Here is a 72,089-nt window from a genome sequence, read left to right as displayed (position 1 = left end):
CTTGGTTTGAACAAAATTAAAAGGTGCACTAAATTAATTGAATACGTTTTTTTAGCGAAATTGGAACAATTAGTTGATTTGTCGAGAACCTTGCTCCAGAAAGTTGGTAGTCAAAGCCAAGTTGCATGGCTCACTGCAGAAGAACATGGCTTCTTGCTTGAAGATAATAGCGAAAACTGTTGGGCAGTAAATATGGACCAGATAAACATTGAGGAGCAAAGTTTGATTCTGTCAGTACTATCAGACGCACAAGGTAATACGGTCAGAGTGGATGTTGGTCGAAGCCAGCATGACTCAAGCAGGTCGTTACAAAATGATTTGTCATTAGAGGTGTCTGACAAAGAATTAAGAGGCCCGCGAGCAACAAATGTAATAATGGAGGTCTCAGAGACAAATAGTCCAGTTGCATCAAGTAAGCCCTTAGTTTAAGATGTGTTGTACTAAAATTAAAATAAAAAAAAATAAAAAAAAAAAAAACAAAAATAAAAAAAATATAAAAAAAATATAAAAAAAAATAAAAAATAAAAAAAAAAAGGAAAAAAAAGGGGAAAAAAAGAAAAAAATAAATCTTGTCCTTTTGGAATGGGATTTTACTGATTGGTGAGAAAAGTAATTAGGTGTACCGCTTCCTCATGCGCCTTAAGGCATGATGTATACTTAGTCTCACGGATCAGGTAAAATCGTTATTCGAAAGCCATGGTATAATATAATAGAGTGTAAATCAAACAGAATGTTTGATTGAGATATCTAATTTTGAGCAATATTCAGTTTCTCAACAGAAGGACAGAGAAGATAGTACAACGAAGGCATTGGTAAACGGCGGCGACAAGCAAGCTGATAATGCACCGGAACATGCTGAGACGATTGTTGATCCTCTCCCTATGGATGATGTATCAGCGAATTTTGTTTATGCCTTTGATAATTCTTTAGAATATAAAGTAGATGAAAGAACAAGATTAAAAATTGATGAAAAATGTCACGCACTACTGGCTGAAATCAACAAAGATCCAAAGACCTATAAAGAGGCTGTTAATGGTCCAGAGAGAGAACACTGGATAAAAGCATTTGCAGCTGAATTAAAGGCTATGGGTTTACGTAAAGTCTGGACAATAGTAGAGAGACCAGGATGTAGTAAGAATGGAACACCGCCTAATATTATAGATTCAAGGTGGGTATTCAAAACCAAGGTTGATGAAAAAGGTGAGAAGCTTTACAAGGCGAGACTCTTTATACGAGGTTTTAAAGATCGAAACGAGTACGATTTGAAAGAAACCTATGCACCTGTTTCTCGATTGTCACTGGTCAGAGCGTTATTTGCAATAGCAAATGCTTACGACCTTGATATGTGTCAATTGGACGTTAACACAGCCTTCTTGTATGGTGAGTTGGATCAATTAATTTATATGGAAATTCCGGAAGGACTTCTTCCTGAAGATCAAAGACCAAAGGATCAAGTTTGCAAGCTTGAAAGATCGTTGTATGGCTTGAAAGTAAGTCCGAAGAAATGGAATGAAAAATTCACTGAAGTTGCACTTAAAATAGGACTTGAGAAAAACTTAGTTGATCCATGCTTGTTCACCTGGAGAGAGGGTAGTGATTTTGTACATTTGCTTGTTTATGTTGATGACGTAATAGAGATAGGTAATCATCCGGATAAAATGTTAGAAATTAAAAATAAGCTCAAAGCTGAATTTGAAATGAAAGACTTAGGTGAACCAAAAGAATACTTAGGAATTAGAATTAGAAGAGATAGGAGAAATAAAATTTTGCGACTAGATCAGGGAAAACTTATTGACAAAATGCTTGAAAAATTCTTAGAAGGAAATCCCTATCCTAAGAGAACACCTATGGTTTCGAGTCAAGTCCGTAATCGAGAAAGAATAGATCGGGAAGAAACTATTGCTGTACCACTGACAAAAGATTTTCCTTACAGAGAGGTCGTGGGAACATTGTTACACATAGTTAACGGTACAAGGCCTGACATGGCATACATTACTAATGTGTTGAGTAGGCATCAATTGAATCCAACTAAGAACGAATGAAATATGCTGCAGAGTGCACTGCGCTACTTGTTGGGTACGAAAGGTATGAAATTGACGTTTAGAGGCAAAACACAAGAGTTGCAGGCTTATGCTGATGCAAGTTTCTCTGATTGCAAAGGCTCACTGACTACATGTGGGTATGTAATACAGCTGTTTGGTGATGCTATTGCTTGGCGAACACATAAACAGCCAAGGGTTGCTCTCTCCACTTGTCAGGCTGAATATGTCGCATTAAGTGAAACATGCCAAGCGTTGCTGTTAATCAGTCAGTCAATTGAGTTGATAATAAAAGGAAAATGGTATCCAATAAATGTGTTCAGTGACAGTAAGTCAGCAATAGCGTGTGCGAAATCTGATGGCAATAATATATTAAGGCACATGATCGAAAGGAAAGAACACTACGTTAGGGAATGCGTTAATTTAAATCTGGTTAAGTTAAACTGGGTTCCTTCGAATAAACAGATTGCTGACATTTTCACAAAGACATTAACCTTTGAAATACATAAATATCTTACAGATTTGATTATGAATAATTAAATTGTTATCTTCTTCCATCCAGGGAGTAAATCGTCTTCTTCACAGGGCCAAGCTGTGTAACTAAGAGTTAACTGACATTCCGTACCAAAGATTTGTCAAGTTAAATTAATTTTATTTTGAATAAGTTCAGTATAAATAAATATGAAAAGTTATTCGTTCATAGATCTTGTTTAATCTATTTACGATTTTAATCACTTAAAAAAGATGTTGTTGAAAATATTGTATAGTTTAAATCACTTAAAGAGTGTATTAACAAAACTTTGTGGAGTATCGAGACATACCGGGAGGGAGTGTTAAGAATAGCGTATATAAGAGACGTTATGTCTTCTCACTCCGTCACCCCTACTCTTTACCCCTACTCCTCCTATGGGCCGCACAGTCCCTTAGTACAGGGTGCTGTTGCGCCCTGCCGTTATTCTGTATTCTGTATTCGGCCTAGCTCGAGGCTTATTCAACAGTTCTTTCTTTACACCGTTTTTATAATAAATCTTACTTTTAATATTAACTCTGCGTTGTCTTATTTATCAGCTATACCTTAACAATATATATATATATTTGTTTTTATTTCATTTTTCATTTCGCTATTGTACAAATAATTTAGCGTAGAATTATGAAATTCTACAATCTTAACACTTCTGACAATCACAATATATATTCGTTGCATCAATAACGCATGTTTCGTTCATTCAATATTGGAAATATTTATTGGTTAATATGTATTAGATATTTTTTTAAAGACATTTCAAATTTATCTTTAATTTTTCTATGAAACCGTATGCAGTTAATTCAAAAAGTAGTATCCGTACATCACTCAATTTTAAACATAGTTATATGGAAATGTTTTTTAATAAATAGTTTTTTATAAACAAGATATATAGAGATATATCTTTAAATCTGTAGAAGAAGTAGGATGTAACAAATAATAATCCACTTTTAAAATTTATAAATTTAATAAGAAAATAAAGAAAAAATCAGCGGATGAATATTTATTGTATGCAATAAATATCATTTGAAAAAAAGTATTTAACGCAATTTGATAGTAAAAAATTAAAATAAACAATTAATTAATATTTCATCGGATGTTCTTTTTATTTTATAATTAGTGGTATTTATTCGAGCATTGAATTAACTAAATGGGATGTTATGCGTAGCAGTAAGGCGCGTTAGTCGTACAGTTCTTATTTCGTTCTATTCACAAAAGAGTTTGTATATAAACCATAATGTAAGCATATAATGTGATTGCTTTTTAGTTATCATTGATCTTATCAGTATGTTTGTAACCGTATCGTTATCAGTAGAGTACAAAATTTTGTTTTTTTTTTTTTTTTTTTTTTTATATATGAGAGTTTATTTGCAATCTATTACAAAGTAACAATAAGCAAATTTGTTGGTAAAAATAGAATAGTACAAGAATAACATGCAGGTATTTCGCTCAATAGCTAATACCTTCTTAATATTAATATCACATGTATGACGTATATCTTAATGTAACAAAAATATAATATTATATATTTAACCTTAACTCAGACTACTTGAAATATACTTAAAATCTAGCTATATTGTCTATCGGTTTGAATCTTTTTAAGCGGCGTAAATCGTGAACTTCGTTAAGCAGTTCATTAGCTAAGGTATTAGGGTGGAATTGGAGTTTTTCAGAGTACTTAGTAGTAGAGTTTTTAACAACTGACTTGACAGAGGGTATTTCAAGATCCTTAGAGATGTTTTTGTTAGTGACATACCATGGAGAGTTTGTTATAATGCGAAGTGTCTTTGATTGGAATCTTTCAAGGATTTCAATATTAGAGTTGGCAGATGAGCCCCAGAGTTGGATACCATAGGTCCAGATGGGTTTCAAAATACTTTTGTATATTATAACCTTACTATTGAGAGAAAGTTTGGAGTTTGGACCTAATAGCCAGTAGTGTTTCCTAAGTTGTAAGCCAAGTTGCTTCCTCTTTTGCCAGATGTGGTGTTTCCAGTTTAATTTACTGTCTAAGTGCATTCCTAGATATTTCACTGAATCTGATTGGGGAATTTGTATGCTATTAATTGATACTGGAGCACATGTTTGTTTTCTGAGTGTGAAAGTAATGTGCACCGATTTCGTTTCATTAATACGAATTCTCCATTTTTTTAGCCATAATTGTATACCGTACAAATTTTCTTGAATCAGGTTTGAAGCTAGTGTTGGGTTGGAGTGAGAAGCCATGATTGCAGTGTCATCTGCATAAGTAGCGGTGGTTGTTTGTTCAGTCGTTGGTAGATCTGCCGTATATAACGTATATAAAACTGGTCCAAGGACACTTCCTTGTGGGACGCCTGACCTGATAGGATGTAGTTTGCTAAATGTATCATTTTGTTTAACAATAAAGTATCTATTATCAAGATATGACTTTAATAATTGGAACATACAGAAGGGTAGTGCTTTTTTAAGTTTGTATAATAAGCCTGGGTGCCATACTTTATCAAAGGCTTGAGTGACGTCCAGAAAGACAGCCGAGCAATACTTTTTTTCCTCAAGACTTAAGCTTATTTGACGGACTAGTCTGTGTACCTGCTCTATCGTAGCGTGCTTATTCCTGAACCCAAATTGGTGTGCAGGTATGAGCTGATTCACAGCTAAATGTGCATTAATTCTTTTGACAAGTAGCTTTTCTAGTACTTTCGATAAATGTGAGAGCAAACTAATAGGCCTATATGAGGTAACATGTTGAGGGTCTTTACCTGGTTTTTGTATTAGGATAATTTGTGCTATTTTCCATTGTATAGGAAAGTAGTTGAGACGAAGAATAGCATTAAATATTATTGTAAGAAATCTTATGCATCTATCAGGTAGTTCACGCAGTAGTTTGCCAGTAATCAGATCAATACCCGGAGCCTTCTTAATACTGATTTCTTTGTGTATTACCAGACTGATTTCGCTTGCTCTAAACGGTTTATGGGGGCTAGACAAATCTCCTGTTGCATACAGATACGTATGTACTTCCTCTTCTTCTTCGGCCGATACCTCTTGTGGAAAGGGTTGAAAGACTTCTTTGAGATGGTTTGCAAAAGCCGCTGCCTTTTCCGCATCACTCCTTGCCCATTTGTTATTATCGATTTTGATGGGTGGTACACTGATTTGAGGATTTTTCATTTTCTTCGTGGCTTTCCAGAGAGAATAGTCTGTTTCTTTAGTTGGAGCTAATTTTTGAACATAGTTTTGGATAGTTAATTCTCTTTCTTCCAGGAGCAATTTCTTCAGTCTTCTTGTAGCTCTGTTAAGTCTGGTTTTATTAACGGGATTTCTGGACTGTTGCCACTGTTTTCTCAGTTTTCTTTTCTCAACAATGAGCTTTTTAATAGAATCAGAGGTTTCTAGTGGTGTCTCTTTGTTGGAAATTGTAGGTGTTGCTTCCCATGCTGCCTCCTGTATACTGACTGTAAAGTGTTCAATGGCGGCCTCCAGTTGTTCTTCTGTTTTCAGAGGTATGTTGCAGCTAACTTTTTCATTTAGTAGGCATCTATATATGTCCCAATTTGTTTTCCTGGTGTGTAATGTAGGAGGTGCATTTTTTACAATAACGCTGGAGCTAACATTTACTATAAGGGGAGTATGGTCAGAGGACAAATCTAGACTCGATTTAATATCTAGATAATGTTGGCTTATTCCTTTAACAACACAGAAATCTAACAAGTCTGGTATTTTATGTGGATCTGTGGGCCAATAGGTTGGTTCTCCTGTTGATAGTACATATAGTTTGTTTTTCTGGATGGCTTGATATAATTGTTTTCCTCTTGGGGTGGGAGTTGAAAGTCGAGAACCCCACCATGGATGTTTAGCATTGTAGTCACCCGCAGCTATGAATCTTGAGCCTAGAGTGTTAAAGAATTTTGTAAAATCGTCTTCCTTAATTGCATGTTTAGGAGGACAATAAATTGCTGATATTGTTAGGATACCCTGCCAGTCTTCCACAACAACGCTGGTTGCCTGAATGTACTCGAGATTGGATTTTTCAATTTCATGGTGCCTTATTTTAGATTTGATAGCTATGGCTGTTCCAAAATTTTGTAAGATTGAAAATAATGTTTGAGAAAAGAGATGAAAACTTGTTGAAACAACGATATAAGATAGAAGTATCATATTTACAGATCACACGTGTTAGAAGTGAAATTTTCCTAAAACCAAACTTCATGAGAATGGGTCGAATGAAAAGTATCAGGAGTAAGATAATCGTTGGATTTATTTATTATAATACTGATACCATATATAACGAAGGGCACCGGTAAAATATCTGGGTGGAAAAGCTGAAAAAACTACACTTTTCGAAATTCAAGAAATAAAAATTGAATGATGAATGCCATAGTCATAGATAGACACCAAAATCATATATATGTTTTATGAAGTCAGTGGTTGACTTCAGCTGTCCCCAAACCAGTCCAGGACTTTTGTACACATTACTTCGGGCTGGCCGGCATATCTGATCATCCTCTTAGTTTGTTGGAGGACGAGTGGGTGACCACCATCAGTAATGTCCTAATTTTTGTCTGGGTTCTCTTGTATTTGCCATGAGGCGGGTGAGGGCAGTCGTCTTAGTAGCCGCCCTCTGTGCAGCGGCCTTGATATGCGGCCAGAAGGACAACATCGTTTCTAGGGTTACCCCTAAGTATTTAGCAGTACCTCCCGGCAGCAATCGGGTCGTACCCACCGTCATAGGAGCAGTAGTGTCTATCCGTCTTCTCATTAGGTAGAGTAATTCTGTCTTGTGTACGGCTAACTCCAGACCATGTCCGTGCATCCATTCACAGATCCGTCTTAACGCCCGGTGCAGCCGCGTCTGCGCCAGGTTAGCGTCCTTTGCAACTATTACTATAGCTATATCGTCTGCATACCCTAAAAGGGAGACCCCAGGCGGCACCGAAAGGCCGAGTACCTCGTCGTTGAGTCTAGTTCCAGATGTCGGGGTTCAAGATTGAGCCCTGCGCTTCGCCTGCTGTCAGATTTCTCGTCTTAACCCCCGTCTCCGCCATGTACGTAATGTGGCGGTCACGTAGGTAGTCCTTTAAGACTCGGAGAAGGTAGCGCGGCAGCAGGAAGACGATTAGGAACGCCTGCACGATGTCCACCAACCTCGCCGGGTTGAAGGCGTTTCGTACGTCTAGTGTTGCCAGGAGCACTCAGTAGTGCACGCCAGTGCCTGTCTTTGTGGAATTTAGTCTGTGCTCTGTCAAACGCAGACACGACCCTTTGGATCGCGCCCATCGTTGATCGTCTTTTTCTGAAACCGTATTGTCTGTCGTTAAGTCCCCCGGCCGCCTGTACAGCCTGCTGGATCCGGGTTCTGAGTAGTGCTTCGAAGAGCTTGCCGAGAGAGTTCAGCAAGCTCAGTTGTCTATAGGAAGACGGCACCTCGGGATCGGATCACAAGGGCTGTCTTCTACTCTCTGCAAAACACTCTCGTCTTCAAGCATGTGTTGTACAGGCTGAGAAGAATCCCTGGGCGTAGCCTTGAAACTATCCCAAGGACTTCCGCCGGGATGCCGTCCGGTCCCGGAGCTTTTACCCCCGCGAGCTGAGTCACCGCCACTGTAAACTCAGCCCGAGAGAATTCCGGAATTTCGTCTTCGTCGACATCGTCCCCCGTCCACACTTATTCAGGGTCTTTTCGTCTCTGATGGCAGGTGGTCTGAACCGTCCCAGGTTGCGGGTCACGATCTTATAAAGCGTTTCCCAAGGGCTTGAATCCACCTCGTCGATAAGTTTAGTCCAGTTCTTCCGTTTTCTCACTTTGATCGCACGCCTTAGTTTCCGGCACGCAATCCGGTATTCCTCGGAGAGGGCCAGCGCCTCCGTTTGGTCACGTGAGTGCTGGGCCCTCCGTCGGAGTCCTAGGCATACGCTACGGAGGGGTGCTATCTCGTCCGTCCACCAGTACGCTGGTTCTCTGTCGTGTCTCATATGTCTTCTGGGCATAGACGCGTCGCAGAGCCACCTCAGGAGTCCCACCGTCTCCTGAAACAACCTATCCGACGTCTCCCTACCCCCGATGTCGCAGGGGATCAGCATTACAGGGTCAGGTTCCGTCTCCAGTTTATCTGTCAGTCTGTCTATGTCGAGTCTCTTAACGTTCCACCCCATGGGGGGTTGAAGTGCTCCCGTCCTTCTTTGTGGTCTTCCTCTGATTTCTAAGGTTATAAATTGGTGGTCGCTGGCAGTATAATCTTCTAGCACTCTCCAATTTATAACCCTCGCTAAGATTTTGTCAGGCGCAAATGTCACGTCCGGGATGGATGCACCGTAGCCTGGTCTCCTGTACGTTTTTACTCTTCTCACATTAGCTACCGCCAAGTCCAGTATTGCTGTCATGTCGAGTAACAGTCGTCCGCGTTTGTTTGTCTTTGGCATCCCTTACCCAACAGCCCTAGCGTTGACGTCCCCTGCGAGTACTACATCCCCACCGAGGCATCGAATCGCTTTCTCGAGAGCCGCCTTTTTTCGGTCGAGTTCCGCCGAGCTACAGTTTGGGGATAGGTTCACACTTACGTAAGTTGTGCCCCCCCATCCTAGTCCAGACGAAGTTCTCCCCCGCTCCGTGCCCTGTCACACTGGACGTAGCTCCTCCACGAACCCAGATAGCCGCGGTGCGCGAGGGGTTAATGATCCATGTAGGAGGGTCCCGATCAAAATGCCATCTGTGGAAGTAAGGTGTGGGCCAGGCTACTCCTATTTAGGTTGGCTTTGAGAACCTGGGCCATAATTATTTCCTTTATTACCCTGTGTTGTCCGTGCCTCCGCTAGAGCTCTCCTGAAAGAGGCGCAGACGGCAGAGCCCGGCGAGTGCGACGTCCTCCTGGTTTCCTCTGATAAACAGAAGAAACAGGAGAGGGCGCCCGCGTAGGCCCTAGCCTCGTGTCCCTTTTCCCACATTTCCGGAATGCATCACTTCAGTCGGGTCCCTTGCATCCCGCACGAAAATGCCCATATCCGAGGCACCTATAGCACCTGGGTACCATCACCCGAACCCTAACCCAGCAGCTTATAAATCCTACCCTTATACGTCCGGCTTGTAGGAGACGGGTGGCGTCCAACCTGGCTATCTCGCAGACAGCCAGTCTCTGCCCTAGGCTATGAGGGCCCAAAACAGAGATCTTTCTGTCCGCGTTCTCGCCAAGCTGGGCGTCAAGCGAGACGCCCATTACCTCCTGTTTTTCGGCCAGGATATCCAGATCTAGGATCTCTAGTGTTTCCTTGGGGGTCATATCTTTTACCTCGCCGTGATTACGGAGTATCTCCCGGAGACGGTCATTAAAACCCGGTTTTGCATCCCCGCTGGTACGTACAAGGAAGGCTTTCTTCTTTGTATGCGTAGACCCCCTAATGTAATCGTCCTTGTCAAGGGCATCAGCTAAACGTAATGTCCGGACAACATCCGCGAACGATTTATCCTCTTTGAGGACGGTCAAAATAGCCCCACTTCGTTGTGTGCCCGACCTGCTCAACTTTAACCCCCCCACTTTGGCTCCGGTCAGTGACACAGAGCGGTTTCCCCACTTCAAACATGCGTTCTCGCATGATCACAACCCGTTGGGAGGAGTCCCAAGGAGCAAAGACAACACTACTAGCGCAGAGGTAAGACACCAAAATCATAGGCTGCTTGTCGACGAAAGATATTACGTCCTTTAGCCTAGGTAAATAAAATATATCCTTTTTAAGACTCTTTTTAAAAAATATATCTTTATATTAATATCGTTTTTAAAAAAAGAAAAAGTTAGAAAAAAATAAAAAACAATAAAGGTTTTTAAACAGAATTACAAAAACAAGGTAAAAATAAAAAAGGGGTAAAAAAAAGAAGTAAAAAAGATAAAAAAAATATATAAAAAACAAACGTTTTTAAAACAAATCACAAAAAATGTTAATAAAAAGTATTAGGCAAATAAAAACTTTTTAAAACAAATTTTAAAAAAAGTTATAATAAAAGAACTAAAGAAAAAATATTAAAAAAATAAGATCTGTACAAAAAAAAGAAGTAATAAAGTAAATAAAAAAAAGAAAGTTTTCAAAAAAAATTACAAAAAGAAGTTTAATTAAAAAAACAAAGAAAAAAAGTTATTTGCAGGAAAAAAATCTGTACAAAAAAAAATGTAAAAAAAATAAAAAAAAATATAAAAAAACAAAAAGTTTTGAAAACAAATTGCAAAAAAAAAGTTAAAATAAATACTAGTAAAAATAATGTGTTCAAAAAGCAAAAATGAAAAAAAGTAATAAAGAAAAATTAGTAGACAAAAAAAAATTAAAAATAAAATTAGTTTAAATATAAAAAATAAATAGGAAAAAAAGATATTTGCAAAATAAAACTGTACAAAAAAAAGAAGTAACAAAGAAAATAAAAAAAAAAAATAAAAAAAAACAAACAACAGAAACGGCAAGAAAAAAAAAAAAGAAAAAAAGAAAATGTTATTTCTATAAAATTAACTCTCAGAAAAAAGCATATTCATCATTGACATTTTGGTCACGATAAGTTTAAATGCTTTTACTTTCATCAACGAAAAAAATAGAGAATGTTTAATTAAAAAAAAAAAAATTAAGTTATTTGCAGAAAAAAAATCTGTACAAAGAAAAGAAATAGAAAAGATAAAAAAAAATAAAAAAAAACAAACATTTTTAATACAAATAACAAAAAATGTTTAATAAAAAATATTAGACAAATCAAAACTTTTAAAAAAAATTACAAAAAAAAATTATAATAACAGAACGAAAGAAAAAAATATTTAAAAAAAAGATCTGTACAAAAAAAAGAAGTAACAAAGAAAATAAAAAAAAAAAAAAAAAAAACAAACAACAAAAACGGCAAGAAAAAAACAAGGAGAAATAAGAAAATGTTATTTCTATAAAATTAACTCTCAGAAAAATAGCATATTCATCATTGACATTTTCGTCACGTTAAGTTTAAATGCTTCACTTTCATCATCGAAAAAAATAGAACATGTTTAATTAAAAAAAAAAAAAAAAAATAAAGTTATTTGCAGAAAAAAAATTTGTACAAAAAAAAGGAGTAATAAAGTAAATAAAAAAAAAAATACAAACGTTTTCAAAAAAAAATTAAAAAAAAAAGTTTAATTGAAAAAACTAAGAAAAGAAAACATTGGCAGAAAAAAAATCTGTATAAAAAAGAGAAGTAAAAAAGGTAAAAGAAAATATAAAAAAAACAAACGTTTTTAAAACAAATCACAAAAAAATGCTTTGAAAAAAATATTTGCAAAAACAATCGTTTTTAAAACAAATTAGAAAAGAAACCTAAAAAAATATTAGCAAGAATAAAATGTGTTCAAAAAGAAAAAAATGAAAAAAATTAATAAAGCAAAATTAGTAAACAAGAAAAAAAAATGAAAAATAAAATTAGTTTAAATTAAAAAAAAAAAAATAGAAAAAAAGACATTTGCAAAATAAAACTGTACAAAAAAAAGAAGTAATAAAGTAAATAAAAAAAAAAAAATACAAACGTTTTCAAAAAAAAAATTAAAAAAAAAGTTTAATTGAAAAAACTAAGAAAAAAAGATATTTGCAGAAAAAAAATCTGTACAAAAAAAGGAGCAACAAAGACAAAAAAATATAAAAAACAAAATCGAAAACGAAAAAAACAGAAAAAAAATACAAAAAAATGAAAAACCAAAATGTTGTTTCTATAAAATTAACTCTCAGAGAAATAGCATTCTCATCATTGACATTTTCGTCACGTTAAGTTTAAATGCTTTCACTTTCATCATTGAAAAAAATAGAAAATGTTTAATTAAAAAAAAAAAAAAAGGTATTTGCAGAAAGAAAATCTGTACAATAAAAAGAAGCAACAAAGATAAAAAAAAAAAAATGAAAAAAAACAATCATTTTTAATTCAAATAACAAAAAATGTTAAAAAAAAGTATTAGACAAATCAAAACTTTTGAAACATATTACAAAAAAAAATTATAATAACAGAACGAAAGAAAAAAATATTTAAGAAAAAGATCTGTATAAAAAAAAGAAGTAATAAAGAAAATAAAAAAAAAAAATACAAACGTTTTCAAAAAAAAATTAAAAAAAAACGTTTAATTGGAAAAACTAAGAAAAGAAGATATTTGCAGAAAAAAAATCTGTACAAAAAAAAGGAGCAACAAAGATAAAAAAAAATATAAAAAACAAAATCGAAAACGACAAAAACAGAAAAAAAAATACAAAAAAATGAAAAACCAAAATGTTATTTCTATAAAATTAACTCTCAGAGAAATAGCATACTCATCATTGACATTTTCGTCACGTTAAGTTTAAATGCTTTTCACTTTCATCATCGAAAAAAATAGAATATGTTTAATTAAAAAAAAAAAAAAAAAAATAAAGTTATTTGCAGAAAAAAAATCTGTACAAAGAAAAGAAGTAGAAAAGACAAAAAAAAAAAAATAGAAAAAAAAACAATCATTTTTAATACAAATAACAAAAAATGTTAAAAAAAAAATATTAGACAAATCAAAACTTTTAAAAAAAAATTACAAAAAAAAATATAATAACAGAACGAAAGAAATAAAGATTAAAAAAAAAAAAATCTGTACAAAAAAAAGAAGTAACAAAGAAAATAAAAAAAAAAATAAAAAAAAACAAACAACAAAAACGGCAAGAAAAAAACAAGGAAAAAAAAAGAAAATGTTATTTCTATAAAATTAACTCTCAGAAAAATAGCATATTCATCATTGACATTTTCGTCACGTTAAGTTTAAATGCTTCACTTTCATCATCGAAAAAAATAGAACATGTTTAATTAAAAAAAAAAAAAAAAATAAAGTTATTTGCAGAAAAAAAATTTGTACAAAAAAAAGAAGTAATAAAGTAAATAAAAAAAAAAAATACAAACGTTTTCAAAAAAAAAATTAAAAAAAAACGTTTAATTGAAAAAACTAAGAAAAGAAGATATTTGCAGAAAAAAAAATCTGTACAAAAAAAAGGAGCAACAAAGATAAAAAAAAATATAAAAAACAAAATCGAAAACGACAAAAACAGAAAAAAAATACAAAAAAATGAAAAACCAAAATGTTATTTCTATAAAATTAACTCTCAGAGAAATAGCATACTCATCATTGACATTTTCGTCACGTTAAGTTTAAATGCTTTCACTTTCATCATTGAAAAAAATAGAAAATGTTTAATTAAAAAAAAAAAAAAAAAAAAGGTATTAGCAGAAAGAAAATCTGTACAATAAAAAGAAGCAACAAAGATAAAAAAAAAAAAATGAAAAAAAACAATCATTTTTAATTCAAATAACAAAAAATGTTAAAAAAAGATTATTAGACAAATCAAAACTTTTAAAAAAAATTACAAAAAAAAATTGTAATAACAGAACGAAAGAAAAAAATATTAAAAAAAAAAAAATCTGTACAAAAAAAAAGAAGTAATAAAGAAAAAAAAAAATACAAACGTTTTCAAAAAAAAATTAAAAACAAAAGTTTAATTGAAAAAACTAAGAAAAGAAGATATTTGCAGAAAAAAAAATCTGTACAAAAAAAAGAAGCAACAAAGATAAAAAAAAAAAAAATGAAAAAAAACAATCATTTTTAATTCAAATAACAAAAAATGTTAAAAAAAAATATTAGACAAATCAAAACTTTTAAAAAGAATTACAAAAAAAAATATAATAACAGAACGAAAGAAAAAAATATTAAAAAAAAAAAAGATCTGTACAAAAAAAAAGAAGTAACAAAGAAAATAAAAAAAAAAAAAAAAAAAACAAACAACAAAAACGGCAAGAAAAAAACAAGAAAAAAAAAGAAAATGTTATTTCGATAAAATTAACTCTCAGAAAAATAGCATATTCATCATTGACATTTTCGTCACGTTAAGTTTAAATGCTTCACTTTCATCATCGAAAAAAATAGAACATGTTTAATTAAAAAAAAAAAAAAAATAAAGTTATTTGCAGAAAAAAAAATTTGTACAAAAAAAGAAGTAATAAAGTAAATAAAAAAAAAAAATACAAACGTTTTCAAAAAAAAAATTAAAAAAAAAAGTTTAATTGAAAAAAACTAAGAAAAGAAAACATTGGCAGAAAAAAAAATCTGTACAAAGAAAAGAAGTAGAAAAGACCAAAAAAAAAAAATAGAAAAAAAACAATCATTTTTAATACAAATAACAAAAAATGTTAAAAAAAAAATATTAGACAAATCAAACGTTTTTAAAACATGTTACAAGAAAAAATTATAATAACAGAACGAAAGAAAAAAATATTTAAGAAAAAGATCTGTATAAAAAAAAGAAGTAATAAAGAAAATAAAAAAAAAAAAAAATACAAACGTTTTCAAAAAAAATTAAAAAAAAAGTTTAATTGAAAAAACTAAGAAAAAAAGATATTTGCAGAAAAAAAATCTGTACAAAAAAAAGGAGCAACAAAGATAAAAAAAAATATAAAAAACAAAATCGAAAACGACAAAAAGAGAAAAAAATACAAAAAAATGAAAAACCAAAATGTTATTTCTATAAAATTAACTCTCAGAGAAATAGCATACTCATCATTGACATTTTCGTCACGTTAAGTTTAAATGCTTTCACTTTCATCATTGAAAAAAATAGAAAATGTTTAATTAAAAAAAAAAAAAAAAAGGTATTTGCAGAAAGAAAATCTGTACAATAAAAAGAAGCAACAGAGATAAAAAAAAAAAATGAAAAAAAACAATCATTTTTAATTCAAATAACAAAAAATGTTAAAAAAAAAAATATTAGACAAATCAAAACTTTTAAAAAAAATTACAAAAAAAAAATTGTAATAACAGAACGAAAGAAAAAAATATTTAAAAAAAAAAAATCTGTACAAAAAAAAAGAAGTAATAAAGAAAAAAAAAAATACAAACGTTTTCAAAAAAAAATTAAAAAAAAAAGTTTAATTGAAAAAACTAAGAAAAGAAGATATTTGCAGAAAAAAAATCTGTACAAAAAAAAGAAGCAACAAAGATAAAAAAAAAAAATGAAAAAAAACAAACGTTTTCAAAAAAAAATTGCAAAAAACAGTTTAATTGAAAAAACAAAGAAAAAAAAACATTGGCAGAAAAAAAATCTGTATAAAAAAGAGAAGTAAAAAAGGTAAAAGAAAATATAAAAAAAACAAACATTTTTAAAACAAATCTCAAAAAACGTCTAAAAAAAAAATATTTGCAATAACAAACGTTTTTGAAACAAATTAGAAAAAAAACCTAAAAAAATATTAGCAAGAAGAAAATGTGTTCAAAAAGAAAAAATGAAAAAAATTAATAAAGCAAAATTAGTAAACAAGAAAAAAAAATGAAAAATAAAATTAGTTTAAATTTAAAAAAAAAAAAAATAGAAAAAAAGACATTTGCAAAAAAAAAAATGTACAAAAAAAAGAAGTAACAAAGAAAATAAAAAAAAAAAATAAAAAAAACAAACAACAAAAACGGCAAGAAAAAAACAAGAAAAAAAAAGAAAATGTTATTTCGATAAAATTAACTCTCAGAAAAATAGCATATTCATCATTGACATTTTCGTCACGTTAAGTTTAAATGCTTCACTTTCATCATCGAAAAAAATAGAACATGTTTAATTAAAAAAAAAAAAAAAATAAAGTTATTTGCAGAAAAAAAATTTGTACAAAAAAAAGAAGTAATAAAGTAAATAAAAAAAAAAAAAAAAAAATACAAACGTTTTCAAAAAAAAATTAAAAAAAAAAGTTTAATTGAAAAAACTAAGAAAAGAAAACATTGGCAGAAAAAAAATCTGTACAAAGAAAAGAAGTAGAAAAGACCAAAAAAAAAAATAGAAAAAAAACAATCATTTTTAATACAAATAACAAAAAATGTTAAAAAAAAAATATTAGACAAATCAAACGTTTTTAAAACATGTTACAAGAAAAAATTATAATAACAGAACGAAAGAAAAAAATATTTAAGAAAAAGATCTGTATAAAAAAAAGAAGTAATAAAGAAAATAAAAAAAAAATACAAACGTTTTCAAAAAAAAATTAAAAAAAAAAAGTTTAATTGAAAAAACTAAGAAAAAAAGATATTTGCAGAAAAAAAATCTGTACAAAAAAAAGGAGCAACAAAGATAAAAAAAAATATAAAAAACAAAATCGAAAACGACAAAAAGAGAAAAAAATACAAAAAAATGAAAAACCAAAATGTTATTTCTATAAAATTAACTCTCAGAGAAATAGCATACTCATCATTGACATTTTCGTCACGTTAAGTTTAAATGCTTTCACTTTCATCATTGAAAAAAATAGAAAATGTTTAATTAAAAAAAAAAAAAAAAAAGGTATTTGCAGAAAGAAAATCTGTACAATAAAAAGAAGCAACAGAGATAAAAAAAAAAAATGAAAAAAAACAATCATTTTTAATTCAAATAACAAAAAATGTTAAAAAAAAAAATATTAGACAAATCAAAACTTTTAAAAAAAATTACAAAAAAAAAATTGTAATAACAGAACGAAAGAAAAAAATATTTAAAAAAAAAAAATCTGTACAAAAAAAAAAGAAGTAATAAAGAAAAAAAAAATACAAACGTTTTCAAAAAAAAATTAAAAAAAAAAGTTTAATTGAAAAAACTAAGAAAAGAAGATATTTGCAGAAAAAAAATCTGTACAAAAAAAAAGAAGCAACAAAGATAAAAAAAAAAATGAAAAAAAACAAACGTTTTCAAAAAAAAATTGCAAAAAACAGTTTAATTGAAAAAACAAAGAAAAAAAAACATTGGCAGAAAAAAATCTGTATAAAAAAGAGAAGTAAAAAAGGTAAAAGAAAATATAAAAAAAACAAACATTTTTAAAACAAATCTCAAAAAACGTCTAAAAAAAAAATATTTGCAATAACAAACGTTTTTGAAACAAATTAGAAAAAAAAACCTAAAAAAATATTAGCAAGAAGAAAATGTGTTCAAAAAGAAAAAATGAAAAAAATTAATAAAGCAAAATTAGTAAACAAGAAAAAAAAATGAAAAATAAAATTAGTTTAAATTTAAAAAAAAAAAAATAGAAAAAAGACATTTGCAAAAAAAAAATGTACAAAAAAAAGAAGTAACAAAGAAAATAAAAAAAAAAATAAAAAAAACAAACAACAAAAACGGCAAGAAAAAAACAAGGAAAAAAAAGAAAAATGTTATTTCTATAAAATTAACTCTCAGAAAAATAGCATATTCATCATTGACATTTTCGTCACGTTAAGTTTAAATGCTTCACTTTCATCATCGAAAAAAAAAGAACATGTTTAATTAAAAAAAAAAAAAAAAAAATAAAGTTATTTGCAGAAAAAAAATTTGTACAAAAAAAAGAAGTAATAAAGTAAATAAAAAAAAAAAAAAATACAAACGTTTTCAAAAAAAAATTAAAAAAAAAAAGTTTAATTGAAAAAACTAAGAAAAAAAGATATTTGCAGAAAAAAAATCTGTACAAAGAAAAGAAGTAGAAAAGACCAAAAAAAAAAATAGAAAAAAAACAATCATTTTTAATACAAATAACAAAAAATATTAAAAAAAAAATATTAGACAAATCAAACGTTTTTAAAACATATTACAAGAAAAAGTTATAATAACAGAACGAAAGAAAAAAATATTTAAGAAAAAGATCTGTATAAAAAAAAGAAGTAATAAAGAAAATAAAAAAAAAAAAATACAAACGTTTTCAAAAAAAAATTAAAAAAAAACGTTTAATTGAAAAAACTAAGAAAAGAAGATATTTGCAGAAAAAAAATCTGTACAAAAAAAGGAGCAACAAAGATAAAAAAATATATAAAAAACAAAATCGAAAACGACAAAAACAGAAAAAAAAATACAAAAAAATGAAAAACCAAAATGTTATTTCTATAAAATTAACTCTCAGAAAAAAAACATATTCATCATTGACATTTTTGTCACGTTAAGTTTAAATGCTTTCACTTTCATCATTGAAAAAAATAGAAAATGTTTAATTAAAAAAAAAAAAAAAAAAGGTATTTGCAGAAAGAAAATCTGTACAATAAAAAGAAGCAACAAAGATAAAAAAAAAAAAAAATGAAAAAAAACAATCATTTTTAATTCAAATAACAAAAAATGTTAAAAAAAAAGTATTAGACAAATCAAAACTTTTAAAAAAAAATTACAAAAAAAAAATTGTAATAACAGAACGAAAGAAAAAAATATTAAAAAAAAAAAAATCTGGACAAAAAAAAGAAGTAACAAAGAAAATAAAAAAAAAAAAAAAATAAAAAAAACAAACAACAAAAACGGCAAGAAAAAAACAAGGAAAAAAAAAGAAAATGTTATTTCGATAAAATTAACTCTCAGAAAAATAGCATATTCATCATTGACATTTTCGTCACGTTAAGTTTAAATGCTTCACTTTCATCATCGAAAAAAATAGAACATGTTAAATTAAAAAAAAAAAAAAAAATAAAGTTATTTGCAGAAAAAATATTTGTACAAAAAAAAGAAGTAAAAAAGATAAAAAAATATAAAAAAAACAAACATTTTTAAAACAAATCTCAAAAAACGTCTAAAAAAACAATATTTGCAATAACAAACGTTTTTGAAACAAATTAGAAAAAAACCTAAAAAAATATTAGCAAGAAGAAAATGTGTTCAAAAAGAAAAAATGAAAAAAATTAATAAAGCAAAATTAGTAAACAAGAAAAAAAAATGAAAAATATAATTAGTTTAAATTTAAAAAAAAAAAAAATAGAAAAAAAGACATTTGCAAAAAAAAACTGTACAAAAAAAGAAATAATAAAGTAAATAAAAAAAAAAAAAATACAAACGTTTTCAAAAAAAAATTAAAAAAAAAAGTTTAATTGAAATAACTAAGAAAAAAAGATATTTGCAGAAAAAAAATCTGTACAAAGAAAAGAAGTAGAAAAGACAAAAAAAAAAAATGAAAAAAAACAATCATTTTTAATACAAATAACAAAAAATGTTAAAAAAAATATTAGACAAATCAAAACTTTTGAAACATATTACAAAAAAAAATTATAATAACAGAACGAAAGAAAAAAATATTTAAGAAAAAGATCTGTATAAAAAAAAGAAGTAATAAAGAAAATAAAAAAAAAAATACAAACGTTTTCAAAAAAAAATTAAAAAAAAACGTTTAATTGGAAAAACTAAGAAAAGAAGATATTTGCAGAAAAAAAAATCTGTACAAAAAAAAGGAGCAACAAAGATAAAAAAAAATATAAAAAACAAAATCGAAAACGACAAAAACAGAAAAAAAATACAAAAAAATGAAAAACCAAAATGTTATTTCTATAAAATTAACTCTCAGAGAAATAGCATACTCATCATTGACATTTTCGTCACGTTAAGTTTAAATGCTTTTCACTTTCATCATCGAAAAAAATAGAATATGTTTAATTAAAAAAAAAAAAAAAAAAAAAATAAAGTTATTTGCAGAAAAAAAATCTGTACAAAGAAAAGAAGTAGAAAAGACAAAAAAAAAATAGAAAAAAAAAACAATCATTTTTAATACAAATAACAAAAAATGTTAAAAAAAAAATATTAGACAAATCAAAACTTTTAAAAAAAATTACAAAAAAAAATATAATAACAGAACGAAAGAAATAAAGATTAAAAAAAAAAAATCTGTACAAAAAAAGAAGTAACAAAGAAAATAAAAAAAAAAAAAAAAAAAAACAAACAACAAAAACGGCAAGAAAAAAACAAGGAAAAAAAAAGAAAATGTTATTTCGATAAAATTAACTCTCAGAAAAATAGCATATTCATCATTGACATTTTCGTCACGTTAAGTTTAAATGCTTCACTTTCATCATCGAAAAAAATAGAACATGTTTAATGAAAAAAAAAAAAAAAATAAAGTTATTTGCAGAAAAAAAATTTGTACAAAAAAAAGAAGTAATAAAGTAAATAAAAAAAAAAAAATACAAACGTTTTCAAAAAAAAATTAAAAAAAAAAGTTTAATTGAAAAAACTAAGAAAAGAAAACATTGGCAGAAAAAAAATCTGTACAAAGAAAAGAAGTAGAAAAGACCAAAAAAAAAAAATAGAAAAAAAAACAATCATTTTTAATACAAATAACAAAAAATGTTAAAAAAAAAATATTAGACAAATCAAACGTTTTTAAAACATGTTACAAGAAAAAATTATAATAACAGAACGAAAGAAAAAAATATTTAAGAAAAAGATCTGTATAAAAAAAGAAGTAATAAAGAAAATAAAAAAAAAAATACAAACGTTTTCAAAAAAAATTAAAAAAAAAAGTTTAATTGAAAAAACTAAGAAAAAAAGATATTTGCAGAAAAAAAATCTGTACAAAAAAAAGGAGCAACAAAGATAAAAAAAAATATAAAAAACAAAATCGAAAACGACAAAAAGAGAAAAAAATACAAAAAAATGAAAAACCAAAATGTTATTTCTATAAAATTAACTCTCAGAGAAATAGCATACTCATCATTGACATTTTCGTCACGTTAAGTTTAAATGCTTTCACTTTCATCATTGAAAAAAATAGAAAATGTTTAATTAAAAAAAAAAAAAAAAGGTATTTGCAGAAAGAAAATCTGTACAATAAAAAGAAGCAACAGAGATAAAAAAAAAATGAAAAAAAAAAACAATCATTTTTAATTCAAATAACAAAAAATGTTAAAAAAAAAATATTAGACAAATCAAAACTTTTAAAAAAAATTACAAAAAAAAAAATTGTAATAACAGAACGAAAGAAAAAAATATTTAAAAAAAAAAATCTGTACAAAAAAAAAGAAGTAATAAAGAAAAAAAAAAATACAAACGTTTTCAAAAAAAAATTAAAAAAAAAAGTTTAATTGAAAAAACTAAGAAAAGAAGATATTTGCAGAAAAAAAATCTGTACAAAAAAAAAGAAGCAACAAAGATAAAAAAAAAAAATGAAAAAAAACAAACGTTTTCAAAAAAAAAATTGCAAAAAACAGTTTAATTGAAAAAACAAAGAAAAAAAAACATTGGCAGAAAAAAAATCTGTATAAAAAAGAGAAGTAAAAAAGGTAAAAGAAAATATAAAAAAAACAAACATTTTTAAAACAAATCTCAAAAAACGTCTAAAAAAAAAAATATTTGCAATAACAAACGTTTTTGAAACAAATTAGAAAAAAAACCTAAAAAAATATTAGCAAGAAGAAAATGTGTTCAAAAAGAAAAAATGAAAAAAATTAATAAAGCAAAATTAGTAAACAAGAAAAAAAAATGAAAAATAAAATTAGTTTAAATTTAAAAAAAAAAAAATAGAAAAAAAGACATTTGCAAAAAAAAAAATGTACAAAAAAAAAGAAGTAACAAAGAAAATAAAAAAAAAAAATAAAAAAAACAAACAACAAAAACGGCAAGAAAAAAACAAGGAAAAAAAAAGAAAATGTTATTTCGATAAAATTAACTCTCAGAAAAATAGCATATTCATCATTGACATTTTCGTCACGTTAAGTTTAAATGCTTCACTTTCATCATCGAAAAAAAAAGAACATGTTTAATTAAAAAAAAAAAAAAAATAAAGTTATTTGCAGAAAAAAAAATTTGTACAAAAAAAAGAAGTAATAAAGTAAATAAAAAAAAAAAAAATACAAACGTTTTCAAAAAAAAATTAAAAAAAAAAAGTTTAATTGAAAAAACTAAGAAAAAAAGATATTTGCAGAAAAAAAATCTGTACAAAGAAAAGAAGTAGAAAAGACCAAAAAAAAAAATAGAAAAAAAACAATCATTTTTAATACAAATAACAAAAAATATTAAAAAAAAAATATTAGACAAATCAAACGTTTTTAAAACATATTACAAGAAAAAGTTATAATAACAGAACGAAAGAAAAAAATATTTAAGAAAAAGATCTGTATAAAAAAAAGAAGTAATAAAGAAAATAAAAAAAAAAAAAATACAAACGTTTTCAAAAAAAAATTAAAAAAAAAACGTTTAATTGAAAAAACTAAGAAAAGAAGATATTTGCAGAAAAAAAATCTGTACAAAAAAAAGGAGCAACAAAGATAAAAAAAAATATAAAAAACAAAATCGAAAACGACAAAAACAGAAAAAAAATACAAAAAAATGAAAAACCAAAATGTTATTTCTATAAAATTAACTCTCAGAGAAATAGCATACTCATCATTGACATTTTCGTCACGTTAAGTTTAAATGCTTTCACTTTCATCATTGAAAAAAATAGAAAATGTTTAATTAAAAAAGAAAAAAAAAGGTATTTGCAGAAAGAAAACCTGTACAATAAAAAGAAGCAACAAAGATAAAAAAAAAAAAATGAAAAAAAAACAATCATTTTTAATTCAAATAACAAAAAATGTTAAAAAAAAAATATTAGACAAATCAAAACTTTTAAAAAAAATTACAAAAAAAAATATAATAACAGAACGAAAGAAAAAAATATTAAAAAAAAAAAAGATCTGTACAAAAAAAAAAAGAAGTAATAAAGAAAAAAAAAATACAAACGTTTTCAAAAAAAAATTAAAAAAAAAGTTTAATTGAAAAAACTAAGAAAAGAAAACATTGGCAGAAAAAAAATCTGTACAAAGAAAAGAAGTAGAAAAGACCAAAAAAAAAAAATAGAAAAAAAACAATCATTTTTAATACAAATAACAAAAAATGTTAAAAAAAAAATATTAGACAAATCAAACGTTTTTAAAACATATTACAAGAAAAAGTTATAATAACAGAACGAAAGAAAAAAATATTTAAGAAAAAGATCTGTATAAAAAAAAGAAGTAATAAAGAAAATAAAAAAAAAATACAAACGTTTTCAAAAAAAATTTAAAAAAAAACGTTTAATTGAAAAAACTAAGAAAAGAAGATATTTGCAGAAAAAAAAATCTGTACAAAAAAAAGGAGCAACAAAGATAAAAAAATATATAAAAAACAAAATCGAAAACGACAAAAACAGAAAAAAAATACAAAAAAATGAAAAACCAAAATGTTATTTCTATAAAATTAACTCTCAGAAAAAAAACATATTCATCATTGACATTTTTGTCACGTTAAGTTTAAATGCTTTCACTTTCATCATTGAAAAAAATAGAAAATGTTTAATTAAAAAAAAAAAAAAAAAGGTATTTGCAGAAAGAAAATCTGTACAATAAAAAGAAGCAACAAAGATAAAAAAAAAAAAAAATGAAAAAAAACAATCATTTTTAATTCAAATAACAAAAAATGTTAAAAAAAAAATATTAGACAAATCAAAACTTTTGAAACATATTACAAAAAAAAATTATAATAACAGAACGAAAGAAAAAAAAATATTTAAGAAAAAGATCTGTATAAAAAAAAGAAGTAATAAAGAAAATAAAAAAAAAAAAATACAAACGTTTTCAAAAAAAAATTAAAAAAAAACGTTTAATTGGAAAAACTAAGAAAAGAAGATATTTGCAGAAAAAAAATCTGTACAAAAAAAAGGAGCAACAAAGATAAAAAAAAATATAAAAAACAAAATCGAAAACGACAAAAACAGAAAAAAAATACAAAAAAATGAAAAACCAAAATGTTATTTCTATAAAATTAACTCTCAGAGAAATAGCATACTCATCATTGACATTTTCGTAACGTTAAGTTTAAATGCTTTTCACTTTCATCATCGAAAAAAATAGAATATGTTTAATTAAAAAAAAAAAAAAAAAAAAAATAAAGTTATTTGCAGAAAAAAAATCTGTACAAAGAAAAGAAGTAGAAAAGACAAAAAAAAAAAAATAGAAAAAAAAACAATCATTTTTAATACAAATAACAAAAAATGTTAAAAAAAAAATATTAGACAAATCAAAACTTTTAAAAAAAATTACAAAAAAAAATATAATAACAGAACGAAAGAAATAAAAGATTAAAAAAAAAAAAGATCTGTACAAAAAAAGAAGTAACAAAGAAAATAAAAAAAAAAAAATAAAAAAAACAAACAACAAAAACGGCAAGAAAAAAACAAGGAAAAAAAAAGAAAATGTTATTTCGATAAAATTAACTCTCAGAAAAATAGCATATTCATCATTGACATTTTCGTCACGTTAAGTTTAAATGCTTCACTTTCATCATCGAAAAAAATAGAACATGTTTAATGAAAAAAAAAAAAAAAAAATAAAGTTATTTGCAGAAAAAAAATTTGTACAAAAAAAAGAAGTAATAAAGTAAATAAAAAAAAAAAAATACAAACGTTTTCAAAAAAAAATTAAAAAAAAACGTTTAATTGAAAAAACTAAGAAAAGAAGATATTTGCAGAAAAAAAATCTGTACAAAAAAAAGGAGCAACAAAGATAAAAAAAAATATAAAAAACAAAATCGAAAACGACAAAAACAGAAAAAAAATACAAAAAAATGAAAAACCAAAATGTTATTTCTATAAAATTAACTCTCAGAGAAATAGCATACTCATCATTGACATTTTCGTCACGTTAAGTTTAAATGCTTTCACTTTCATCATTGAAAAAAATAGAAAATGTTTAATTAAAAAAAAAAAAAAAAAGGTATTAGCAGAAAGAAAATCTGTACAATAAAAAGAAGCAACAAAGATAAAAAAAAAAAAAAATGAATGAAAAAAAACAATCATTTTTAATTCAAATAACAAAAAATGTTAAAAAAAGATTATTAGACAAATCAAAACTTTTTAAAAAAAATTACAAAAAAAAAATTGTAATAACAGAACGAAAGAAAAAAATATTAAAAAAAAAAAAAATCTGTACAAAAAAAAAAGAAGTAATAAAGAAAAAAAAAAAATACAAACGTTTTCAAAAAAAAATTAAAAAAAAAAAGTTTAATTGAAAAAACTAAGAAAAGAAGATATTTGCAGAAAAAAAAATCTGTACAAAAAAAAGAAGCAACAAAGATAAAAAAAAAAAAATGAAAAAAAACAATCATTTTTAATTCAAATAACAAAAAATGTTAAAAAAAAAAAATATTAGACAAATCAAAACTTTTAAAAAAAATTACAAAAAAAAATATAATAACAGAACGAAAGAAAAAAATATTAAAAAAAAAAAGATCTGTACAAAAAAAAAGAAGTAACAAAGAAAATAAAAAAAAAAAATAAAAAAAACAAACAACAAAAACGGCAAGAAAAAAACAAGAAAAAAAAAGAAAATGTTATTTCGATAAAATTAACTCTCAGAAAAATAGCATATTCATCATTGACATTTTCGTCACGTTAAGTTTAAATGCTTCACTTTCATCATCGAAAAAAATAGAACATGTTTAATTAAAAAAAAAAAAAAAAAAAATAAAGTTATTTGCAGAAAAAAAAATTTGTACAAAAAAAAGAAGTAATAAAGTAAATAAAAAAAAAAATACAAACGTTTTCAAAAAAAAATTAAAAAAAAAAGTTTAATTGAAAAAACTAAGAAAAGAAAACATTGGCAGAAAAAAAATCTGTACAAAGAAAAGAAGTAGAAAAGACCAAAAAAAAAAAAATAGAAAAAAAAACAATCATTTTTAATACAAATAACAAAAAATGTTAAAAAAAAAATATTAGACAAATCAAACGTTTTTAAAACATGTTACAAGAAAAAATTATAATAACAGAACGAAAGAAAAAAATATTTAAGAAAAAGATCTGTATAAAAAAAAGAAGTAATAAAGAAAATAAAAAAAAAAAATACAAACGTTTTCAAAAAAAAAATTAAAAAAAAAAGTTTAATTGAAAAAACTAAGAAAAAAAGATATTTGCAGAAAAAAAATCTGTACAAAAAAAAGGAGCAACAAAGATAAAAAAAAATATAAAAAACAAAATCGAAAACGACAAAAAGAGAAAAAAATACAAAAAAATGAAAAACCAAAATGTTATTTCTATAAAATTAACTCTCAGAGAAATAGCATACTCATCATTGACATTTTCGTCACGTTAAGTTTAAATGCTTTCACTTTCATCATTGAAAAAAATAGAAAATGTTTAATTAAAAAAAAAAAAAAAAAGGTATTTGCAGAAAGAAAATCTGTACAATAAAAAGAAGCAACAGAGATAAAAAAAAAAAATGAAAAAAAACAATCATTTTTAATTCAAATAACAAAAAATGTTAAAAAAAAAAATATTAGACAAATCAAAACTTTTAAAAAAAATTACAAAAAAAAAATTGTAATAACAGAACGAAAGAAAAAAATATTTAAAAAAAAAAAATCTGTACAAAAAAAAAAGAAGTAATAAAGAAAAAAAAAATACAAACGTTTTCAAAAAAAAATTAAAAAAAAAAGTTTAATTGAAAAAACTAAGAAAAGAAGATATTTGCAGAAAAAAAATCTGTACAAAAAAAAGAAGCAACAAAGATAAAAAAAAAAATGAAAAAAAACAAACGTTTTCAAAAAAAAATTGCAAAAAACAGTTTAATTGAAAAAACAAAGAAAAAAACATTGGCAGAAAAAAAATCTGTATAAAAAAGAGAAGTAAAAAAGGTAAAAGAAAATATAAAAAAAACAAACATTTTTAAAACAAATCTCAAAAAACGTCTAAAAAAAAAATATTTGCAATAACAAACGTTTTTGAAACAAATTAGAAAAAAAACCTAAAAAAATATTAGCAAGAAGAAAATGTGTTCAAAAAGAAAAAATGAAAAAAAAAATTAATAAAGCAAAATTAGTAAACAAGAAAAAAAAATGAAAAATAAAATTAGTTTAAATTTAAAAAAAAAAAATAGAAAAAAAGACATTTGCAAAAAAAAAATGTACAAAAAAAAAAGAAGTAACAAAGAAAATAAAAAAAAAAAAAAAAAAAAAAAAAACAAACAACAAAAACGGCAAGAAAAAAACAAGGAAAAAAAAAGAAAATGTTATTTCTATAAAATTAACTCTCAGAAAAATAGCATATTCATCATTGACATTTTCGTCACGTTAAGTTTAAATGCTTCACTTTCATCATCGAAAAAAATAGAACATGTTTAATTAAAAAAAAAAAAAAAAATAAAGTTATTTGCAGAAAAAAAAATTTGTACAAAAAAAAGAAGTAATAAAGTAAATAAAAAAAAAAAAAAAAATACAAACGTTTTCAAAAAAAATTAAAAAAAAAGTTTAATTGAAAAAACTAAGAAAAAAGATATTTGCAGAAAAAAAATCTGTACAAAGAAAAGAAGTAGAAAAAGACCAAAAAAAAAAATAGAAAAAAAACAATCATTTTTAATACAAATAACAAAAAATATTAAAAAAAAAATATTAGACAAATCAAACGTTTTTAAAACATATTACAAGAAAAAGTTATAATAACAGAACGAAAGAAAAAAATATTTAAGAAAAAGATCTGTATAAAAAAAGAAGTAATAAAGAAAATAAAAAAAAAAAATACAAACGTTTTCAAAAAAAAATTAAAAAAAAAAGGTTTAATTGAAAAAACTAAGAAAAGAATATATTTGCAGAAAAAAAGTCTGTACAAAAAAAAAGGAGCAACAAAGATAAAAAAAAATATAAAAAACAAAATCGAAAACGACAAAAACAGAAAAAAAATACAAAAAAATGAAAAACCAAAATGTTATTTCTATAAAATTAACTCTCAGAGAAATAGCATACTCATCATTGACATTTTCGTCACGTTAAGTTTAAATGCTTTCACTTTCATCATTGAAAAAAATAGAAAATGTTTAATTAAAAAAGAAAAAGAAAAGGTATTTGCAGAAAGAAAACCTGTACAATAAAAAGAAGCAACAAAGATAAAAAAAAAAAAATGAAAAAAAAACAATCATTTTTAATTCAAATAACAAAAAATGTTAAAAAAAAAATATTAGACAAATCAAAACTTTTAAAAAAAATTACAAAAAAAAATTATAATAACAGAACGAAAGAAAAAAATATTAAAAAAAAAAAAGATCTGTACAAAAAAAAAAGAAGTAATAAAGAAAAAAAAAATACAAACGTTTTCAAAAAAAAATTAAAAAAAAAGGTTTAATTGAAAAAACTAAGAAAAGAATATATTTGCAGAAAAAAAGTCTGTACAAAAAAAAGGAGCAACAAAGATAAAAAAAAATATAAAAAACAAAATCGAAAAACGACAAAAACAGAAAAAAAATACAAAAAAATGAAAAACCAAAATGTTATTTCTATAAAATTAACTCTCAGAGAAATAGCATACTCATCATTGACATTTTCGTCACGTTAAGTTTAAATGCTTTCACTTTCATCATTGAAAAAAATAGAAAATGTTTAATTAAAAAAGAAAAAGAAAAGGTATTTGCAGAAAGAAAACCTGTACAATAAAAAGAAGCAACAAAGATAAAAAAAAAAAATGAAAAAAAAACAATCATTTTTAATTCAAATAACAAAAAATGTTAAAAAAAAAATATTAGACAAATCAAAACTTTTAAAAAAAATTACAAAAAAAAATATAATAACAGAACGAAAGAAAAAAATATTAAAAAAAAAAAAGATCTGTACAAAAAAAAGCAGTAACAAGGAAAATAAAAAAAAAAAATAAAAAAAACAAACAACAAAAACGGCAAGAAAAAAACAAGGAAAAAAAAAGAAAATGTTATTTCGATAAAATTAACTCTCAGAAAAATAGCATATTCATCATTGACATTTTCGTCACGTTAAGTTTAAATGCTTCACTTTCATCATCGAAAAAAATAGAACATGTTTAATTAAAAAAAAAAAAAAAATAAAGTTATTTGCAGAAAAAATATTTGTACAAAAAAAAGAAGTAAAAAAGATAAAAAAATATAAAAAAAACAAACATTTTTAAAACAAATCTCAAAAAACGTCTAAAAAAAAAATATTTGCAATAACAAACGTTTTTGAAACAAATTACAAAAAAACCTTAAAAAAATGTTAGTAAATATAATGTGTTCAAAAAGAAAAAATGAAAAAAAAAGGATTAAAGCAAAATTAGTAACAAGAAAAAAAGAAATTAAAAATAAAATTGTTTTAAATATAAAAAAAAAAGAGTTTTTCCTATTCTCGGTCTCCTCTTTATGCTATGCTTCGTAGGCATCGCTTCTGGTTGTTATGTGTGCGTTTGTGTGCGACTGCATACTACAAAGCGTGGACACGTATGTTTTCGATACTCGAAATGTTTGTAGGTAGGAGCGATAGAAGGGTAAAAGGAATAAAAAGAGATAAGCACGTAGGTATGCGACAAAAGTATAAGGTCCAAACGAACCGACGGTCGAAATAAAGAAAGAAGGTGCCTGGTCTGTTTTTATTTTACCATACGTGGTATTTCTTTTCTATTTAAAAATGTTTCTATTTTATTGAAAAATTAATATTAATTTATTTATTTTGCAAATATTGTAATTAACAATTATGAAATATATAGAATATAATAATTGTATTGTCAGCAATATTTTACAAAAAAATGAAATGATTATCAGATATATCAGAAAAAAAATTTTAAACAACATTTTAGAATATTTTTCTTATAAATATCCAAAGACATGTTTTTTAATTATAATGTTTGCGTATTTAGAAAATCTATACTAATTTTTCAATAAAATAGAAAAGTTTTTAAATAGAAGAAACTAGACACGTTACAAAAACAAATAAACCTTATTTACTTTATATTTCTAATAAGACTAAAATAATATAACTTATTTTACAAATATAGAAAAAAATATAGAAAATAAATTTTTAAAATAATTTTTTAATATTATAAAATAAAACAACGAAAATAGAAATAGATTTTAAAATCGTTGTAATTAAAAACCCGATGAAACGTAAAAAATATAACCACAATTGTTCCCTTTTTTAACAGCATCTATAGTTATTAGTTGCAACACAAAAAGAAATATTTGTGTAAACTAACCCATGATAAAAATATCTCACATTCACAGAAAGTGTGAAAAGTGTAAAAGAAAAAAAATTCATCTACCTGAGTTTCAAAAATATATGCTATATTTACTTGGATTAGAGGACGACGCATCTTTCTGTCGACAAATATTCTACAATTTTCGTTTCTATGTATGGCTATCGCATTCAGCATTCCATCTTGATGAATAGAATTTTGAAAATATTAGTTTTTGTCAGCTTTCTACACCCCAAGGTCAGCTCCTTATCATGAGAAAAGAATTATAAAAAACAGGGAAGGTCTGTTGAAATTCGATCTACATTTATTATCTTTATTATCGATGCGATAATATTCATGCCTATAGTTTTTTTTTTACAACTTGTCATATCTTTTTTATTTAAAAATGTTTCTATTTTATTGAAAAATTAGTATTAAATTCTTTATTTAGAAAATATTATAATAAATGATTATGAAGTACATAGAATATATAATAATTGTATTGTCTGAAATATTAAAAAAAAAAAAATAATTACCAGATACATCAGAGAAAAAGAATTAGAGAATACTGTGGAATAAATGAGGAGCAGCTGACAAATTCCATTCAAAAGCAAGTAAATTACTGTTATATTTTTATTTTGCTTCTTTATAAAATATATTTGATGCATAAAGACAAAATATATGTATTAAATTTGATTTTTATATGTTTTTATGAAAAATATCCAAAGAGATGTACTGACCCATGCATATATGAAAATTGTAGTATAAACTGTGATATTTGCGTATTTAAGAAACTTATACTAATTTTTCAATAAAATAAAAACATTTTTAAGATGTTGAACGCCCAGCGTAAATCGGTGGAGCTTACCACGGAGCTGAAATTTGAGACTCGTAGTGTACACAGTTCGATAAGCTGAGAGAGCGATACGATTCAATGCATTTTTTAGATTTTTCGTTGTTCAAATCTTTATTTAGACGAGAGTATTTAGAAAGATAAGTTTGTGGTCCACAGAAAAAAGACGAGATTTGTTATAAATAATAAGGGTCTCACGAAGTGTGGTAGGCTATAGAGTTGAAAAATCATTTCTAGAGAATATCTATATTAGATCTTTCATTGCATCTTAAAAGAAACCTTCGTTCAGTCCAGCAGTATTTTCCATATGTTTTTCGTAATGTCTATATTTCATCTATCCTAAAATGTTTGTTATATAGCGCAAGAATGTAGATGAAAACGGGAAATAGAAAACCATACTTACAAAAAAAATTTTATACCTGAGTTTCAAAAATGGATTATTAATTTTTTACCTAATTTCTGACGAATTATATTTCCTTTGATAAACATCCTACCATTTCGGTGATTATTTATAACTATCGCATTCAGCATTCCGTTTTTATTGCTTGAATTGTGAAAAGTGTACTTTTTATCGACTATTTATCTCACTAATCATACCGGTGACCTTTATTATATATAGTAATAATATTAAATAAATAAATCTTACAATTATCTTACTCTTGAAACTGTGCATTCGTCTGATTCTCTAGAAACTTAATTTTTTAAGGTTTCACTTCTAACACGTGTGATCTGCACACATGATTTTTTTTTACATTTCAGATCACTCCCATTCTAAAGAAGTTTTCACTTCAAAAAAAATAAAATGCAGAAAAAATACGCACCCGTTCTAAAAAAATGTATTATTAAGAGCTATGTAAAAAAGGTAGAATTACTGAAAACCCAAGATATATTCCGAGTTGGAGTTGATTTTTATTCAACATCTATCTCGATGATTCAAGATGATTTTCAAAGAGAAATCTAAACATACTGCAAAGAAACTAAGCGGGCGAATTTAAAACGAATTTTGATAAAAGTTGTGGAAAGGAATGCTTTTCAAACAATTGGAAGAAGAAGATTATATTAAATCCTATTTTTAAAAAAGGGTATACAAAAGAGGCAAGCTACTACAGATGCATATCATTACTGGAAACAACCAAATAAACACAAGCTATAGTTCTAATCGATAGGATTTGGAACTAGAAAGAAGAGGTAAACTTACCTAGACTACAGGCTAAAATCCGAAAAAGGAAGGTTTATGATAGACAGCATCTACTTCAATGGATCAAGGCTATATCTCAAGATAAACGTTGAAATACTGCGAAGAAGCCATTCGAGTGAAGTTACAAGCGATTTTGTAAAGGATGTGGAAGAAAGAAAGCTTCTCATGCATTTGGGTAAAAGAAATTATAGTTCATGTTTTTAAAAATGGTAGGTAAATGTCGACAAATTACAAATGCATATCCTACTTGATATAATCTACAAAACATACCCATTCGGTGGTTCTTTATGAAGCCCCTGTGTGATGGCGCACTGTTATAGAGGACAATAGGGTTAGGCGGGCGGTCCGGGTGTTCTGCGCCTATAGTACGTAGTTTCCATCTATGCTGCAATGATGGTCGCTGGGATTATTCCTATCGACCATCTTGCTCCTCAACTGGTGGTTACGCATGTAGCTCTTGGGAAGGAGGGTCTGTCACCCTCGGCCGCTAAGGCTGCTTTGGGCGGTCTTGCTATGGGAATAGCAATGGAAGCCTGAAAGGAAGAGAAGGTTAGTTTCATTGACTCCCCGGATGCAACGAGAATCCGCGTGAGGGCTGCCATTGCTGAGCGGTTGGCTGAGTGGGCTGGAAGGCCTTTCTCAATCGGAACGACCTTCTATACCACCCAGCAGATAACCGGTCATAGTTGCTTTCCCGCGTATCTTCATGGGAGAGAGAAGTTGCCCATCCCTCGTTGTTTTCACTGCGAGAGTAATAAGGTAACAAAATAAAAAAGATATATTTTGATGATGAAATTAATATAATGTTTAACGGCCTATACCTAGTACGCATAAAAGAAAAAAATAGAACAACAGTACCTACATAAAATGAAAGCCAATTGAATCTGAAAGAATTGATAAAAAAATTTGTGATCGAAAAATTAACATCAAAGCAAACAAATGCAGAACAGTGGATGGTGACTTTTGAGCAAGAATGCGAAAGATTCGACATTACTTCAGATACTACTAAGATCGAAATATTGAGGTTACTGCTCGAAAAACCGTGTTGGAACTGGTACTCAGCAAATTTAATAAGATTAAAGATGAAAATCCAATAGCTTGAGTGGAAAGAAAAAATTTTAGAGACCTTTTTGGACGTTGGTTGGATTATACGTACGTACGCTATTGCTTATAGATATAGGAAAGAGTCATCACTAGAGTACGCCATGGAAAAAGAGAAATTATTACTAGACATGAACGGTGAGATTAGCAACCAAACACTTATGAAGGATCTACTTACAGGATTACCGGAGTTTATTAGGGATAAAATAGATATAGAAAAATGCAAAACTTTAACTAAATTATTACACGAAATAAAGAAATATAAAACTCTAGTAAGCCAAAATAATTATTTGAGAAAGAAGAGATTTGAAAAGTAAATCGGGTATCATCCAGAGGATTCATGCTGGTTTAGAAAAAAAAATAAAAACGAAACTACAATATTCGGATGCAATTCGGTAATAGAAGTAGAATTAAATGCAGGGTCCAAAAACAAATTAAACGAAATGTCAGAAGCAATAGAAGAATGGAAATTTAAATATGAAAATTAGGAAGAGAAAATGAATTCATTGGAAGTAAGAAGGTATCTATTGAGAATGGCTTTAGTATGTTACCAGAAGAAAATAAACGATTAATCAGAGAAATAGAACAAAAAGAAATAGCAAAAAATATACTGAAAGAAGAATTAGAAAATAGAATAGCAGCGCTTAAATCAAATCTAGAAAAAGAAAGAAAAATTATCTCTAAGAAAAAGGATGAAATAAGAAAATTGAAAGAAAGTAAAAATCAAGATTTGCATAATAAATATTTACAAATACAAAATGAGACGATTACCATACATATTTTGCAAAACGAACTTATCAATTATAAAAGTGATATTTAACAAAAAGATCTTCGAATAGGTTCAATATCGCAGGAATTAGAAAAAGTTAGCAATATTTTAAGACTGACTTAAGATAAAGCCTATTCTGTAGAAAAGAGGCATTCGGAATTACAAGAAAAATTAAGCGAATCGGTACCCGATTCAGAATATAATGAATTATTAGAAGATATAAAAATGGATAGTCTAAGATTTGAAGATTACCAAAGACGAAATAAATACCTAAATTCAAGAATGCAAAAGTTGGAAAATTGAGATATAAGGGAAAGAGAAACTTAGAAGCCAAAATCTTTTAAAAAAAACAAAAATTACTTTAGAAACTAAAGTTGCTGATCTACAACAGAAACTTATTGATTCTGAAAAGAAAAAACAAGCACAATTAGAAAAAATAAAAAAAATTGTAGCGTTATTAAAAAGATAAACTGCGACTTGTCAAGAATTTAAAGCAAGAATTGCAATATTAAAAGAGAAATAGATAAGTGAAAAAGACGGGAAAGAAGCGAAAAATAAGAAAATTCAAGAAGTTAAGAATTCTATGCAAGAAAAAGACAAATTGAGAATTCGACTATTTAATAAAATAAAAACTGATACCAAAAAAGAAACTACAACAAAAATAACTAAAGTACAAGATAAAACAGTATAAAACAAGATTATCCAAAACGAGTAATTACTCTGATACTGACATTTTATCTATTAACTCATCACAAATTAGTAAAACAAAAAGACTTGAGAAAGCAAATAAGAGATAAGTATATTCTTTGTTAGACAGTGGTATTCGAAAATCTCTAAGAAATAAACGAAAACAAACTACGGATATATTACAAGAAAATAATAAAAGTACAGACGATTCATTATTTCTAGAAAATGATATGGAAAAACAGAAATCCAATGAGCAGTCAATCTTTCAGTAATCTACATTTCAAACAGCTAATAATATAAACGAAAAGATTAAGAAAATAAAATTAGATTAAACCTCTACATCTAACAGTGAACATGTCTTATTACTTACAAAAGAGAATGTTAAGTCAACATCATTTGAGACTATAGATTTGGATGAAAAAATACATTCAAATGAGGAAAAAAATTTATGCGAAGAGAAAGATTCAAGCAGAAAGAAAACATACACTTGTCGCGAATGTGGAATAACGTTTGAAAATAAACTTCAAGTTATAACATATGAATTAACGCATTCTAAAACATTATAATTGAAATTGAATAAGTTGATGGTTTATAATAAAAACAAGGAGATTAAAGAGAAAACTGACGAAATTAATAATGAGCTAAGAGAACAACAAAATGAAGAAATTGCTCTATCCGCTAATGACGATGAAAAACTTGAAAATGCTGATGCATTAGATCAATTTAATGTAACAGAAGATACAGTAGAAAAAGCAGTCAAGAAGATAAATCTCTCTCTAACTGAAAATAAAGTGAAATATTCATCGGAAATACATGGCACAGAAAAAAAGGATCTAGAAGAATCAAAATTGAAAAAAACAATTGAAAAATCTATTCGTAAAGAATCTAACTTTGAGCTTAATAAAGACAAAAAATAATCTCCCCTAAATGTGTAATAGAAAGTGAAGTATTGCTTACTTCTATGGAAAATAACAATACAAATACAATACATGACGTTAAAGGTAACGATAAACCAATTTAAAATGATAGATCTGGTAATGATCTAATCAAAAATACTAAAGAGTTGGAAAAAAAGAGAAAAGAAATTAATAAAGAAACAAAAGATAAAGAAGAAAGAAGGAAACAAAAACAAAGACAAAAGAAGGAAGAAACGGAAAAAGCAAAAGGTTCTGAAAGCAACATTGATCAATCTGAAAATTATATAAAAGAGAAGAAAACAGAAAAAATAATGAAAGTTCAAGAAGAGCAAAAAGAAAACAAAAACGAAGTAAAACAAAGAAAAATTAGAAGATAAAGAACAAGAAGAAAACAAAAACCAATTAGAAAACAAAGAACCATTAGAAAATAAAGAACAAAAAATAGATCAAAAATAGGAAAAAGATAAAGAACAAAACCAAGATAAAGGAGATATGACTGAAGGGGTTATACACAGTTAGAATTTTCAAGAAATTGATTGTACATATATTTAAGTATATTCTCTGAAAATTTGAAGCCAAACCGATAAATATTTTCAGGGATATACCTGACTTTGTGAGGCCACGTCAGAGTGTAAAGTCGTACGTTCAGTACCAAATCTTTCGCCGTACCAAATTTCCAGTACCAAATCTTTTGTAGACGATAAAGTTTATATTTATTATTTTTTATAATATTCAATTTCTGTGAAACAGATCCTGCGATAAGCCTAGGAATTAAAATATCATGAAATACGATAGGCAGCAGAGATAAAATATTGCTTACCTAAATATTAAGTTTTTGCTGCGATAAGTGATTAGGTGAAATGTAACTCTTGTAACGGAAAAATAAAATTTGAAAATGCTTCTCCCCATGGACTTGGTTTTTAAATCGTTGTAGTGTGTGATAAGTGTGAAAATCGTGTTAATGGTGTAGTTGGCAGCAAGCGCTAGCAACAGACAAATTATCTTCTTACATCCATGATTATACAACTTTACTAGCTGATGTTGCTGAAACTATATATAAAATTTATGAAGACCTTAGCAACGTTAAATTATTGAAAAGGTGTGTTGGTGGATTTATACAAAACAATAATGAGAGTTATGATTAGTTAATATGGAAAATAACTCCAAAAATTGTTCCATGTGGCACTAAAGTTGTTAAAATAGCGGCTTACATTGCAACTTGAATGTTTAATGAAGGTACAAAATCATTATTGTACTTTATGAGTGTATTAGGACTTTTATTATTATCGGCAACTCATGCTGTTGTGTACAGGTGCCTTGATCAGTACGATGTTCTTTATTTATCGTAAAATGAAACGGTTTAAGGGATGGTGGAGTAATGTGAATCGAATTGTTCCGTGGAGGACTGTGAATCGAATTGTTCCTTTATAATACGCTGCTGCGTTGTTGTATGTAGACTATCGCCCCGATGCTGAGCTGCCTGATGATTGCGTGATGAGATGTGGTTAGGCTGCCTTGTCGGGTGCCGATGAGTTTTCCTTGTTCTTGATGCGTTGGTTATATGTGAATCGAGTGTTGCTGACTGAATGGATTGGATCGACGATTTTCCATGGCCTTTTATAGGGAACGGGCAGTCCTGTGCACCCCCTTCCCCAAATTGATTGGCCAATGACCGTCGGGTCACTCTCCATGGTCCGTCGAGCTAGCCTTGGGTTGTGGAGGAAAATCAAGCTGCGCGGGAAAGCTTTGTCTCAAAGAAACGGCGTTGTGTCCACTTGTGCTAGCGCATACGCCGAAAGAAACGGCGCCGGTAGGTCCCGCTTCTGTGCCCTGTTCCAAACTTCGATTGCGTCAGGCAACAACTCACCAAGTCCACATCATATATTGCGCAATACGCAACATACCGCCCCCCTTGAACGGATACTGTTCAAAAGTCCTTAATTAAGAGTTTCAGTGTCATTAAGTAATGGTGCTACTTGTTTGACACTTCGCTTTAATTTTCCATTAGCCGTTTTTAGCGTTACCACACGCGTTATGCCGTCAGGACCAGTATGTAGCTCCGTCACTCCACCCAATGGCCACCTAAGAGGAGGAGCATTGTCTTCCCTCAGAATAACTAGTGTGCCAATCCTTATGTTATCCGTCGCGTCCTTGTGCCATTTTTTACGCACCGTTTGTTCATTCAAATATTCTTTGCTCCATCGTGTCCAGAAGTGCTGTCGCATTTGTTGTATATGTTGCCATTGCGACAACCGGCCGCATGGTATATTCCTGAAATCGTGATCTAGCAAACTTATCAACGAGTCACCTATCAAGAAGTGTCCAGGAGTGAGAGCGCGTAGGTCATTAGGGTCATTGGATAAAGGGGTGAGAGGGCGAGAATTGAGGATGGCCTCTATTTCTAAAACATACGTTAGCAATGCTTCGTAGGTGAGTAATGTCTCTCCAATCACTCGAGTTAAATGATGCTTAAAGGATTTTACTGCAGCCTCCCAGAGACCTCCGAAATGAGGTGATCTAGGAGGAATAAAATGCCACCTAATACCGTCGTTGGACAACTTTCGAGAAACGCGTGACTGTATTTCGTTTGCCGCGCCCAAAAAATTTGTTGCATTGTCTGAATAAATATCAGAACATTTCCCCCTGCGAGACATAAACCTTCTTAATGAAGCTAAAAATGAATCTGTCGTCAAATCGCTTACTATCTCTAAATGCACCGCCTTTGTGGTGAAACAGACGTAAACTGCTACATATACTTTGATTCGTCCGCGATTCCGATGCTGCCTTTCCTTTATGAATATTGGTCCACAAAAGTCGACCCCGGTGTGGAGGAATGGCCGATTTGGTTGTAACCGACTTGCTGGTAAATCGCTCATTTTGTAATTAAGCATGATTGGTCTCATACGCCGACAAACGGTACACTTGCTTATTACGCGCTTTACTTCTGCTCGACCGTTGATAGGCCAAAAACTTTCGCGAACGGCATTAGGCGTGGCCTGTGTTCCGCCATGATAAATTTTCTCATGCCTTTCACGTATAATAAGTTCAGTAATAATATGTATCTTTAGTAATAATGCCGCATGTCTTTGATCATATGGTAGATTACTCTTGCTTAATCTCCCGCCAACTCTTAGAATTCCTTGATTATCAATGAATGGGCTGAGGGCTACTATCGAATTGCGAATATCCTTTCCAGATTGTATTTGCTTGATTATTTCAAAAAATGCTTCTCTCTGCACGGATTTGACTATGATTGTTTCCGCGTTTTTTAATTCATTTGCTGTTAATTCACCGGCAACCCTGTTTATGTAAGACTCTCTTGCATTCTGTGCGAATCTGATGCAGTAAGCTACTATGCGCTTTAACTTTCGGAATGAGGAATATCGCCTATATAAATCGAACGGCTCATCGGACGTCGCGACCGCCACGAATTTTCTCATATCGGGTATTTCTACTTTTTCCACTATGTGCTGTGGCCAGTATGATTCTGGTTGAATTAGCCACGAAGGTCCTGCTTTCCACATTTCGTTTTTAATGAACTCGGTCGGCGTTACGCCGCGCGATATCAAATCAGCCGGGTTATATTCAGATGCTACGTGCCGCCATTGCTCTGGAGCGGTATTTTCCAGAATCTCTGTTACTCGATGCGCTACAAACGTTTTTAGTAAATGTGGTGGTGTATTGAGCCAATGCAAAACTATTGTCGAATCCGACCAAAACACTGAACGACGAAATTTGATTCTTCGCAGCGCGTTCTTAGTGGCTATGTATAGGCGCGACAGCAATACCGCGCCACACAATTCCAAACGCGGAAGCGATTGTGTCTTGAGAGGTGCCACCTTTGATTTTGCGCACACCAATTCAACCGTTGGTTTTTTGCCTATTGTTTTGATATATATGCATGCCCCGTACGCCTTTTCGCTCGCGTCGCAAAATCCGTGTATTTCTAATTCCATATTGTTGCCTAACACTCTACGTGCGAATCTTACTTGCTCTAATTCATGCAAGCTTTGACGAAATGCTTTCCAAGTCCTACCTATATCGTCAGGAACTTCTTGATCCCATGACGATTTTATCTGCCATAGTTCCTGCATCATCATTTTGGCTTTAATTATAACGGGCCCCAATAGCCCCAATGGGTCGAATATTTGTGCAATCTCTGACAATATACTGCGCTTGGTGATTTTAGTGGGATTGTCATAATGTTTTACTGAATACACTATAATATCCTGCATGGCATTCCACTGTACTCCTAATGTTTTTATCGTAGCGGATATGTCTAGGCTTATAAACGTGTTATCCCTTTTATTACCTAAACCCTTTAATACTTCAATGCTGTTTGAAGCCCATTGTCTTAGTTGCATGCCTGCCTTATTTGTCACCGCTATGAGCTCGTCGCGAATTTGTCTAGCCTCGTCTATCGTATGGGCTCCCGTTAATAGGTCGTCGACATAGAAATCTTCCTTTAAGATAATGGATGCCCTTGGGTGTTGTCTTGATTCGTCGTTAGCAAGTTGATGTAGCGTGCGAGTCGCTAAAAAAGACGCGGTTGCTGTGCCATATGTTACTGTTTTGAGTCGGTACGTTCGGACTGGTTCATTTAATCCTCGACGCCAAAGAATATTCTGATAAATACGATCACGCGGATCCATTGTTACTTGCCGATACATCTTGGCTATGTCTGCAGTAAGCGCGAATGCATGTGACCGAAATCTTAAGAGAATAGTGAATAAGTCCTCCTGAATCGTTGGGCCGACCATTAAGATATCATTTAATGACAGACCGCTACTCGATTTCGCGGATGCATCGAAAACCACCCGCAGCTTGGTTGTTATACTCGATTGTTTAGTTACGGCATGATGTGGCAAGTAATAACCTTCTGTACGGGAAGGCTCTTCGATCCTTTCCATATGCCCCAAATCCTCGTATTCGGATAAAAATTTAGCATACTCTTCGCGTACCCCCGGTTTACGCGCTAACGAACGTTCGAGCACATGAAATCTTTTTAGTGCATTAACGTATGAATCCCCTAATTGATTTGCGTTTTCCCTGAGTGGTAGTCTTACTATATATCTACCCGATGAATCACGGCGCGTATTATTTGCATAGTGCGCTTCGCAATACTCCTCCTCCTGAGATCTGATTTTCCTTTCTGGCGTTTGCTCAATGCGCCAAAACTTTTCTAATTGTTCTTGCAATCCTATAAGAGCGGTATGGCATTTTACGCTTCGTGGCAAATGCATATTTGCGGTCGTTACTGCGATCCAACCTAATCGTGAATTTTGCAAAGATATTGAATCATTGATTTGAACAATCTGTCCGGCGTGCCATAAAGCACAGAAAATGGGCATGCCGAGAATCGCGTCTATTTTCGAAGGTTTATCGAAACCGATATCAGCTAAACGGATATTTGCAGGTATTACTAATTCTTCCGGAGGTATCGGTTGTGATGGCGAAATATTTGTTATACTGGGTAGAAGTAAGAACTTTAGTTCAACTGAGTAGTTTTCCGTCTGCGATTGCATGGTCGTTACTAAGGCCTTGGTGGCATTAGTTTCAATTTTATTTATCCCGGCTATTGGTATGTTCACGCTTTGTTATGCGATTCGTAGTTTGCTGGCAAAATCGAAAGTTAAGAAATTAGCCTCGGCGCCTGAATCTAGGAGTACGCGGCACTTGTGTGGAATACCGTCGCGATCTAATAACGAAACCACAGCGGTTAACAATAATGTAGGTAGAGGTGCATGATTGATTTTAACGTATGAGCATTGCACCGTTGAGATTAGTTCGTCTATATGTAATAACGTGTTGTGCTTGTTCCCACATTTTCTACAATAACTAGACCGACAATCCTCAGCCCTATGATCAGGTCGCAAACAATTTATACATAATCCTGCTTCCTTGACGATCCTATTTCGCTCCTCGGCGTTAGCGCCTATTAATTGATCGCATGCAAATACTAGATGACTACCCGAACATACGTAGCATTGATTTTGAAATTGTGACGCATAAACCTGCACTGGATTTTGGCGTGCATCGTTCTGTGACGGTCTTTGCAAATTTGTATAACGTGTATTGAGCTGTGCTGCGCTTCGCGGATTGCCGTACCGTGTAAGCGGTCTAGGTGGATTGGTCATGCTATTCCTTCCCGTATCTCTTGAAACCTTTGCAGGTTGCGACGTAAGAAATGCAAGTCCGGCATTAAATAAAAAACTTCAAAGCTCGTCTATGGTCGGTAACTCTAATTTGGGGCGCTGCTTCTCCCATTCATATCGCGTCTGTTCATCCATTCGGGAAACGATCATGTATATGGGGAATGCCTCAGCAAAATTCTTTTTTGTGGATAATAACGCTTTATAGTTGGTAACGAGAGTGTTCGCGGCCTGAATTAACGTTTCCGGAGATTGTCTACTCATCTTGGGGCACTCTTGAATTGCCCTTATGTGTCGATTAATTAATAAAATAGGATTGTCGTAATATGACTCTAGTAGTTCCCATGCTATCTGATAATTGCCCTCGGTAATTACTAAATCCCGTATTTTCTCTTCTGCCTCGCCCGATACGCATGACTTTAAATACGCAAATTTTTGTATATCTCGTAATTCCGAATTTTTTCCAACGATCGATTGAAAACCATCAGCAAAACTTGGCCACTCTTCGTAGCGTCCGTCGAAGTGCGGTAAATTCACCGGTGGCAATTGTACAAGTTTATCGCTTCGTGGGGGATTGTGTATACCAATAGATGTGCTCGCAGATGGCAATATTACAGGTTCATTAATGGCCGGGTCAGCACTTGATGTCGCGGCATGCTCGAATTTTTTTACTATACTTTCTGCTTTTATTAACGCGTCTTCGATTGACTCGCGAATTTCGTCACCTTCCCTTACGTAGATTTCCCACGTCTCCTCGGAAGCAACTGCTATTAAATCGGTCTGAACATTCTCGAAAGTTGTCATGTCCGACTCGATTTGTTTTAATTTTGATTTTAATTTTGCTATGTCGTTATCGTTAGGATTCTCTAGGTCAGTTACGAACTTTTTGAAAACTGTAAATTTACTTTTTAAAGGCGCGCGCCTCCGTATAAGCTGCGCCTCGGTACACTCTTTTGTTGATCGCGACATTTTACGATAAAAAGGCACAAAATGGGGAGAGATAAGAGGGGGAATACGACTTCAGGTTGATGACTCGTTAAAAAGTATTGTAAGACTCACGTTTTCGTATTGTTGTCCCGCGATGCTACACTCCAGCCTCCAGGATGCTTGTGTGCTGCGTTGATTCTCCTGTGTTGAGTGAGTGTGCGCCTTGAGTTGCGTCTCGCTGCTTCGTTGATGCGTAGTCTAAGTCTTCCCTGCCTCTTTCTCGTCCACTTGAAGAGAACTGCTGTTCCACAGGCGCCGACTGAAGTAGATGGATCAGCTATCCGGCTCGAAGGACCAAAAATTATGTTGTGTACAGGTGCCTTGATCAGTACGATGTTCTTTATTTATCGTAAAATGAAACGGTTTAAGGGATGGTGGAGTAATGTGAATCGAATTGTTCCGTGGAGGACTGTGAATCGAATTGTTCCTTTATAATACGCTGCTGCGTTGTTGTATGTAGACTATCGCCCCGATGCTGAGCTGCCTGATGATTGCGTGATGAAATGTGGTTAGGCTGCCTTGTCGGGTGCCGATGAGTTTTCCTTGTTCTTGATGCGTTGGTTATATGTGAATCGAGTGTTGCTGACTGAATGGATTGGATCGACGATTTTCCATGGCCTTTTATAGGGAACGGGCAGCCCTGTGCACCCCCTTCCCCAAATTGATTGGCCAATGACCGTCGGGTCACTCTCCATGGTCCGTCGAGCTAGCCTAGGGTTGTGGAGGAAAATCAAGCTGTTTTTTTTTATCAATTTGGAGCCAAAATTTCAGTCAAAAACGAAACATTTTTTTAAATAAACGCCATATTGTCAAAAATCAAAATTTCTATTATTCCTTCTGTTTAATACTTGCATTAATCTATCCTTTAAAAGAATCCACAACATTTTTTGATTTCAGATAATCCAAACCGCCGATATAGATTTCACCGCTAAGCGCCTTTTTTTGAAGGACGTTCGGGACATCATCTACAGGAGCGGTGCACATCAATATTTTTACATGATCGACGCGCTATAGTATTCTTAAAAGTAGGCTCTATTTGAATTACCATCACTTGTAAGTGATAAATAAAAACTGTGTCTATAAAATATTCATAAAAAGACGTCTTTTTTGAGCCTCGCAACTACGTATAACCCCTGAAGAGGATGAAAATATGGTAAAGAATAAAGAATATAACGTAAAAGAAATAAAAAAAAATATATAACAAATGAATAAGAAGATAGAATTAAGGAAAAGTTAGAAGATGATATGAATAAAAATGATGAAAAACAATAGAAAAAAAAGACGACGTTATGATACAAAGCATAGATAAACTGAAAGAAATAGACAAAAAAGTATCACCAAAAAAGGAAAACAAAATAGCAATGTAAATGAAAATAACTCTAAATTGAATGATAGAGATCATTTAAAAAATTTAAAAAAAAACGAGAAATTCAAACAACAAAAAAACTAATTATAACCCTTTTTGGAATGAGCAATGCTCACAAGCGATCAGAGACCATAAACATGCCTTTATTAATAGATATAAAAAACATACAACTCTAGAGAACCTACTTAACTAAAAAAAGTACAGAGCCATATCTCGCAAAATAATTAAAAACAGTAAAAAACAATCATGGCTAAATTGCATCTCAACATTAAACAGTCAAACCCCCTGTACGATCCGAAATGATCGTACGGTAATTAGATATAGTTAAATCGCGCGCGTCCGATTCTATCGATTAGAACTATAGATCGATACTCATTGCGAGCATCGATCAACTACCAGCAACTATCGAAGCGCCCCTCTAGTTACGCCTACCTCTCGCATCCCCACTTCTCACTTCTAGTGCGTACGCCCTGCTGGGCCAGTACAAAAGTACATTCTTTCATTCCATCACTAGACGCCTGTGAATATATATCTAAATCAAAGGAGTATAGTTAAATTAGTTAAGGAACGTAAGCGAAGCGAGCGAGAGGTGAGATCTTTCAATTATATACATTTCACATCGACGGAATTTTCCCGCGTGGTAACACCACGTGGTGGACTCTCATTGTTATAATTAAATATCATCCAGGGTTTTTGTGTCGCAAGGCTTTACCCTGACGAGCCAATAAAAAAGGCATTGTTTCTTTGTTTAGCTCAACCACGTGTTTGATTAATTTTATTCTAATCCCTTCTTCCTCATCCCCAGCAACTAATTACCAGAAGACTCTTCATTGAGGAATTTGGTCATAACACCCCCCTTTCTGAGGTTTGGAAAAAACTAAGGACAATCGAGGCATAAATCGTCAATTTACCATACCTGCCCTAATTAAAGAAAATAAATCTCCTACTACTGACCCCTATGAAATAGCAGAACTCGAAACATCATCATTTCCAAAAAATTCAAGCAGTAATAAGTATACAACTGTATTCTTAGCTCACAAGAAAAAAACAGAAGGCAACCGGCAAAATACCAACGTTAATAATGTTAATAAGAATAAGATACCCTGGTAATTATTGCAATTTATTTATTTTTTTTTAATTTGATTTAAAATTAACTCTTTCCATTGTTCCGGCAAAGCTTCCTTATTCCATATTAATTTAAATAATTCATAAATTTCTACAATCCATCAACTTTTCTTCAACCCCTCCCCCTATTTGATTAACTCTACAGGAGTGTAGTCCGTACCCGGCGATTTACGGTTTTTTAATTTTTAAATTGCGCTTTTTACCTCATTAATTGTCGGTTCATTGATCATAGGTTCCGCCGTGAAGATCTCAAAATTTTCTAAGTCCCATAACAATAATAATCCTCAAATTTTTTATATTAAATTAAAAGAAAAAGGTATAAAAAAGATGTGTACACAAAAAAAAATAAAAAAAATAAACTGTATTTTAAAAGGTTTTTTAAACAAAAAGAGAGATAGAAGAAAAAAGAACAAAATATTAATACATAAAAATAAGTATTACAATAAGATTATAAAACATAAATTTATACAAAACAAAATTAAAAAAAATGTATTTAAATAATATGTTTATACAATTAAATAGGGTAAGAATTTATGAGGAGAGGTTCAATTCAGGCCAGGGGTTCCCAAAGTAGGCAATATCGCCCTTTGGTAAGCGATGAAGTTGTCCAGAGGGACGATGATGACATTAGGAAATTAACTTACAAAAGGCAATAAGCAATAAAGCAATATTTTGTCAGGAATCTTTATCTGGAAGTTTTCCTGTAGAAATACAAGACGTTAAGGACAAATTCTTACTATAATAGGAATGAATTTTTGTATTTTTTTTATTTAATCTCTGTCAAAAGAACAAAGACTTCCTCCTTATATTATACTTATTATTATTATTTATACTTATAGAAGTATTCTTTATCTGGAAGTTTTTCTGTAGAAATTCAAGACATTATTCAGGACAAATTTTTACTATAATAGGAATGAATTTTTGTATTTCTTTTATTTGAGCTCTGTCAAAAAAACAAAGACTTCCCACCGTTGTGTGTGTGTGTGGCTTGGTATTCGATATAAAAGAAATTTCTTTTAACAAAAAGAAGAAAAAAATATATTTGATGATTAATTCTGAGCAACAAAAGATCTATTCGGACAAAAAAGAAAAAACCATTTCTTGTGAGTTTGTTTTCTATGTTATTTTAGGCCAAGGAGAAATTTTTGTTCTGAAATATGTTTAAGAACATGACAAAATAACAGAGATAAATTATAAGGGAAGAAGACGTATATACGCACATACACAGTAGGCCTTTAAAGTTTTCGTAAAAACATTTAATTGGCAAAGAATACAGAAAAATAACGATAATGTACTTTATTGTCTTAGAATATTAGTTTTTGTAACATTGTATAATAATTTAATAGAATAATTCATGCGCGAGATGCATCAATATTTAATGCTTAGATATTTCCGTTGATTTTTGTTTTCCTAAATTATTGCATAAATTATGCAAGTAAATTATTATTTGTTACAAATTCTACGTATTCTAAAGACTTTAAAAAATACCTTCCTATTGCTTGTTTACAAAAAATTAGTTGATAAACAATAATTACATAAAGGTATGTTTAAAATTGATTTAAGTTAAGAATACTACTTTCTACATTAACTGCATACGGTTTCAAAGAAAAATTAAAGATAAATTCGAAAAGTCATTAAAGAAACATAATATATATATATGTATATGTTAAGGTGAATGCTTAATTTAATCGCCAAAACATAAGACACCATTTTTATAGAGCAGTTAATTTTCTACAAAAATTTGCATTGTGCACTTTTAAATAGTCATTTATTGCCGAGTTACAAAATTCATTAAAAAATAATGAAATTTGTTTAAAACTCATCAAATTTAAATCTTCAATATCATTCAAATAGTGAGGTTTACGGAAAAAATACACCTTTTTTGTAGAACATTAAATTTCCTACAAAATTCGTCTAGAACATTTTTCTGTATAATCAATTAATGATAAAGGTATGAATTTTAATCCATTGGACTAAGAAAAAAATTAAAAACTGCGATGCGGAGGATCTTCCTATTAAAATTAAGAGCTCATATTTAGTGAGAATTTTTTTAAGGTGTCTTGCTATCCATTTTTCCGTAGCACTTGTAAAAAAAAATGATTTTTATGACTCATCCTAATATATATATATATTACATATAATACATATATATATATTTACATTTACTTTAACTATTTACATATTACATAGAAATAATATTTAATAAATAAGACCATTAATTTTTAAATGTTAAATAATTATAATAATTTGATTAAATTATCAATGAGAGTTAATACATAGGTTCACATCTTACCGGCGAATAGATCTTTTACGTGTCCCATTATCGGTCATTTCCTAAACTTTCACTATTAACAATTCGTTAATACAGTATATAATAACTAATAAAGAGTACACTGTAACGATTCGTTTTTCGAGAGACGCGTGTGGATGCAAGCAAAGACTGCCAGTAAAACAGAACTGATCTAAAAACTCCTCGGGTACAGCCGTCTTTATAGGTTTTCAGGTTTAGGAGAAGGGGAACAATTCATTGAAAAATCTATTCAAATAGTGGGGAACAGCTGAAACGAAAAATTTCTAATTCTTAACCTTGAAGTCACCTGTTTTTCTTTATTTTTTTCTTTACCATAGAAAATAGGAAAGATCGAAATAGGAGAAGGTTCTTTGGAAAAGGTTCTTTGTAAAAGAACAATGAAGTTAACAATGTTAGTCTTCCTTTTGCAGTTAATGACGGTCCAAAAGACTTTCTAACTCATAAATCTTCACAATAATAATAATAGAAAATAATAGGAAAGAAAAAGGAAAAGAGAATATATTTCAAAAGCAAATAAATTATTGTAACATTTTTTTTTATTTCTTCAAACAAGGTATTTGATTCATTAAATTTAAAATATATCTATAAAAATTTTTTTTATATGTTTTTGTAAGAAAAATCCATAGACATTTTTTAATAGAAGATAAATGACACATTTAAAAAGAAAAAAAAACACTATAATTCCCATTAAATTTCCAATAAAAATAATATTACTTACAGTAGAAGTATAGAAAAATAATATTTTAATAATACTATATAATAAATGATCCTACTTGTGATATTATGCATTGGTCTCATTCTCTCGAAGCTTGGTTTTTTGAAGGTGTGTAAAAAACGCCTACCATGTGTGATCAGTACAAATGATATTTTTCTTTTTCTCTTATTTTTTTATTTATTTTCATTTATTTGACTTCCTTTTTTCTCGATTTATGACAACAAGAAGTACTTTCTTTATCTCGAGACATCTAATATTTAATTCTATATAACGGCGTTTATGTAAAATAAATAATATAGAAATATATTATTGTGTTTTAATAACGTGCATTATAATCATTATAAATGATACAAGAAGTAAGTTATTCGAATAATTTATCACGTCTTATATTAGGCGAGGACAACGATGACAATAAAATTGTAGAAAACTATACGAAAATAGACGAATCATACAACTAGGGTTAGAATGAGAGTAACAAGGGGTAAAGGAAAACATAAACTGTGATATAATCCAAGTTGATTCACAGTTTAATGTAAACGTCGAAATGTTATAAAGGTTAATTTTTCATCTGATCGAAGTGTATGTATGTTTGGTCTAATGTATGTATGAGTAAGCATGCGTGTGCACGCGCGTGTATACATGTTAAAATACGTTGATAGATAGTTAATTATAAATAATATCTATTAATTTAAAAAATAAATTATATTAACGCTTTCACCCATTACTCAAATGATTGTTAATTATTCGACAAAATTATATGTATATTATAATTTAAAAATATGTATTTATCTATTTACGTACTTTGCTCTTCGAAACCCATCGATAAACTGATTACATTGTTCTCTGTGAAAGTACTTTCATGGATGTTCTAAAGAAGAATAAATTTCTATTTATTATGGGAATATTATTATTTTTTTATCATATGTATATGTTACCTTCGGAGTATCATACTAACAAGAATCAATAATTGATAATTCACCGATTTTATAATAAGTTAAACTGATTGAAATTTTACTGTTTGATTTCGAATATAACGGTACACGTTTCATTAATACTTACCTCTATTTTTTATTATAATAATAATGTACTTCTGTAATTTTAATAATTTAAAACATGATTACCTTAATCATTTCTCCATTTACTATACATGATAAATAATAAAAGATACTTCATACCAAATCCAAAGATACTTTAATATTTGCTGACTTTCATATATTCGATAGGATCTTCTGTAAATGTTTTCGACGATTTTCTATGAATTTTGAGAAAACCTAATGGAAGGTTAGAATTTGTCCACTTTTTCTTTTCTCTCTTTCTTTCCTTATAATTTTCTTTTCAACTTTTTGTATGGTTTGTCTTTGAGTTTTTTTTTTTTTATTCAAAATATTTTTCACTTTTTCTACATATAAATGTGATTAACATTTCTTTACTCGTATTATTCCAACACAATTTTAATACAATTTGTAACACAATTCATGTAATAATTATGATTTAATTTTGTCGACAAAATATAAGCAAGAAACAATTTTTAAAATTATAAAGAAAAAATAGAAACATCAACAACAATATAAAACGATCAAGCAATACTAGTATAACAAATTTTTTCCAATTTTCTTTTTATTTTTATTTATATATATATGTAAGATTTATTAAATTGAAATAAAAGAAATGTTTATTATAAGAAATACCTAAATATTAAGGTTTGAGATAAAAATCGGAAAGAAAAAGTAAGTAATAATAGTTACAAAACACAAAACACTCCTACAATACTCAATAGTTACACTGAATCAAGAAGGCGAAGATCGCCTTCTTCGCCGCGCTTATATATTCATTCACTCCACAATAGGTCTCAATCACTTCCGTTAATCATTCTCGAAATCTCTAGACTATTCCCAACCGATCAAACAAAAGACTTCTTCCTTATTTCCAGTTCGGGAATATTCGAGAGATTTCACACACACTCGCATTCTTAGCGCTACACGTACTCACACTTATATCCATATCGCTGCGTGTTCTTACAAGTCTTTCACATTCATCAATTGTTTTCATGCACACCATACACTTGCACTCTTCGTCTTTCTCTCACCCTTATATATATATACTAGGGTGAGTCAAAAAAATCAATTATTTTTTTTTTTACAAGTGCTACGGAAAAATGGGTTGCTAGACACTTTAAAAAAATTCTCACCAAATATGAGCTCTTAATTTTAATAGGAAGATCCTATGCATCGCAGTTTTTTATTTTTTTCTCAGTCGAATAGAATAAAATTCATACCTCATGATTTATTTACTGTACAGAAAAATGTTCTGAACGAATTTTGTAGGAAATTTAAGGCTCTACGAAAAAGGTATCTTATATTTTTTCCGTAAACCTTACTATTTGAATGATATTGAAGATTTAAGTTTGATTACTTTAAGACAAATTTCTTTTTTGTTGGTGAAGATTATAACTCGACAATGAATGACTATTTAATAGTGCGCAATACAAATTTTTGTAGGAATTTAATTGCTCTATAAAAATTGTGTCTTATGTTTTGGCGATTAAATTAGTCTTTCAAAAGATATTCATCATCAAACTTTCATGTGTACTGATTTTAAAAGTTTTTGATTAGATATTCGAAAAATTTCAATTTAATTTATAAGTTTTGAGAAAATTTACACGAATTTTAGTTTTTATCAACTGAGAAACTTCAAAATATATTGCAAGTTTTTTTTTATGTGTAAGTATCTTTGTCTACATTTAAAAAAATAAATTGTACATTATTTATTGCTTAGTTAATTATTTATTAATAAAAAAAGCAAAGTTTTCATTATAAATATATTATGATATGTTTTAGTTTTAGAGAAAAGAAATGTCCAATTAGTTATAAAAAAGTTTTTTATTTTAATTTTCAACTGAGTTATTAATTTTTAAACAATTTTTTGTTGCAAGTAGGGTAATTTTTTTGATGCTCTTTAACAAAAAAGTTTGACGATCAATATGTTTTGAACGCTTAATTTAATCGCCAAGATTTATACCATATTTAGAAATAGGTATGATAAAAAGGAAACGAATATTTATAATCGTAAACTAAAAAAAAAAAAATATTATTCTAATATATTGAGGAGAGAAATGAATTTGCAGTTTTAACAAATTTCCTGCAGTAAAATCGTTTCAAATGACTTTTTTTATAAAAAAAATTATTTAATGAAGTAATACTTAGGTGATTTTATTTTTTATAATATATTCTACTATTTAATTTTTTTTTTTAAATATAACTTTCTCATGAATTAGTCGTTTATGAATCATTTATAAACAATAATTATTTATTAAGACTATCTGTATGGGAAAATATTTAATATTTGACAAAAAAATACCTAAAAAAATATAAAAATTAATTCTTCTATAGATTTAAATGGTAAACGTGATTAAAGTCAGTTGTGAATTTAAATAAACAGAAAAAAAGAAAAAAAAGAAAAAAAAAAACAAGAACAAAATCAGGTAGAAAAAATTTTGATTTATTTATGTTCTACCATTGGATATTATCTATCGTTTCTTTTGTAACATTAATTCTGACTAACCTAACTGTGTCCTTTTCTTGAAAAATAGAGAAGGTTTGATAACTGTATAGAAAAATAACTCAAAAATAGATCTTTAGAACGAAATTCTTGATCTTTCTCAATACGAGTTTTTAAAATTCATGTTAGAAAATTTTACATTACAGACTTATAGATATAACAAATATCTATGTATTTTGTTTCAACTCTCTATATTCATTCCACGTACCTTTTTCTATCCTAAAAAAATGAATAATAGTTTAGGGAAATCAATTGTTCTATACTATTCAGTTAGAGATATTTAATTTCCCCGTTTTTCCGAAACCGTTTAAGATACAAAAGATATAATCTTTATGACACAATTAACAACTAATCGTTTTTGAATTTGCAATCTTTCAAAGACCCGCAAAGCTCGCAATAAATCTTATAACTAGCTGTTAATCCAAAAACTCACTATTCCCGAAGACTCATTATTAAACTCTCTGGCGCACGCATGCTTGCAGTATCCTTATATGTTTACGCCCCCACCCTGCATCAGTGAAGGTTAAACAAATTCAAGCGCCGTCCTTGTTGTTTCTCGAAGCTTTCTTGCTTCGTCGCCATCTTCTTGCGCAAGCGAACATTCTGCCACGTGCCGAGCTTACTTTTGTGCTTAAACGCCTTGTCACACATAAGCACGCACATAATCATGCTTCACTGGATACTTCTACCCCCACAATAGTATTATTGAAAATTACAATGTAATAGAAAAAAATAATTCTGCTCGTTTAAAATTTTTTCTCGTAAAAAAATGAATTCTTTTCTTTTTTCTTTAAAGAAGAACTTCTCAAAGGACGATCGGGGTGGTCGGAGGGTGCAAATGGTTGAATGACAAAAGTGATATAGTAGGTCGGATTAATGAAAAAACACGTGTTCAACTATTAATACGTTCTTCGAAAAAAAGAAAAAAAGGAATAATTAAAATTTGCTAGCAATAATAGTATGCAATGATGTGATACAATGTTAGTATTTTAAGTGGGTTAGTTGGGGCAAGGAGGAGCTGGGTGAATGATAATAGTGACAGCAGTTTTCGTCGTTCGTTTTAATAATGTCATATTTCTTCATTTACGGACTCCTTCATGAAAAGGTACAGTTTTATGCTAGTAAATAAGAGAATGAGAGAGAGAGAGAGAGAGAGAGAGAGAGAGAGAGAGAGAGAGAACATATCTTGAAAGCTACATGTAACGAGACTATAAATAAGGAGAAACGAGAAAATATAAATTCTCATTCGTATTCGTATTGTTGATACAAATAATGTAAAATGAATTTACTTAGTATAAATTTTTTTTTAATTACTTATAATAAAATTATTATTTAAATTATTATTATAAAATTCTATTACCAATAATAATTAAAAATGAACTAACTTATTTCCTAGGAAAAATGAAAGTGTACTTCTTATGATTGTTTTTTTGTCATAATCTTTCTAATTCTTTTATCTAATCGTATTTTATCGACTTTATCAATAATTACGAATGACGTTATAATTAATTTTTAACGAAAATACTATATATGTGTGGGATTATTCTTCTCCTGTTAGTCTTCCTAAAGGATATCTAACGAGTAAAAAGGAAAGAATTCCGCGGTGTTATTAATAGGTTGATGTAGAAAGAAAAACCTCTCTTCACGGATATGCAATATATTTAATATAAAGAAGGAAAGATACAGAGTGACAACACAAACTCTATACGCTCCGTCTTTCTTGGTTACTACCACTACCGGACTACTATATTCGCTCGTACTTGGTCGAATTATCCCCTCGTTTAACCACTCATCTATCTGCTGTGCTACTATATTCTTTTCTTTCGGAGCTAATCTCCTCGGCTTGGAACAAATTGGAATACTATCTGTTAATGTTATCTTAGTCTCCGTTCGGGCATCTATTCTAGCATTCGGTTCATAATTCTGTATTAATTTCTCTACACGCGTCTTATATGGCATCTTTACCTCGATTTCATTCGTATCTACATAACTTATTCTCATCATTGCACTAATGCTTTCGACTTCCTTGTCTGCGCTCTTATCGTCTGTACATGTTGCATTCTCACTCTTATCGCAGCTACCATATTCGTTCGGCTTGATCGATTCATTCTTAGTCGTATCGCTAGATCTTTCGTCCGATCGTTGTATTTCTATCCGCCCTTTTTTTATACGAACGTCCAACTCTCTTAATAGTTCTTTTCCTAAAAGAACTTCGTCACACATATCTGAAGGACCCACTACAAATACATCCGTCGCATACTTATCGCCTTCGATATCGATATTTGCTTCTAATTTTCCTATCGGCTTTGTTATCGCGTTACCTAATCCTGTAAATCGTCGAGCGGTTTCACATAACGCTGGTTTCCCTATCTTATTATATATCTCTGAATTGATTAAGTTTACTTCGCTGCCCGTATCTAATAACGCATATACAAATAAACCGTTTATTTTAATCGCAATTCTATCCGTAAAAGTGTGGAGACAATTGACGCTCGTTACATTTTCCACTGGTTGACTCGACTTATTACAATAAGGTGCTATGTGTCCGTAGTCATTACATTTAAAACATTTGCGTCCCTTGTTTCTATCTGGGCATACACGAAACCTATGTTCTATCGAGCCACATCCGTAACAACCATCTCTTTTTACCGTTGGTGACGAATTAACGCGCGCCGTTACTACGTTTCTTTGTCCCCCCTTTCTATCTCGCATCCCTTGTCCAATACCTTCTTTTATTTTCTCGAATATTTCGATATTGTTTTTTAGCTCTGTGAGCGTTCGTGACCCATACAAAACCGCCTTATCGCGACGATCGCCTTGTAAACCGTTTACTATATATTGTATAAGAGCTATTTCATCGACATTGCCTTGATTCGCGATTTCTCCCATAATGTAAATGTACTTACGACTACTTTCGTTTGGTTGTTGCCTGCGCTTAAATAATTGCGAATGAATCGTTGCCTGATTTACCTCGGTTTTAAATTCTTTAATTAAACTACGCTTTAAACTGTTCCATGACTTAATTTCTTTTTCGAAGGTGATGAATTGCCTTGCCGATCCCTTCAGCATACGCTTTCCGTACACAAACTTTTGCAACTCGTTCCAACCCAATACTGCACTGGTATCTTCAAAGTCGTTGATCCACTGATCTACTGGTAGCATATCGTCTCCGCTGAAGTATGATAGGCTGTCTTCTACATCCCTTATAGTGAACGAAGCTAATCGCTGCGTAGTGGCCTCTACCGCTCTTCTTTTGTTGCTTTGTGAATTTCTATGCGACCCTTCTTCTCGTTCGCTTTCGAATTCGGATTATTCTTCCTCGTCTTCACTTTCTTTAATCCCCATCGCGTCCTTTAAGCGATCTCTAAGCGTCTGTTTGTTACCCACTGTAGATAATCCTAATTTATTTACTGCATTCTTTAACTCTATCAACTTCATTGAATCAATCTGTTCACTTGTGTAATTAATTATTTCTTCTTCTTCTTCTTCTTCTTCAGCTACTTTATTTTTACCTTTGCCTTTCTGTTCCGGCTTTCGTATTCCTCGTGATGTGTCTTCGACGATCGTTTCGTCCAACTCTTCACATCCACTCTCTTCTTCTCTCTCCTTTGTTTCATATGTTACCTTAACTTGAGCCATCGTCTTAGTCTCTTTACTTACTTTTAACACTTACTACAGTCTTACTATCTTACTGTTACACCAACACTACCGATTACTATGACACTTTTAATCTAACATTCACGCGTGGTCCACTTTTACGCGCAACGCCCTTCTTCAACTTTTCAATCGGATTCACACTGTTGGTAACCGTAACACAACTTTACGACTTGAAACAGCTTTACACGACTTGATATTGCAATCGTGAGACCTATTTTCTTTCTATAATCCCGGCTGCGAGTCCCAAAATGTGGGATTCCCCTTCTCCTGTTAGTCTTCCTAAAGGATATCTAACGAGTAAAAAGGAAAGAATTCCGCGGTGTTATTAATAGGGTGATGTAGAAAGAAAAACCTCTCTTCACGGATATGCAATATATTTAATATAAAGAAGTAAAGATACAGAGCGATGAAAAAAAACGCCTTCTTTGCTCGGCTACTAAACGATGACTGCCTCTTGGTTTCCCTTCTTTAATCTACTTCTTTGTGCGACGCTTTCACTATCGATATTCAACTATTTATTTTACATTGTTAATCTTCGGCTTGATTATACACGATACTCTCTGGCCCACACATGCTTCAGTGTTCTCACTCACGTTCTCGCACCCCACATATATATAAATAAAAATAAAAAGAAAATTGGAAAAAATTTGTTATACTAGTATTGCTTGATCTTTTTATATTGTTGTTGATGTTTCTATTTTTTCTTTATAATTTTAAAAATTGTTTCTTGCTTATATTTTGTCGAAAAAATTAAATCATAATTATTAAATAAATTGTGTTACAAATTTTATTAAAATTGTGTTATTTAGTGTAGGAATAATACGAGTATAGAAATGTTAATCACATTTACATGTAAAAAAAATTAAAAATATTTTGAATAAAAAAAAGACATATATATGCGTACATGTAAAAATAAAATAATAAAGATTAATAATAATATTTATTTTGATATATAATATTAAATACATCTTATGCTTATGAGTATAATTATATTAATTATTCATTTTAAAATAAAAATATTCGTTGCAGTAAATATATTCAACACTTGATTTAAATTCTAATACAAAATAATAGAAATCGTTTCTAACGCTACAATAAAAGATTTGGAAATTTTTTATTAAAAAAATCGTAGCAAGTATAATAACGTAAAATAAAATACATCATTTTGCCCAAGATACTATGAAAGTATATCCCCAACGAATATATTGAATAAAAAAAAAACTCAAAGACAAACAATACAAAAAGTTGAAAAGAAAATTATAAGGAAAGAAAGAGAGAAAAGAAAAAAGTGGACAAATTCTAACCTTCCATTAGGTTTTCTCAAAATTCATAGAAAATCGTCGAAAACATTTACAGAAGATCCTATCGAATATATGAAAGTCAGCAAATATTAAAGTATCTTTGGATTTGGTATGAAGTATCTTTTATTATTTATCATGTATAGTAAATGGAGAAATGATTAAGGTAATCATGTTTTAAATTATTAAAATTACAGAAGTACATTATTATTATAATAAAAAATAGAGGTAAGTATTAATGAAACGTGTACCGTTATATTCGAAATCAAACAGTAAAATTTCAATCAGTTTAACTTATTATAAAATCGGTGAATTATCAATTATTGATTCTTGTTAGTATGATACTCCGAAGGTAACATATACATATGATAAAAAAATAATAATATTCCCATAATAAATAGAAATTTATTCTTCTTTAGAACAATCCATGAAAGTACTTTCACAGAGAACAATGTAATCAGTTTATCGATGGGTTTCGAAGAGCAAAGTACGTAAATAGATAAATACATATTTTTAAATTATAATATACATATAATTTTGTCGAATAATTAACAATCATTTGAGTAATGGGTGAAAGCGTTAATATAATTTATTTTTTAAATTAATAGATATTATTTATAATTAGCTATCGATCAACGTATTTTAACATGTATACACGCGCGTGCATACGCATGCTTACTCATACATACATTAGACCAAACACACATACACTTCGATCAGATGAAAAATTAACCTTTATAACATTTCGACGTTTACATTAAACTGTAAATCAACTGTGGATTGTATCACAGTTTATGTTTTTCTTTACCCCTTGTTACTCTCATTCTAACCCTAGTTGTATGATTCGTCTATTTTCGTATAGTTTTCTACAATTTTATTGTCATCGTTGTCCTCGCCTAATATAAGACGTGATAAATTATTCAAATAACTCACTTCTTGTATCATTTATAATGATTATAATGCACGTTATTAAAACACAATAATATATTTCTATATTATTTATTTTACATAAACGCCGTTATATAGAATTAAATATTAGATGTTTGGAGATAAAGAAAGTACTTCTTGTTGTCATAAATCGAGAAAAAAGAAGGTCAAATAAATGAAAATAAATGAAAAAATAAGAGAAAAAAAATATCATTTGTACTGATCACACATGGTAGGCGTTTTTTTACACACCTTCAAAAAACCTAGCTTCGAGAGAATGAGACAAATGCATAATATCACAAGTAGGATCATTTATTGTATAGTATTATTAAAATATTATTTTTCTATACTTCTACTGTAAGTAATATTATTTTTATTGGAAATTTAATGGGAATTGTAGTGTTTTTTTTTCTTTTTAAATGTGTCATTTATCTTCTATTAAAAAATGTCTATGGGTTTTTCTTACAAAAACATATAAAAAAAATTTTTATAGATATATAATTAATTTTATGAATCAAATACCTTGTTTGAAGAAATAAAAAAAAATGTTACAATAATTTATTTGCTTTTGAAATATATTCTTTTTCCCTTTTTTTTTTCTATTATTTTCTATTATTATTATTGTGAAGATTTCTTAGTTAGAAAGTCTTTCGGACCGTCATTAACTGCAAAAGGAAGACTAACATTGGTAACTTCATTGTTCTTTTACAAAGAACCTTTTCCAAAGAACCTTCTCCTATTTCGACCTTTCCTATTTTCTATGGTAAAGAAAAAAATAAAGAAAAACAGGTGACTTTAAGGTTAAGAATTAGAAATTTTTCGTTTCAGCTGTTTCCCACTATTTGAATAGATTTTTTAATGAATTGTTCCCCCCTCTCCTAAACCTGAAAACCTATAAAGACGGCTGTACCCGAGGAGTTTTTAGATCAGTTCTGTTTTACTGGCAGTCTTTGCTTGCATCCACACGCGTCTCTCGAAAAACGAATCGTTACAGTGTACTCTTTATTAGTTATTATATACTGTATTAACGAGTTGTTAATAGTGAAAGTTTAAGAAAATGGCCGATAATGGGACACGTAAAAGATCTATTCGCCGGTAAGATGTGAACCTATGTATTAACTCTCATTGATAATTTCATCCAATTATTATAATTATTTAACATTTAAAAATAAATGGTCTTGTTTATTAAATATTATTTTTATGTAATATGTAAATAGTTGAAGTAAATGTAAATATATATATATGTATTATATGTATATATATATATATATATATATATATATATATATATATATATATATATATATATATATATATATTAGGATGAGTCATAAAAATCATTTTTTTTTACAAGTGCTACGGAAAAATGGGTAGCAAGACACCTTAAAAAAATTCTCACCAAATATGAGCTCTTAATTTTAATAGGAAGATCCTCCGTATCGCAGTTTTTAATTTTTTTCTCAGTCCAATAGATTAAAATTCATAACTCTTCATTTATTAATTGTACAGAAAAATGTTCTGAACGAATTTTGTAGAAAATCTAATGCTCTACAAAAAAGGTAAATTATATTTTTTCCGTAAACATCACTATTTGAATGATATTGAAGATTTAAATTTGATGATTTTTAGACAAATTTCATTTTTGTTGATGAAGTTTATAACTCGACAGTAAATGACTATTTAATAGTGGACAATACAAATTTTTGTAGGAATTTAACTGCTCTATAAAAATGGTGTCTTATGTTTTGGCGATTAAATTAGTCTTTCAAAAGATATTCATCATCAAACTTTCATGTGTACTGATTTTATAAGTTTATACTGATAGATATAAGTGTACTGATTAGATATTCGAAAAATTTCAATATAATTTATTAATTTTGAAAAAATTTACACGAATTTTAGTTTTTATCAATTGAGAAACTTCAAAATATTTTTCTGGGTTTTTTTTTATGGTTTCCATTATAAATATATTATGATATATTTCAGTTTTAGTGAAAAGAAATGTCCAATTAGTTATAAAAAAGTTTTTTATTTTAATTTTCAACTGAGTTATTAATTTTTAAACAATTTTTCGTTGCAAGTAGGGTAATTTTTTTCATGCTCTTTAATAACCTGCAATAAAAATTGACATTGCTCTTCGTTTTTTGTTAAGCATTATTTATATTCACTTTCTAATGCGACACCTCGCTCTGCCACATCGTTAACAACATCCAATTGTGCGAAAAATTATTTATTTTTATTATAACTGTCATCAGTAGACCATAAATCAATATTTTTGCCAAGAAAATCATACGGCAGATCAAAGAGCTCAAAAAGTTTCAATGGCTTCTTAGAAACAAAGTCACTTATGTTTTTTTGCAGAATTGAGTCCAAATTCTTTTTATCAGTTAAAATATTTTTGCTTTAGAATCTTTACCTTCGCGAGTCTTAAGAGCTCCGACAATATTCTTCTTTATGTTTAATGGAACGGTATCATGAAATAGTGATAAAATGGCAAGTTCATTACTTAAGTACTATAAATATAAAGTCATTTTTTCACATGTAGCTAAGAAAATCAACGAATTAATTTGCCTGTACTTACTTAAATTTTTCATGAACTCTAAGTCGTGATTAGCAACAGAAGTTGCAGAAGTTGATGAGAACCAAGCCTTTACATACACCATAACTATAAAACTACAAAGTTGTCGAAGACCATCCAATTCTTTCTTAGAAAGGACAAATCCATTGTTCGTTGATAAAAACTAAAATTCGTGTAAATTTTCTCAAAATTAATAAATTATATTGAAATTTTTCGAATATCTAATCAGTAAACTTATATCTATCAGTATAAACTTATAAAATCAGTACACATGAAAGTTTGATGATGAATATCTTTTGAAAGACTAATTTAATCGCCAAAACATACGAATCCATTTTTATAGAGCAGTTAATTTTTCTACAAACATTTGTATTGCGCAGTTTTTAATAGTCATTTATTGTCGAGTTATAAACTTCATAAACAAAAAAGAAATTTGTCTTAAAGTAATCAAACTTATTAAATCTTCCATATCATTCAAATAGTGAGGTTTACGGAAAAAATATAAGATACCTTTTTCGTAGAGAATTAGATTTCCTACAAAATTCGTTCAGAACATTTTTCTGTACAGTAAATAAATGATGAGGTATGAATTTTAATCTATTGGACTGAGAAAAAAATAAAAAACTGCGATGCGGAGGATCTTCCTATTATAATTAAGAGCTCATATTTGGTGAGAATTTTTTTAAGGTGCCTAGCAACCTATTTTTCCGTAGCACTTGTAGAAAAAAAAATAATTGATTTTTTTGACCCACCCTAATATATATATATATATATAAAATTCCTTTAACTGTTTACAACCGAGTAATTAAAATCAGTTAAATTTAACTAATATATGAATACTTTGATATCAGTTTATGTTAATGACGAAATGTCCGTTTTTCTAATGCTAATAAATATATATTTTTTTTATTAGTTAGAAAAAATCTATACTTTTAGATTTTAATTAAATACTTAAATAAACTTAGAAAATAAAAAATAGTGTGTCAAAGTATTAAATTTTAATGATTTCACTATCATACTAATATAGAATAAATCTCAACTTGTATTTATGTTACATTTAGGTTTTGTGGAAAAGGCTGCTGCTGTGGAGGATGTAATAGCCAATTTCTTCATGTTGAATCTACTCGCCATCAATCAGGAACTTCTGAAGCAGAGATATTACCATCCAATACTTCTTGTCGCTTTTTCTTAATTGGCACATGCAAGTATGATAGTGCGTGTAATTTTCGTCATGACTCTGAACCTGCTAATGACGCATGTATACAAAACAATTTACAAGAGAGTTCTTCGATAAAGAAACATACTGTCCCTACTGCAGCTTCAATGCAGTTAAAAAATACGTATGTAACCTATACTCACTTATGTAACAATTGTATTTCAAAAATAATCTTTGATTTTATCTCTCAGATAATAAATCGCAAATCTTAGTATCTGATTGATAATAATTGTATACGTTTAACATGTTTAGTACGGGACCTATTTTGTTTCACTTTTTTCTGACCATGATAATCCGTTAGGCAAAGATATACAAAGGAAGATCAGTCATTGGTGACTTACGCAACTTGAACATAAAGTCTGCTGTCAACCACTATTGATTGACGTATCGTTGAATCTGTTAACACTTTGCCGACCGCTTACTTCTCGTTTCGACTTTCGGCTGCCAACGTGAGATTTTAGTATGTTATTTTTAATGGTGTAGACTTTAGAAATATACAAACATAAAAATCGATTTTTTTTACAAAATTTTACACTAGTAATGGCCCTTAAAAACGGCTGGTGAGGAGCGAAGTAATCCGAATTACTGCTGCCATCTTAAAGTGAAAAAATTTTTACGAAACGTACGGACGACAAAGTGTTAATATGGAGAATATCTTTCAATATATTTAGAAAATATATTTTTTTGAAATAGTTTTTTGCCATTCGAAAATAATAATACTAGAATTATTTGTGTTTGCAGCATGAGTAGTATTCATGTGGATGAAAAATTGGTTAAAGCTTCTGATTTTTTATCATCGACTGTCTCATCAGTTGCTGGTTCTTCTACATCCAACAACGAATTGTTTAATACTTCAGGAACATCAACTAGTACATCCAAACCTATTCCATATGCTCAAGTTTTAAATCCATCAGTTCAAGCATTCGATCCTTCTGATATTCAACGTAGCAAAGAAATGTCTTGCGGCATCTGTTTTGAAAAAATAATGGAAAAGTTACCAAACGAACAAACGTTTGGTATTTTGCCAAACTGTAATCATTGTTATTGTTTAAACTGCATTAAAGAATGGAGAAAAGCTAAAGAATTTAAAATTGAAATAAGTACAGCTTGTCCAGAATGCCGTATTATTTCCGAATTTGTATATCCTAGTAAGTATTGGATTGATTCAAAAGAAGAAAAAGAAAAATTGATCATGGATTATAAAAATGCGTTAAGGTAAGAGAAATAAAAAAAATATATTTTATATTATTCTTTTCTTTCCAAATATGTAATAAATTGTACTTATTGCAGTACCAAGAATTGTAAATATTTTAAAAAATATCGTGGGTTATGTCCACATGGCAATAAATGCTTGTGGTTACACGCTTTACCAGATGGTACTAAAATAAAGTTTGGTCCACGCCGTAATTCGGATAACGATGTCCTGCATTTATCATCCATGTTAAATAATAGTAAGTATAATTTATTATTAATTATACTAACTAATTAACAAAGTTAAAAAAGTATACTCGTCATGAGGAAGTAGCAGGATATTGTCATGACTAGTATACTCGTCCTGAGTAAAACTTAGTTATTATTTGCTATTTACATTATAACTTTTTTTGACAAACAAAACATATTCTCAAATTTATGTATGTGTAAGGAGAAATTAAATATTTGTAAATAAATATTTTTTTTTATTTTTTTAGTATGGGAAAATTAGCTAGAACTCAAATGGCATTGAACATTATATTTTCATCAAGGCTATTCAATACAAAGATTTGTATTGTAGTAGAAGAGGACCTATGGAGATGTATTCAAAAAAGTGTTTAACGTGGTCCTTCAATATCATTCCTTCAGGGTTACCTCAGTAAAAACAAAGAGAGCTTATATTAAATGTATCAATTTTCGTTAATTATATACATTAGAAACTTTATTGTACATTATTTTTATTAAAAACTATTTATTATGTATAGATTTGTTTTTATTTAATTTCTTAGTTTCCTATTCTATAAACAATTTAGCGTAGAATTATGAATTTCTACAATATTAACACTTGGGAAAATCAAAATATATATTCGTCGCATCAAATAAAGCATGTTATGTTCAACCAAAATTGGAAATATTTACTGATTAATATATATATATATATATATATATATATATATAATATTTCTTTAATGACTTTTCGAATTTATCTTTAATTTTTCTTTGAAATCGTATGCAGTTAATGTAGAAAGTAGTATTCGTAACTAAAATCAATTGTAAACATAGCCTTATGTAATTATTGTTGATCAACTAATTTTTTGTAAACAAGCAATACGAAGGTATTTTTTAAAGTCTTTAGAATACGTAGAATTTGTAACAAATAATAATTTACTTGCATAATTTATGCAATAATTTAGGAAAACAAAAATCAACGGAAATATCTAAACATTAAATATTGATGCATCTCGCGCATGAATTATTCTATTAAATTATTATACAATGTTACAAAAACTAATATTCTAAGACAATAAAGTACATTATCGTTATTTTTCTGTATTCTTTGCCAATTAAATGTTTTTACGAAAACTTTAAAGGCCTACTGTGTATGTGCGTGTATACGTCTTCTTCCCTTATAATTTATCTCTGTTATTTTGTCATGTTCTTAAACATATTTCAGAACAAAAATTTCTCCTTGGCCTAAAATAACATAGAAAACAAACTCACAAGAAATGTTTTTTTCTTTTTTGTCCGAATAGATCGTTTGTTGCTCAGAATTAATCATCAAATATATTTTTTTCTTCTTTTTGTTAAAAGAAATTTCTTTTATTTCGAATACCAAGCCACACACACACACACACAACGGTGGGAAGTCTTTATTTTTTTGACAGAGCTCAAATAAAAGAAATACAAAAATTCATTCCTATTATAGTAAAAATTTGTCCTGAATAATGTCTTGAATTTCTACAGAAAAACTTCCAGATAAAGATTACTTCTTTATAAAAAGAAATCCTCATGAATAATAGCACCTCTTCATCATTAGATCTTTTCAAAAATTTCGATTTGCTATTGTGCCGAAATTCGTTACACTTTCTCTGGTAATATTTTATAATATCTTCTTATACTATTGATTTTGTTTTTTTACTACAGATGTGTTTGTCTACAGATTTTTTTCCCCACTAATCCTTTTTGATAGGCGTGGTCAAGCTTAGCTTCTCCCATTTTAGTGAGAGTTGGGCTTTCCCTACTCTGTTCTCAAGTTTCAAACGTTTTTGGACTAGCATTTTTAATGTCACATGTCAATCGAGGTCATTCGTTGTATTCATTATATTATTTAAATAATTTTTTATCATTTGTTAAATTTCTTTAATTTTTTTCCTCATTTCTTTTTTGCTAAACACAGACTTTTTACTGAAATTGCATATTTTATAATAAATATTCAAATAAATACAAAAGACTAATTATATAGTGAAAAATAAATATTGGAAAATTAGCTAGAACTCAAATGGCATTGAACATCATTTTCACCAAGGCTATGCAACAGAAAGATTTTTATTGTAGTAGAAGAGGACTTACGAAGATATATTCGGAAAAGTATTTGACGAGGTCTTTCAATGTCATCCTTTCAAAGATACCTCAGAAAAAATGAAGACAGTTAGTATTAAAAATATCAGTTTTTGTTAATAGTATAAATTAGAAATTTTATAGTGACTTTTATTTTCAATAAAAATTATATATTTATTATGTACATATTATGGATTTTACTGAAGTAAAATTTTCCGGCTTTCCGTAAATAAGACCAATGGGCAGCGGACAGGAAATAAACGGATAAACGTGGAAAGGCTTACCGAAGGAGAAAACGGAACAAAGTACGCGGCCAAAGTAACGAAATGACTCGCGTCCACAAAGAAAATTGACAAAGGTGATGATAGTACGGATAAAAAATGGGAAAACATACGCGACGCGACATTCAAATCGGCGGAAGCCATCGTTGGTTTTTATAAAAAACACAAAATCAAACCGTGGTTCGACGAAGAATGCGAGTCAGCCATCAAAGTCCGAAACGAAGCGTGAATCACATGATACACGAAACACGGATCTAACCAGGGACCAATTTTATAATATTAGGCAAGTAACTCATAACTAAATTAAGAACAAAAATCGACAATTTTTAACACAAAAAGTTGAAGAAATAGTTGAAAATTGTCAAGGCAGTAACGTTAGTGGTATTTACGCGGGGATAAATAGACTCAGAAAAGGATTCAAAGCTAGGACGGAACTAGTAAAAGATACAAACAATAATTTAATTTAGGATGCAACGGGGGTATTGAATACGTGGAAAAATTATTTTGATCGGTTATTAAATGTAGATTCCAAAAAGAACCAGGAAACTTAGAATTTTGAGTTCCACACGATCTAACCTATGGTTAGTGAGCCGATTGTTTTAGAGTTAAATAGCGGGACTAAAAAGCTAAAAAATCATAAGTCCTCGAGTAACGACTTGATTCCTGCGGAGCTAATAAAATAGGGGGAAAGTAGATTGATTGAAGAAATTTTGGAACTAATTAAATTAATATGAAATAAGGAAGCATTACGGAACAATGGAAAGAGTCAATTATTATTCCAATCTTTAGAAAGAGCGAAAAAATAATAGTAGTAATTACCGGGATATCTAACTTTTACCTGCGTGCTATAAAATCTTATCGAATATCTTACCAGCGAGGATAGTTCTGTATGCGGACGAGATAATACGTGACCATTTGTGCGGTTTTAGGAAAAATAGATCGACTACAGATTAAATCTTAATTATTCGGCAGATCTTAGAGAAAAAATAGGAATTTAATCAGTTGGTACACCAACTTTATATAGATTTTCAAAAAGCATACGATTTGGTAAAAGGAGAAAAAAATGCTCGAATTCCTAATACGACAGGGGATATCAAGAAAATTGGTCAACCTTGTTCAACTTTGCCTAAAGAAAACTAGGAGTAAAGTGAGAATAGTTAATCAAATGTCGGAAACTTTTAGTATTCATAGCGTGTTAGAGCAGACGGACGCATTGTCACCACTTTCACCTCTTTCATTGTCCAGGCGCTTAAAAATCAGGATATACAGGACAATCATCCTACTAGTAGTCCTTTATGGTAGCGAAATGTGGTAGCTTACAAAAAGAAATTTAGAGTTTTCGCGAAAACAAAGTCCTTCGTAAAATCTTCGGGGCAAATCGCGACAGGGAGTCGTTTGAATAGAGAAAACTTAATAACGTAAAAGTATACCGATTGTACAACAAACCGGGCATCGGTTTTATTTATTACGACATGAACGTCGTAAAATTTCGCTGATTAGGATGAGACGGTTCCGGAAATTTTTTGATGATCTGTTTTTTTAACATTTTTTTAATGCATACCCGCCGCACCAATCGCCCCTCTGAGCCGCTTCATTGCCCACCAGGTGGCAATATCGCCCACTTTGGGAACAAAAATATAGTTATAGGAGATTTTTATTCTAATTCTTATTTCTTTCTATGTGAAAAAACTTATTTATTTTTGACATACTTTCTTGTTTATTATTACAAAATTTATTGCAATTGTTAAAAAAGGATAGACATTAATCCACAATTTCTTCTATTCCTAATGTAAGATTTAAATTTACGCGCCTAGATATAATAGAAATATGGCTAATAGGTTAAAACAATAAATGGATACGAAGCGTATTCGGGATAGAACATTCGATATAGATCAGTCGATAAGCGCGGACGTATAAAGAGAAATATCATAGTTGAATATTGTTAATTATACTATTTTATATCAATTATAAAGTTTAATAAAAGTAAAATTGTAATACTGTTGCAAATAATATAATATAAACCCTGCCGAACTCGCTGCATATTTTCTCAATACTAAGAGAAAATTTAACAGCAATTACATGAGATAAAAAATCAAACATATTAAAAAAACTATTAATGATTAACTAAAAGAAACCTGGAGAAACTACTTGCTTCATGTGTTCAAGCAGTTCGTTTCTCAAATGTCGATCCTCTTTTATTACCTCTTTAAATGATAAGATGTCCTGAACATTCAAACGATTAAATTTTATAAAGACTATAGAGTCATGTAAGGCAAGTGTGCGCATTTTTTTTTTTAATTATCATAAAATGATAATATTTGTATGAAATAAATTGAAAAAAATTTATTTATTTAAAGACTTTATTATTTTATCAATTAAAATCAAAAAATTAATTTATCAATTACATAACTTGAAATAAAGTTTACATAATGGTAATTTTAGAAAAAAATTAAAATAAAACTTAGTCAGAGTGCGTACACTTACCTCAATATCGGGGTATATGTGCGCAGCACTGCGGGTAAGTGTACGCACTTATAATAACTTAAACGGTAGCTTGTTAAATATAGTAAAACTATATTTAATGATATAAATATTATTTTTTATCAACATTTACCATTATTTATTTTATTTTTAATATTTATATATCAAATATATACTTTCACAAATACTATCTATCTCAATTTATATCGAGAAAATTATTATATATTATTATTATTATAATTTTATTATTTATTTGTTCAGCTGCTTTTATTTTACTCAAACCAACAGTAATCAATCTCTTAGCAGCATCAAATTGATCACTTGAAACAACGGATCTATGTGGAGCCATTTGCTTTTAATTTCGAGGCATTATTGTTTATTTAGATAATATATAACTTAAAAAATATCATGTAGGCAGATCACACGTGTTAGAAGTGAAACCTTCGAAAAACTAAGTTTCGAGAGAATAAGACAAATGCATAATATCACAAGTAGGATCATTTATTATATAGTATTATTAAAATATTATTTTTCTATACTTCTACTGTAAGTTATATTATTATTATTGGAAATTTAATGGGAATTATAGTGTTTTTTTTTCTTTTTAAATGTGTCATTTATCTTCTATTAAAAAATGTCTATGGATTTTTCTTACAAAAACATATAAAAAAAATTTTTATAGATATATTTTAAATTTTATGAGTTAAATACCTTGTTTGAAGAAATAAAAAAAAATGTTACAATAATTTATTTGCTTTTGAAATATATTCTTTTTCCCTTTATTTTTCTATTATTTTCTATTATTATTATTGTGAAGATTTCTGAGTTAGAAAGTCTTTCGGACCGTCATTAACTGCAAAAGGAAGACTAACATTGTTAACTTCATTGTTCTTTTACAAAGAACCTTTTCCAAAGAACCTTCTCCTATTTCGACCTTTCCTATTTTCTATGGTAAAGAAAAAAATAAAGAAAAACAGGTGACTTCAAGGTTAAGAATTAGAAATTTTTCGTTTCAGCTTTTCCCCCACTATTTGAATAGATTTTTTAATGAATTGTTCCCCCCTCTCCTAAACCTGAAAACCTATAAAGACGGCTCTACCCGAGGAATTTTTAGATCAGTTCTGTTTTACTGGAAGTCTTTGCTGGCATTCACACGCGTCTCTCGAAAAACGAATCGTTACAGTGTACTATTCATTATTTATTATTTATAGTATTGACGAATTGTTAATAGTGAAAGTTTGAGAAAATGGCCGATAATGGGACACCTGAATTATTTATTTGCCCGTAAGATGTGAACTTATATATTACTTCTAATTGATAATTTTATCAAATTATTATAAACTATCTTAACATTTTTAAAAAAATTGTCCTATTTAGGAAATACTATTTGTATATAATATGTAAAAAGTTAAAGTAAATATAAATATATATATATATATATATATATATATATATATATATATATATATATATAAGCAATTTATTTAACTATTTACAACCGTGTAATTAAAATCAGTTAAATTTTACTAATATATGAATGCTAAGATATCAGTTCATTTTTATCATGAAATGTCCGCTTACTTATGCTAATAAATATGCTTAGTTTTATTTATTTGAAAAAAATCTATATTTTTAGACTTTAATTAAATACTTAATACAACTGGCAAAATAAATTATAGTGTATCAAAGTAAAGAATTTTAATGACTTTAATATATCATACTTATATAGAATTAATCTTAACATGTATATTTATATTCATTTCTTGTATCTATGTTTCATTTAGGCTTTTTGAAAAAGGCTGCTGCCAAGCAGGAAATAATTGCCGATTTCGTCATGACTTCGAACCCCCTAATGACGACGCTTGTATACCAAGATATTTACGAGGAAAGTTAAAGCTACGACGTCCTAACATTACTGCAACTTCAATGAAGTTAACAAATACGTATGTAACACATATACTGTTTTATGTAACAACTATATTTAAAAAGTAATCCCCGATTTGATCTTTCAGATAATAAAGCACAGATCTTAATATCTTATTGATAATAATTGAAAACATTTAACACGCTAAGCAATAAAGCTATTTTGTTTATTTTTTTGTTCAGATCATAATAATCCGTTATGCAGGAATTAAAATATAAAATACAATAATATAAAAAATACAAAATAACATTCCGGTATACACAGGAATATCAGTCATTGGTGACTTACGCAACTTGAACATAAAGTCTGCTGTCAATCTTTAATGACTGACGTAACGTTTAATCTGTAAACACTTTGCCGACCGCTTGCTTCTCGCTTCGACTTAACGCTGTCAACTTTAGATTTTAGTATGTTAATTTTAAAGGTATAGACTATTGAAATATACAAACAGAGAAATCATTTTTTTCCAAATTTTACACTAGTGGTGGCCCTTAAGAACGGCTGGTTAGAAGCGAAGTAATCTAAATTACTGCTGCCGGTTATAAGTGAAAAAATTTTTACGGAACGTACGGACGACAAAGTGTTAATATATCTTTCAATATATTTAGAAAACACATTTTCTTCAAATAGTTTCTTTCCATTAGAAAAAAATAATAATACCAGAATTATTTATGTTTGCAGCACGAGAAGTATTCATGTGGATGAAAAATTGGTTAAAGCTCCTGAATTTATATTATCGACTACCTCATCAGTTGCTGGTTCTTCTACATCCAACAACGAAATGTTTAATACTTCAGAAACATCAATTGATAAATCCAAACCTCTTTCATATGCTCAAATGGAAAGTCCATCAGATCCACCAGCTTCTGATATTTTGGTGTCTATTCCTTGCCGACCTTTTAACAGATGTCCATATTTCACATCTACAGGGCTATGTAAAACCAACGGCCCATATTTATATGTTGTAAGTATATATATTTATAAGTTATAAGTTATTTACTCTTTTATTAGTATTTGTTAATTTCTTGAAATTTAATAGAAGTTGAGATAATATACTATTTGATATCAGATTTTATAAATATACCTATTAACATATTGAATAAATTACTGAGCTCGCGGGTGTTGTCTAAGCACTTAAAGATCAGAACATACAGTGCGATCATCCTACCGGTAGTCCTTTATGATAGCGAAATGTGGTCACTTACGTTACGGAACGAGAAGAAATTTAGGGTTATCGAAAATAGAATTCTTCGTAAAATTTTCGGTGCAAAACGCAACAAGGAAAACGGGTTTGAATGGAGAAAACTTAATAACGTAGAAATACACCGATTGTAAAACAAATCGGGCATCATTAACGTCGTAAAATTTCGCTAATTCGCGATGGGCAAGTCACGTTGGGCGCATGTAGAAGGGGCAAATTGCGCAAAACATACTGATCAGTATACCGAACGGGAAAAGATCAGAGGTAAATAGGAAACTGAGACATAGATGAATGAACAATATTAGTAGGGAAATTGAAGAAATATGCTAGGACTATCGCGAATATAGGAGTCGTGCTCAGTAACGGGTATCTACACTGGCGTGATTTAATATTTTCTGCCATGAACTTTTTAATTCTTAACTTTTAATTCTTAACTACTATTAATATTATTAAATAATAATAATAGTAATAAAAATAATAATAATAAGAAGAATAATAATCTATTATCATATTAGAGTATACTTGGTAATAACAAACTAGCATTTAAAGTAATATCTATCTGAATTGTAACAAAATATTTTAACATGATATATTTTTTTTTTCTATAGGCATGTATTAAAAAACATGAAGTTGACAAGGAGGTATTATTTATTTATCAACGTAGCAAAGAAATGTCTTGCGGTATCTGTTATGAAAAAATAATGGAAAAGTCAGCAAGCGATCGAAAGTTTGGTATTTTGCCAAACTGTAATCATTGTTATTGTTTAAACTGCATTACAAAATGGAAATTACATAAAAACTTTGAAAAGAAAATAAGAAAAGCTTGTCCAGAATGCCGTGTCATCTCCGAAATGGTATATCCTAGTATGTATTGGGTTGATGCAAAAGAAGAAAAAGAAAAATTGATAATGAATTATAAAAATGCATTAAGGTAAAAGAAATAAAAAAATACATTTTATATTATTCTTTTCTCTTTCCAAATATATAATAAAATTTGTTTCTTATAGTATTACGGATTGCAAATACTTCAATAAAGGTCTTGGAAAATGTCCAC

At 28.9% G+C, this 72,089-nt stretch overlaps 2 protein-coding genes across 2 annotated transcripts; one reads left to right on the top strand and one right to left on the bottom strand.

Moving 5' to 3' along the window:
• Positions 1 to 37,667: 37,667 nt before the first annotated feature.
• LOC107073692 (uncharacterized) lies at positions 37,668 to 41,867 on the bottom strand. Its single transcript, XM_089174916.1, has 2 exons — positions 41,420 to 41,867; positions 37,668 to 41,305 (listed from the first exon to the last, which is right to left on the bottom strand). Exons 1-2 carry the CDS (start codon positions 41,865 to 41,867, stop codon positions 37,668 to 37,670), a joined length of 4,086 nt encoding a protein of 1,361 aa, XP_089031042.1.
• Positions 41,868 to 61,451: 19,584 nt separating this feature from the next.
• On the top strand, positions 61,452 to 70,638 carry LOC107073774 (uncharacterized; the record flags this gene model as incomplete). The annotated part of the gene is made up of 5 exons (XM_089174915.1): positions 61,452 to 61,744; positions 62,362 to 62,835; positions 62,911 to 63,071; positions 69,695 to 69,853; positions 70,516 to 70,638. Coding segments are annotated over 4 exons (1,038 nt in total), but the record flags the coding sequence as incomplete, so codon positions are not given.
• Positions 70,639 to 72,089: the final 1,451 nt, after the last annotated feature.

This window comes from Polistes dominula, unplaced genomic scaffold (genome assembly GCF_049000335.1).
Source record: "Polistes dominula isolate Pdom_NZ unplaced genomic scaffold, Pdom_raw_medaka contig_78, whole genome shotgun sequence".
Classification (NCBI taxonomy): Eukaryota; Metazoa; Arthropoda; class Insecta; order Hymenoptera; family Vespidae; genus Polistes; species Polistes dominula.
The sequence above is the reverse complement of the archived record's forward strand: the minus strand, read 5'-3'. Positions and strand labels throughout refer to the sequence as shown.

Bases quoted from the DNA above. Each gene is read 5' to 3' on its own strand.
- LOC107073692 (XM_089174916.1), bottom strand. From the start codon at position 41,867: ATGACCAATCCACCTAGACCGCTTACACGGTACGGCAATCCGCGAAGC. The intron at 41,306-41,419 runs GTATTCCACACA...ACATACCAATAG, and splicing joins TTCGTTATTAGATCGCGACG to CCGGGATAAATAAAATTGAA.